Genomic DNA, 66,091 nt, shown 5'->3' on the forward strand with positions numbered 1-66,091 from the left:
AGAGCATTTTTAGTTAATATTACATCCTTTCTTGATTAGCTTAAGGAGAACAAATTATCATTTACCTTATGGTGTCTGGTGAAACACTACAACTTCTGCATGAGTATATAGTTCTTATGGAGATGGGAGTCTAGTGAAAGTGTGAAACATTAAAGCTGTGTATAAGCAATTCTTTAGCATACAGAACTTTCCAAAATTCGAAGTTCGTTTTGATTATATCACTTGAGATTTCATCCACAAGGCTTTGAAGGGTTTAAGTACTTCAATTGCAAGCTGTAGATGCTTATGTGTTTCCATGATCAAGAAAGTCCTGGATTAATTCATTTAACGATCATATGTACAATGAAAAGCTAACCTGATCTGGCATTGTGTGTTTATTGTTCTACAGAAAGCAGAATTGCATTCTCTGTTTTCATTTTTTCTTTCCTTACATTTTAGAATCAATAATTGGCTTTTTATCTGCTGTTTGTCTTTGATACTTCATTTCTTCTTAAAAGATTGTCCATTAGTGTTGTACTTTGCTCTGAGCCTATTTAGATACCCGAAGTGCTATGAGCTAGGGGCTTGTGATGCATTTAATGGTTCAAAGAATTAGACAGTGTGTGTTAACAAAGCCAGTCATGGGGGCCTAGGTGCAAGTGCACACTTGAACAAACTAAGGACAAAAAATAAAATTTAACAAAAAAAAAATTAAGATTACCAAGACCAAGCAGTTAAGATGAAAGATAATAAGAGAATATCAAAAATAACATGAATAGAGAAATTAAAGAGTGACTATTTATGGCTAGTGATGCTAATTCTGGAAACTTCATAGTCACCAATATTGAACTCTAGTAGATTGGCAAATTTCAAGTCAAAGATTCTTTATTTTTTTCTGGTGAACGGAAGCACTCGTCGAAGGTCGAAATAAAGATGTGCCATTGTAGAGACTGCGTCCGGAGTAAGGTGCATGCCTAGATGCTGTAGGTGTAGGATAAGAGCCTGGTGAGCCTTGAGCCTGAGGCATGCCTTTAATAACTGTAATGTAAGCAAATATACAAGATACTAACTTTGTACAGTGATTTTGTTATTCATGTAAGCCTTAGTAATTAAAGGTTCAAGGCACACTAAGGAGCAAATGGTTCATGGGGCCTAGGTGCAAGTGCAAACCTGAACAAAGTAAAGACAAAAAATAAAATTTAATAAAAAAGCAATTTTAGAGAACCAAGACCAAACAGTTAAGATGAAAGATAATAAGAGAATATTGAAAATCACGTATGAGGAGAGAAATTAAAGAGTGACATATTACAGCTAGTGATGCTAATTCTGGAAACTTCTTAGTCATCAATATTGAACTCCAGTAGATTGGCAAATTTCAAGTCCAAGATTATTCTTTTTTTTCCTGGTCAATAGAAGTACTTGTTGAAGGTGGAAATAAAGATGTGCCATTGTAGAGACTGCATCTGGAGTAATGTGCATGCCTAGGCACTTGCGGTGTTAGGATAAGAGCCTGGTGAGCCTGAGGCATGCCTTGCATAAGCAAAGATACAGGATACTAACTTTGTACTGTGCTTTTGTGGTTGAAAGCTCCATTTATTTTAATTATTTCTGGGCAATTTTTTTTTCTTGGGGGTTAAAAATGAGTACCACCCATCTATATATTTCTGAGAGTACGATACACTGGGTACAAGTTCCCTGTCTGTTCCTCTCCTTCCAAATTCTAGTATGAGTTCTTTTTGTCTTCTGTCTACATTATTGCCATTTAATAAAGCTATTATAGATTTTAATTGAGTATGAGAATTGTGATCTTTTAGACAATGGTCATGTCTATTACATGAATGTAGCAGTTGATGTACAAAATAAAATAGCAACAACTCAGATGAAAACCTAGTGTGTCTTGTCCAAATTGGGTGCATTCTTGAAATCAATGCATTGTTGAGTGTGATTAGGCAACTTCCTGACTAAATTGACATTTTGGTTAGAAAGCTTATTAGTTACTTCCAGAGGGGAATGGAAAGAATATTTCAAAATCTTAGACAATGTTATTCATGAAATCAATGCCTCATTGTATATGATTAGGCAACTTTCCTGACTAATTTTGAGATTTTGATCAGAAAGCTTATTAGTTACCTCCGAAGGGGAAGCACTATATTTCAAAATCTTATATGATCTTAACATGAAGACCCTGATCCTTTTTTTTTTTTTTAACTTTATTAAACGGATTTTTTAATTAGACCTTCAGTGGATTAAAGTTTAGTTTTTTTTTTTGTTGTAGACTTCCCATGGATTCTTCAAGCTGGAATAACTTGATGATGATTATATCCAAGATTGAATAAAGGAAGAAGTAGTTGAAACTACTTATCTTGAAATGGCTAAAGTGGTTTCTGTCATCCTTTTTTCTTATCTGTTCTAATGGATGTAAAAGAAATAATTTTGCTGCTGAGCTCCTTTGCTTTTTCTCCCCCGACTTGTCAACTGCGTATTCATTTTTGTAGTCCCCTTACCTTTATCTGGGCATTACTAATGGAAGAAAAATTTTTTATTAGAATTTCAGTGGAGTCTGAAAATTGCAATAACTTGGGAGATACTATAATCTCTAAAGTTGATTAAAGAAATGATATCTGGTAAATAGGATCTAGTTATTAATTCTAATTATATAACAATAATAGGACGTAGGAATTAGGATATATTTTCTCAATGAGCAGCATGTTGAATTTGCAAGTCTTGCACCTCATTGAAGCAGGCTAAATCTCACTGCACAAAACTTATTTATTGCCAAATACATGCATTGAGTGAAGATGATTTATTCTGTATTTGAAGTTTATGATTTCCTTGTTTCTTTTGTCCCATTGAATAATATGTGCATATATTTTTACAAATATTCTTTTCATTTATATGTAGCATTATCTTCTGGGCAAAGTGACCTTAACAATGAATCATATTTGCTGTTTCGAAATTTCTAACTTCTATTGCTCAAACAGATGTATTCTACTTGGAGTAAGTTGTGGTGCAAATATTGCAGACTATGTAGCGCGAAAAGCTGTGGAGGCTGGGAAGCTATTGGACCCTGTTAAGGTTGTAGCACAGGTGTTGATGTATCCATTCTTCATTGGGAGCGTCCCCACGCATTCTGAGATAAAGTTGGCCAATTCCTACTTCTATGATAAGCAGATGTGCATGCTTGCATGGAAACTCTTCCTCCCAGAGGAAGAGTTCAGCCTTGACCACCCAGCTGCCAACCCTCTTGTCCCAGGCAGGGGACCTCCTTTAAAGCTCATGCCTCCCACGTTGACAATCGTGGCTGAACATGACTGGATGAGAGACCGAGCCATTGCTTACTCTGAGGAGCTGAGGAAGGTGAATGTTGATGCACCAGTTCTGGAGTACAAGGATGCCGTTCATGAATTTGCAACTCTTGACATGCTTCTGAAGACCCCCCAGGCTCAGGCCTGTGCGGAGGACATTGCCATCTGGGTCAAGAAGTATATTTCATTTCGAGGACACGAGTTTTCTTATTGAGGGGATATCATGTCAAGGAAAAGATTGACATCTGCGACTATTGCAGCGGGAGAGTCATTTGCCCATGTCATTTTACACGTGAGAGGACACTGGGCTGCACAGTTGGTCGGGGTTGTAGAATAAGGGGTTCTATAATTATTTCATTTTTTTTCTCCTTCTGGGTTCTCACTTTTTTTGGTTTATAACTTGTCCAGTTGAGTTCCTTTTTTGTAAGATATAGAACTTCTTTCTGAGATTAGGGTTTAGGACCTCATGACATGAAATTACATGTTCGAGCTTGTGCCCTTTGAGACATTCTTGTTGGAATTTTCTCCCCTTGTATTAAAATGTACAATTGCCCATGAACGGAGATTTATCAATGAATGGCTCTCTTTTCCAGTTTGAAATATAAATCTTTAATTTAGGAATGCCTTTATTGCGTAGTGTTTAGACCAGGGGCAAATAGAAGCTAGGCGGAGATGTGCAAATGCTTATGGAATCTTTTATCGACTATGGGATTTGGATTGGGAACATCACCAAACTTAATCCAATGCATATAGCGTTTAATATTATACAGTTATATAAGGAACAGTTGTCGGACCTCGTTTAATCCATAATAATCAGACAAATTGAGCCAGCATATAATGCCTGATCTAGGTTGGAAGAGCTTAGTAGGCAGACAATCAATGAAACTCCAAAAGTGGATAACAAAGCAACTTGTGGTAATCTTTATATTTAAAGTTGCTGCAGCTAATGGAATTCATAGTGCATTTTGTTTTCTTCTGTGTTAACAGCCACTAATTTGTTCTTTTCTCCTTGTAGGCTTTCTGTTACCAGGTTGTTGATAGTCCCATTCAGGTGTATAAATATGTCCAATTGCATTGCACAAGAAAATCGTGGGGCTTCAGTGCATGTGATCAGCCAAGCCTCACCACGGTTCTTGCCATTCTCTTATCAGGAGTATGCAACTGAGAACCACCAATAAGCCCAAGAGGAGGTTTGAGCTGATACAGTGAATGATGATGCAAATTAATCTGGCTGTTATAAGAGATGGGAGAGGCTCTGTTTCTTTGTTCCTTGCATATGCAGACGAGCGCAGCCGTGGCATCATTTTAGCAGCGCCCTCTTGGCTGCTACAAGCCTCAATATTGGAAGCACTTTGAGGGGGTTTGAGTTCATTGTTGAAGACGTAGTATGCCATGGCCTTTGCTCAGCTAATTTGGTGCCTCGTTGTTGAACGAGGGGCAGTGGTGAATTAGCAATCTATTAGCAGTCTTCTCAATTGTGGAATAAAAGATTTAAGGTGTTGCGCCTGAGGTAGCACTTGGGGCCAGGGGAAAAGTTACTGCTGAATTCTGCTACTCATGTACTTCATCTATGTTACAAATAGCAGAAGCAGTCTGTGAAAACCATTAGGTTGTGCTCATTACTGTAGATTATTGTGGTGGTGGTTGTCTTTTGGGGCAACTGAAAAGAAATAAATGTCTCTTCTACTTTTTAATATTCCTTACTAATCATTTCTCTGTTGATTTCTCATAGTTGAATGCCATTACTTGCTAGTTAGTAGACTTGACTTGTAGAGAAAGATAGGAGGATAATGATTCTATTGAAAAAAATAATAATTCCAAATTGAATAACCAAACCCCAATTATTGGTTTTTTGAACTAAATTCATTCATAAGTTCTTATAAACTTGTCATTTAATATTTCAAATCCTATTCTATTAATTAGATAAATGACAATATCATAGTGATGAAAATGTGCAAGTCTACATACTGTATGATTGATAATATTATCGAACTTGCTTTTAGTGAATGTATCAAATCAGGCTAGACAGAAAATTACTTTACATAGCAATGCATTTATATTTTCAGGTAAAAATGTGAGAAGTTGATCACTTGATTTGCAACTGGAATGACAAAGAAGGGGCTGATAATTTTACCTTGCTCCCAATTTTATCAATCCAGAGTATAAACTTTTGGTTTTTTGGGTCATAAATGAGTGTTATTAATCTTCCATATTAGAGTGTACCAGATCACAGCTACTAATGTCACGGCCGTGTCACAAAGTTCCAGTGCTGCTATTAGTTGCCGGTGAAAGAGATGATTAAGACTGAATATTGGAAAGAACAAAAGAAGATTTCTAGATTTTCAAGACAAACCAATTGAAGGAATATATGATGTTGCAACCTTTAGCTGGAGAGAAAATTTTGCCACTTTGTGGTTAGGTAAAGCTGAGATAAGATTGGAAATTACATGGTAATGAAGTTCCTTGTTGTGTACAAAAAGCACTGCTGATGTAGAAGGCCGTGCCTGTGAAGTTCATCTGTCACCATCTTGTGCAGTTGGTACAATGACTGGCAAAACTTTTGCAGCAATTGATGGGATCAAAACAATACAATACCTTCAAAGAAGATTTGATTGTTTTGGCTTGCCGTTTGAATCAAATGGGAATGTAATTAGAATTTCTTCCTTTTGCATATTGTGCACCCAAATCGCTGGAGCCCCTCGTATCAAGTTTCTAATTTTTCATACCCAAATACGATAAATTTCTAATAATAAATATGTATATATTTAATAAATTTATTAGTATTACTATATTCTTAATTAATATATGATGTTTTAGTTTCTTAATATGTAAGATACAAATTTTAATACAATTAAAGTGTGTGTGAGAGAAAATTTGCAAAAAAAAAATTCTTAAATTTGAAATAAATAAGTAAAAATAATTTAAAAAATATAATAATTAATTGATTAATCATAATTAAAATATCTATCCAATTCCAAACTTAAATGATAATATTGGATTAATAAATAGAGCCGCAACATAAAACTGTAAATTTAATTTTTTTTATATATTTTTTATATTTTATTTAAATTTATATATTATATTCCTTTTTATTAATATTTTTAAAAATAAAAATATACGACGTAACACCCGCGTAAGCATATCGTTTATATTAATGGCTAAACGGTATATTAAAAAAACTGTACATGAAAATTTAGTTGCTTTACTTTTAAAAATATAAAATATTGGATTTTAAATGAAAATTGTCAAAAAAAAAAAAAAAAACATAAACAACCTTCCTTTGAGAGTATAAAATAAAAAATTAAATTTATTTTTATATATATATACAAAAAATTATTACTATATGATACAAAAAATAATAATAAAATTCTATCCACAACAAAAAATTAAAAATAGTAATTCTTACATGCAACCGAAGTTATTCACTGCGAATGAAAAAATGATATATTAATTAAAATTATAATAAATATCATAATTAAATTTAAAATAATAAAAATGTAGGTTAAAATTTTTTTAAAAAATAAATATATATTTTTTCCCAATCAATTCTCACTTAAACTATATTTGAGATATTAATAATTGTTAACTATTTTAATAATTGTTAAGAATCACCGTTAATTGTTAAAAATAACGGTTAGTTATTTATATAGTCTTTAAAATAAGATTGTTTATAAAATTAAATATTAAATTAGTTGTTAAATATGAAATAACAATATTGTATATAAATGAATATAAAATTTATAAAAAAAATAAAAAAATATAAATAGTGATTATCAAGTAAATGTTAAAAAGAATAGCTTTTTGATAATCACTTATTCAACCATTAAACATATTAAATAATAAATAATAAAAAAAACAGTATTTTAATTCAAACTAAATATCAAATACTATCATTAAACACTTATTCTTAAATTCTAAATAATAAGTAGGATGATTGTAGATGGTATTGGTAAAAACATTTTATTTAATTAAAATTAATAAAATATTAAATTAGGTTTTCTAATTGATGTTTGCAAATATTAACTTCTAGAGTTTAAATATGTTAATGATAATTTATTCAAAAAATACAGGATAAATATTAATACGCAAAAAATTAATTTGTTAATTTTTTTTTTAAAATAAGAATTGAATTTGAGTTTATTATTGATAATTTGCAAATAGAGTTTTCTATTTTTCCAAATTTCTTATTCTCCTTCTTTCTGTTTTTAGATAGAATGCACATAGTTTAATATTAAGGCAGCACTATACTTAAAATCATAACAATTTTAATAAAGTTTTTTAGTTTTATAATGTCTATTCACGCACACTCCACTCCATAAATATATACAAAATTTATTCAATATCTATTTTACCTTATGCAATTTTAAAAATTAATTTCTAACCTAAAAAAGACTAATTAAGATAAAAACAATCATCACAACCCTTTACAATCTCCTGCTGGAGAAATCACTATTTTGCATATCCAAATTTCCCCTATCTTCCTGCCACGGCAAGAGTTTAGTTACTGGGTTCCTGAAATTTTCTAACACCCTATCCCTAAGTCCAGTGTCATTCACCTCGCAAAACCTACTTGACCAATCCGGTGGCTCGACGGCTCTAGTCCCCAATCCTGGGACACGATCCTTGGACCCAACATTCTTATCATTTTGCCAATCCACTACATATGTAGCCACCCTCATATGAAATTTCTCCTTAAACACCTCCCAAACTTGATACTTGTAGTGGTTAATCACCAAAATTGCCCTGTCCGTATTCACATACCCAAACTCATCTCTCAAATGAAAATGGTGCACTACATTGATCAGTGTGGAATTCAATGCGTCAGGTTTTACTATACTCTTGTGTCTTTCCGGTGCCATTATTCGACATGTGTACCCTACAATGACTCCTTCCACAGGCATATGCTCTAATCCTGATGGTCCAAAACAATGGCACGATATACGTAGTTCTGCAATGTTACTATCATTAGACTCCGATTGATTTCTAAGTACATCAAGCAAATTCAACCCAGTTGGCAAGTGAAAAAATTCGTCTACGTCTATGAACCCAACCCATTTACATGACGTCCGAGCTCGTAGTGCACAGTGAGCAAACCCTGCCTCTTGGGTCTTAATCCAAGGCCACACATGCTTTGAAATGTTGAAATTGCTATCTACTAACGATTCTATTACACTATCAATATTATCCTCGCTATTGTTATCGTAAATGAACCAACGTTGGACTCCAATTTGAGCATGGTACATGACCCATTCCTTAAGGAACTTCACTTGGTTGCGCAACATTGTACATATGCACATTTCATATGGCTTATTGGCCCTCGGGTCCGGGACTTGGTTTGGTTGGAGCCCCAGTCGGGCAATAGACTGTAATGTCTCTTTGCCTTTTACTCTAATTGAGACCTTGATGGAATTGTTTACCTTCCAGGGGTTGCTCAATATGCTAATAGGCGTTTGGCACCGTACGATCTCTTGGGCTATCGATATAACCTTGGATCTTAAGAAGAACTTCGGCCACCTGAAATCCCAGCCGTACAAGCAATCGAACTTTGATGTGTTGTACAGCCTATCTGACCGTAGATTGAGCCCCTTCACAAAAACAATTGTGGTGTTATCGCGGTCGATCATTGCTTCATACACTAGTGAGTCCCATCTTTTGGTGGGCTCAGGCTTGATGTAACCACCAGATTTCAAAGCAAGCGCAACCGTGAAGCCACGTGGATTGAGGGGACACCGTATCATCTGGTCATCCACATCATAACCGTCAATTTGATTAGGAGGCAGCTTGAACTGCCGCTGGGATAACGATGATGATGATCCGGCCGAGAAATAAACGCAAACGAATTCCTCTTTGGTAAATAAGCGAGCTGATTTAGGGTATTTTAGGAAAATAAGCACCTGGTCTGGTAGCATAACGGCTTCTCTAATTGAAACAGTGGCCGAATTCATCGGGTAATCGCCGGAGATAGCTCGCAACGCCGGCCGTCCCCATGCAGTAACAATTTCTGGATGAAATTGATCTGTTGGAAAACAATGTAGAAATAAATTTAACAAACAGTGAATAATCGCTTACTAATAAAATTCAGTTTCCTCCCACTTTTTGGAAAGATTAAAATCATTAACAGAATTTCCTGAATTAAACAGAACAACAAATATTGATAAGAAAACAGTAAAAAGAAGAACAAATTACCTCCAAACAAGCGGAGGCGAAAAGTGGAGAAACTAAAGCCAGTGAAGAGAACGAAAGAGAAAACAACGAAGATAGTACACCAAAAGAAGCGGCTCCACGAAACGACGTCGCGTTTCCTACGATCCTTCATCGCTGCAAGAAGTAGGAGAAGCGGCTGCTGCTGTTAAGAGCAACAACAACAACCACCAAGAACACACACAAGAACCCAAAAGGAAACCCACTCGTTTCTCCTTACACATGAAAGCATAGTAAAAGAGAGATGATGGGTGCGGTTTTATAACTTGGTGAGTAAAAAAATGTTGGAATTTTGAATTTGTGAGTGTGTTTATTCAACTCAGCACTTGAACCGTCTGAAGAAAGTTTGATCTGAGATAGAAAGCGAGGGAGACGGCTAACAGCTCTCGTCGTCTGATCTTTTGATGTTTCGGGCGTTGATTTCGGTTTTTATGCGGTCGTTGCACTGTCGATGTGGTTGGAATAAGTGTCTCTTACATTTTAAGCAGAAATATCATGCACCGGTAGTTTCTCGACACTTCATGTTAAAAAATAAAATAAAATAATATACAATGAAATGTAAACTGTATTGAAGAACCCGCAGAAAAATAACTAAACAAGGATTGATTTAATATTATTGTTGAGATTTTTAATTATGATTTTAAAATGAAAAATCAACTATATATATTTTTTTACTATAGTGGTTTTGTACTATTAAAAATCTATAAACTCTAAAGATATAATTTAATTTGTCAAAATACTATATTAAACAAACCACATTGAAAGCATTACGCTAAAAGATAATCTGATGGAATAATTATTTATAATAATTTTAACCAATGTTTAAAATAATTTAATAATAATAATAATAATTTATAATTTGGTTGGTTGGCCAATGGGGATTAGTTAAGTGTATGATTTACAACAACATTAGCTACTGTAAATTCAAAATCTTAAATTTTTTTTTTTCACGGGAATTTCCAACAACTCTTTCAAATTTTGAGGAATTAGTCCGGTCTTAATGTGGAAAATAACTTATTTTAAGAAAATATTTTCTATAAATTTTTTTAATATTTTTTAATAAAATAATTTATTTTTTATTATTTAATTTTAATTTAAAAAATAAGAGATATTAACAAATTGTATTAATTTATTATTTTAATTTTAATTAATCATTTATATGAAATCTATATATTGCAAAAATAAATATTAAAGGGGAAATAAAATTATTATTCTATATTCTTTTAGGTTTTTTTTTCATAGATATAAATTTTTATTTAAATCAAAATAACACTTCCAAACCATCAGCATACAGTTTGAAAAACATGAACCTTAATCAAACTATAAAATCCAAATGCGGTTTCATTCTTGCAAAAGATCAAATTACTAAAAAATTAACAAAATTTCTGCAATTAGGTTATATAATTTTGAAATATAAATTATATTATTTTAAAAGTAAAAAAATAATTAACATAAAATAATTTATTAAATGTTTGTAATAGATAAATATAAACTTCAAATAACTATATTATACGCATAATTAACAATGAAAAAATAATAAGTAAAAATAAATGGACTTAAAAATTAAAAATTAAAATAATAAATTAAATATATTATATAAAAAATATATTTTAAATTAAATAATTCAGAATTTGCACCAAGACTTAGTATTACTAGTTTTTATCTATTTGTATATATTTGATTAATATCCAAATATTGGATGTACTTTTAAATCTTAATTTTCATTTAATTTTATGAAAAAAAATTACATCAAAAGTTTACATTTAATGTTTTTAACACTCAAAAAAAGTAAATAAAAATATTTCATTGGTAAAAATAAAATAAAATAAAATAATTATTTTCATTTTTTAATGAAAAAAATTTATAATTCAAGAATGATATGAACACTATTACATATAAATTTAATTAATACATTTTATTTTTTTAAAATATAACCAAGCAATATAAAATAAAATATTTTTTATTATATATTATTTTTTGTAAAAAATATTTTAATAAAAAAATATTTTTCACAAATGAGTGAAGACTTAAATTTGATATGGAGAAATTATTAATAGGGAGCCACCACAATTTCTAAAGAAATTAATTATGTATAAACTATAAAATTAAATATATATAGGTATTGAGATTTGAGTAATTAGAGAGAGTAACAGTTAATTAATAATTAGCGATATTGAAATTATTTATAGATATTGAGATTGGAGTATATGGTAAAAAACAGTAAACTGCAAATCTAACGGAAGAAACTAATGGCATAATTTTTAAAAATTATAGTGATTAAATTGATGATTTTTTAAAATAGAGAGACGAAAAGTTATATTTCACTAAATTAGAGGAAATAAATTACAGTTTATCCTAAATTAAACATGTTCAATAATGAGAACTGTTTTATAATAAACAGAATAAGGCAGGCATCTTTCTTCTCTCTCCATCTGCTGAACTAAATATGATAAAGAGTTGCCTCCAACAACAAAACTGGCCTGGCCAGCTCTTAAGGGGTCGAAGAATCCTGCCCTAATATTTTACCATATTTTATATTAATATTTGAAACCCAGCAGGAGAAGACTTTAGCAACAATTATTATTTTTTGTCAACGAAAACGTACGACCCACGTCTGGTTCTTCTTCCCTGAACAAATTTTCTTGCCTTACAGGACTATTTCCATTGTCTCCAACAAGACTGCTACTGCTTCCCATTTCATTATTATTATTATTGCATACCCTCTCTCTCTTTAATCATCATCTTCCTCTTTTTTATGCCATCAATGAACTGGCAGCAGCATCTTTGCTTGGATTATAAGTTCTTATAAAGCACCATCGCCTCTTGCTTATGGCACCCCATTTTCTCAAGAATCATCATTTGTGCTTCATCGGTCACGAGTCTTGCCAAAATGGGAAGACAACCTTGCTGTGACAAGATTGGACTAAAAAGAGGTCCATGGACTATTGAGGAAGATCATAAGCTCATGAATTTTATTCTCAATAATGGTATCCATTGCTGGCGAATGGTTCCCAAGCTTGCAGGTTTTACTTCCTCTCTTCACAGGCACACACATGCACAGTCTCCGTATATGAGTTAAAAGATTTTGTTAAAAAATTGTGGCATTCGGTTGTCTTTGATAGGGCTACTACGATGTGGAAAGAGCTGTAGACTGCGTTGGATTAATTATCTGAGGCCTGATCTTAAGAGGGGAGGCTTCACAGAAATGGAAGAGAATCAAATTATTCAGCTTCATTCTCGTCTTGGGAATAGGTAAAAATCTCTATTAAAATTAAAACCATTTGGATATAGAAACGAGTTGATAGCTTTGTTTTCTGTAGGTGGGCTAAGATTGCTTCCCATTTTCCTGGACGCACAGACAACGAAATCAAGAATCATTGGAATACTCGAATCAAGAAGAAGCTAAAGCATATTGAGCAAACACAAATGAGCATTAATGGTGGGAATAATGAGACGATTCCAGAAAGAATAAAGGAGGAAAACATGGAGATTAAATCACAGGATGATCAAGCCAACTTGATAAGCACAGATGATAAAAGCAAAGGTGGCAAAGATGATGAGTTAGTTTCAATGGAAGAAACGTCTGAGCTCTTGAGCAATTATGAAATGTTGAATGGAAGCATGGATATGGGGTCGTGGATTAAGCAGCTAGAAACCAATGATACTACTTCTTACAGCTCTTCATTGTCTGTGGATGAAAACAAGAATCTTTCCATTGGTGAATCTCTTTCACTTGAAGATATGGATTCTATTCTCTCATGGGATAGCTTCAATTATCATCTACTTGATGATATTTTCTTCCTGGAAAATACCCAATACTGTAACATACCTGCAGATTCTGTCCCCAAGTATTGTTGATTTCTTGATCAAGAAAACACATTATTGAAGAAGACAAAAAAAAATTGATGATTTTCATGACAGAGTGCTATAGCTCTATTTTCACTTGTAATTTCTTGTTATTTCACTACCACAGTCTCACAGAGGGCAATAGCTTTTGTCAAATACGTATGACAGTAGGCTAGAAAACTCTTGAACCTTGACCAGTATATGTAGAACTAATTTTTGTCTCCTCCATTTGTGTGTTTTTTTTTTTTTTAAATAATTTATATTTAAAAAATATTTTTAAAAACATTAGAGATATTGTAATGCATTTTCAAAATAGATAAACAACTATTATAAAAATTAAATAATATTTTTTTATTTTATTATTATTTTTTGAAGTGGAACAGTTGTCCCTTTGTTTTATTATACTTGTTCAACAGAATTATAAAATTTTTTATTAAAAAGATATCAGACAATGATGGACTTTAAGATGAGGTGTTTTTTATTTTTTAAATAATTACTAATTAGTAATTTAATAAGAAATGAAAGTTAGCCTGAATTCATTGTTTTGTGATTTCTTAATCAAGTTGCATAATTATATTTATAAGTAATCCAATTATATAATTAATTAAGAACAGATCCCTGCTTTTCAACAAAATAAAATTATTTTTATTTTTTTTTAATCAAATAGAATCATATGATAATTAGCATTGTCATTATCATCAATAATAATTAATAAATATCTATCAACAATTTCTTTTTTCTTTTTCCTTTTTGTTGGTAAGTGTTATGATCATGATGAAATATTTTGTATTTATGATGCTTGTGAAGTCTAAATTTTATTATTATTTTTTTAGTGATTTTTATATATATTTTTATTGGTTAAAATTTTAAAATATTGTGATTTTTATAAATATTCTCCATTAATTAAAATATTTTATATAAGTATTTTTCTTAAGAATATTTAAAAAATACTAAAAGTAGAGCTTTTCTAAATTATTTTTTTGAAAAAAATTGGTTTGTTCAAAAAAAAAATTTTAATATGCATGTTCAATAGTGAAATTTTTTATGTACTAAGAAAAATGTATTCTTTTTGGAAATATCTTGAAAATTTTATTTTTCAAATAATTTTCTTTGAAAACAAGATTTATTAATGAAAAAAAAAATCTCTAGTGCTCTTAAAAACACTTCAAAAAGTTAAGAACCAAATAAATAAATATCTAAAATAATTTAGTTTTATGACAATAAATGGCTATATATATCTAAATGATTATTGTTTATTAATATAATTTAGAAATATAAATATTCTAAATCTATACTAATAGATAAAAAAGGAAATAAATTTAATATTCTTAAAATAGATATAATTAAAAAGTCAATTAAAAGATTTATCTTTTTATATATGAATAAAAATGATGAATAGTATTTTAATAATAAATTATTAAAAAAAAGTTAGCATACAATTATTTAAAAAATTGCAAAATTTGAAATTTTATTTGATCATTTTCCCAAAATTAAGTATTTACTATTTTTTTTAGTCTTATAATTTTTTTTTTATTTTATGAAGAAGTGAATTGTAAGCTTAACAAATTAGGTAAATACCCAACAAACAGGCAGGCAAAACGATTCGTTTTCAACTATCCCTGTCATTCGTCAAATGCTGCGGCAGAGATTGTTCTGCCAAGTGCCAAGCCTAATCATCTTCATATTCATTATTCAATGCATATATATCAACTTGACCCCTTTTTTTTTTTTTTTTTTTTTTTTTAATTTTTTAGGAAATAATTATAATTAACTGGTTTTATTAAAAAAAAAGAAATTAACTGGTTTGCCCGAAGTATCAATCTTTGTTTAATAGACTTCGCTGTCATCTCTCCAAAAAGCACTAAGCATTTCCTGGTCATCTCCATTACCTAACCATATTATAGTAACGTATTAAGGGGAAGGAGATGAAGATTTTCGAGTGTTTGACTTTTACAATTTCTCTACAATGAACGAAATTTAGATCTTTGATAGGAACCCATCTCGAATCAGGCCTTGAATTTGAGCTATGATGGCTGAATTAAGGGTTTTGATCTGGGTTTTATTGGGGTTATGGATTCATGTTGTGTGGGGTGTGAAAACGGCTCAGGAGGCACCGTTCAGGATCCATACTCTGTTCTCAGTGGAATGCCAGAATTACTTTGATTGGCAAACGGTGGGGCTCATGCATAGCTTCAAGAAGGCTGGACAACCTGGGCCCATTACCCGACTTCTGAGCTGTACGGAGGAGGAGAAGAAGAATTACAGAGGGATGCATTTGGCTCCAACTTTTGAGGTCCCTTCCATGAGCAGACACCCAAGGACTGGAGATTGGTGAGTTTGTTTTCCTCTGTTTCATTTGTTGCTGTGTTACTATGAACTATCTAAGTAGTTGAGGTGATCATTATGTTTTGACTCTCAATTGGGGTGTTTTTATATGTTAAATGTTACTTTATTGTGATGCCAATATTCAATTGCTTCTTTGGTTAATCAAATGTGCTCCTTCTTGTTTGTTCAACATTCTATGAATTGGTGTTTAGTTGCTGCATCAAGGTATCAAGCTGTGAGTTCTATTGCTTGTATGTGCTTAGATGTAATAGAAGTCGGATATAGGGAAAAAAAAAAGGAAAGAAAGAGATTTCAGTGTCTTCAATAATGCATCCCAGCAGATACACTTGAAATCATAATAGATTCTTGAATAGGACCGCGTTGTAGAAATTAACTGCTGCTTATTCCTGGGTTTTTTTGCAATTTATCTTCGTTTACGTTTAAGTTTAATCATCTTCACTGCAATGTGCACATTAAGTGTTCTCCTTCTGTTCCCATATTCTGTTGCCATCGCAATATTGGTTATGAATTAGCTTATCTTGTAAGGGTGGAAGTAAGATGGCTGTCACAGCGCTAATTTCTTCTTATTGATTATGAAGTATTAAGTTTGGCCTTAATTTCTATGCTTTTATTTCCTGTTCCTTCTTTCTTTTTCTTCATCCTGGGTCTTTCTCAGTCGGCATTCCAATATTATCCTTTCTAAAGAAACTCACTTTCAAAATTCGTATATTAACTTCTAAGTCGCTAATCAATTAGTTCTTGTCATGTCTCTATCAAGTTCTTTATTTTTTTCTATGTACTCGGCTTGTGATGGAGATATACCTCTTCTCTAATATCTTAGGGGAACTATGAAGCTGTTTTGGAGTTTCCTTATACTGCAGAAAGGAAAATGAAGTGCTATATTTATTTTTTGCAGGTACCCTGCAATCAATAAACCTGCTGGAATTGTTCACTGGCTGAAACATAGTAAAGATGCGGAAAATGTTGACTGGGTTGTTATTCTAGACGCAGACATGATCATTCGAGGTCCAATCATACCTTGGGAACTTGGTGCAGAGAAAGGCAAGCCTGTCGCAGCATATTATGGGTACTAACTTCTATTTATCAACCAAAGCTGTTTTCTACTGAAAATGAACATTCTTCCTTGATGGATTACTTAAGCAATTAGTGCTAAGTTCATTTCTTGATATATTGAGTTGGCCACTTTTACTGGCTGCCCAACCAATAGCATTGTGCATGCTTCTGCATTATATTTTGGCTATACTGTTTGCATCTTACTCTCTTCTGGTGTGAAGTGAATCACACATTTAGAGGAACAGGAGTAGTTAGAACTGTGAATGTTTTCTTATCCAGCTATTGAATGATGTATTTGCACCTTAATTCTTAGAAATTTGCAGATCAAAATTTTCTCATTGCCTATTTTTAGTGATTCATATTTATTGCTTGTGATCTTTAGAGTACATAATGGATGGCTCTGGTAGCAGTTGCAGTTATGTAATCAATTTCTGTTCAGGTACTTGGTTGGATGTGACAATATTCTAGCTCAGTTGCACACGAGGCACCCTGAACTCTGTGACAAGGTTGGTGGGCTTTTAGCAATGCATATGGATGACCTTCGAGCATTAGCCCCCATGTGGCTTTCAAAGACAGAAGAAGTACGTGAAGATAGAGCTCACTGGGCAACCAATATAACTGGGGATATCTATGGGCAAGGTTGGATAAGTGAGATGTATGGCTACTCATTTGGTGCTGCAGAAGTAAGTTGGTTTGGTTGTCCCAAAGACAAAGTTATTGTCTCATTTTATTCTTTTGGACTTGAAATTTCTATAGTAATTATTATTATATATTTTTATTTCCCTTTCTTTGTTGTGGTTTTCACATTTTCAGGTTGGACTTCATCATAAGATTAATGACAACTTAATGATCTACCCAGGCTATACTCCACGAGAAGGTGTTCAGCCAATTCTACTTCACTATGGTTTGTCTTTTAGGGTGGGGAATTGGTCTTTCAGTAAATTGAAACACCATGAAGATGATATTGTTTATGACTGTGGTCGTCTCTTTCCTGAGCCTCCTTATCCTAGAGAGGTATGTGGATCTAGATGCAAAAAGAATTAGTTGCATGTTTTAACAAATGAAACTATTTCTGTTTGTAAGAAAGTTGCTCAGCATTTCCCAAGCATATGGTTTGTCCTTTCTTTCATTGTTTTCAGAATATCAGCCTCACTCTGTTAAGGCTGCCTTTGGATAGCCCCTAAGCAGATAATGCACCTTGTATAAATGTCTCATGATAAATATATTATGTTATATTAAGCCAAATATCTAGGTTTCATTCATAGTATATTATGTTATATTAAGCCAAGTATCTAGGTTTCGTTCATAATTTGTTGATGTTATATGGCTAGTATTGATGGTGTCTTTGAACCTATGATCATTCATTTTGCAGGTAAAATTGATGGAATCTAATCCAAATAAAAGACGAGGACTGTTTTTAAGTATAGAATGTATAAATACTTTGAATGAAGGTCTATTGTTACAGCATGCTACAAATGGATGCTCTAAGCCAAAATGGTCAAAATACTTGAGCTTTTTAAAGAGCAAAACTTTTGCTGAATTAACTCGGCCAAAACTTCTCACTCCTGACAGTATAAAAGATGTGGCTGCAAAAGAGAAGCAGGTCATCAATGAACCTCAGAAACCATATCCAAAAATCCACACCATATTTTCCACGGAATGTACCCCTTATTTTGATTGGCAGACTGTAGGCCTTATGCATAGTTTCCAGTTAAGTGGTCAGCCTGGAAATATCACACGACTTCTCAGTTGTACAGATGAAGACTTAAAGCGGTATAAAGGCCATGATCTGGCTCCCACCCATTATGTTCCTTCTATGAGCCGGCATCCACTAACAGGGGATTGGTAATTTTGTTATCTTCATATATATCTCTTGCCTAAGCTAGTTAACATTACTGATCATTTTAGTTTAATTCCAGAACCTACAAGTTTCCATTATGGTTATTTTCTAATGTTCCTGCCCTTCATTTGATTGGTAATATGGTATGCTGTTTTACAAAAAAATGTTACATGGTTTCTGAAGGTAACCATCCTAGAAATTTTAGTTGAAACTTGAAAATCACTGGTAATGAATAGGATATGTGCATTCCTTCAATTGGAAATGATGGACAAACCGAAAAAGATTAGCTCTGCCCAAGCAGGGTCTTAGCCTTAGGAGGGGAAACTCTAGGATTAGTCTTACATGCTATAGTGATTGTCCTGAAATGTTGAACCAGTCATTATTCACGTCTGCCTGAGATTATGTTGTTGCACTTGCACTAGCCAGTCCTCTTCTCTTAACCTAACTAGGATGATAAATCCAAACGATGAAAAGAGATATCATGGAATATAATTCTAAATGTGGCCTTTATTCTATGTCAGGTATCCAGCAATTAATAAACCAGCTGCTGTCCTTCATTGGCTTAATCATGCAAATATTGATGCTGAGTTCATAGTTATTCTTGATGCTGACATGATCTTGAGAGGTCCAATTACACCATGGGAGTTCAAGGCAGCACGTGGCCGTCCAGTTTCAACTCCTTACGAGTAAGACAGGCTTCTATTCCCTTCAGTTTGAGTTTAGTTTACTGCATAGATGTTTATTTATTATTCTGATTTGGTGGCTGCGTCTCTCCCTTTCTCTCCTTTTAGACAGTATTGTGCACGCACATTTTTACTTGCTTAAGAAATGATTTTGCAACTTAAATTTTATAATTTATGCATGTCAGCTACCTTATCGGTTGTGACAACGTGCTTGCAAAACTCCATACAAGACATCCTGAGGCTTGTGACAAGGTAGGGGGTGTAATCATCATGCATATAGAAGATCTTCGAAAATTTGCTATGCTATGGCTGCATAAAACTGAGGAGGTTCGTGCTGACAAAGCCCATTATGCCACAAATATCACCGGTGATATATATGAATCTGGCTGGATTAGTGAGATGTACGGTTACTCTTTTGGTGCCGCAGAGGTATGTCGTTTTCCCGTGAATCTCTTCTGCAGGTAGATTGTAATCTTGTAGCCTAGACATGCTGATGTAGGACCAGGAAGTTTAGGGATCAAGAGAAACAAATTCTCACAATTAGAGGAAACAAATTCTCAAAAGGGGGGAAAAAATTTCAGAGACACTCGTACTAATCTTAATTCTAATTGTCATTATCAAAAGCTTAATAATAGAAACAACCCTTGGACCATTTATAAAGTTTATACCCCTAATCACATTAGGATCTAGATTCTAGAAAGCCTAATTGAACTCTTATTTAGGAGTACTAAATTGAGATAAACTTCCTGAATAGAATTACAATCCTATAACAATGATAAAATTACCGAGTAATAAAACTAGTGAACTTCCTAATTTTACAACTGAAATGAAATGAACATGATGATCTTAAATAAAATTCTAAGCTTACCCTATTTTTTGAGATAAAAAATTAAAAAAAATACAAATTTCGGTTTGAACCGAACCGAACCGAACCGAACCGAATTTTATCGGTTCGATTCGGTTCGGTTATACCTTCATAATCGGTTTTTTCGGTTTTACAAATTTTAACAAATCGGTTTTCGGTTTTATCGGTTCGGTTCGGTTCGGAACCGAACCGACCGATTGCACAGCCCTAATACCAACTGATGAGGAATGTGTTGCATATCCTGTCGGGGGTGCATTCTCAATATCCATCACTTTTTTATTGGACTTTAGAAAATATGACCCATCAATTGAATGGTTTATTTTGATTCCCATTGTTCTATGTTATAAATTTTGTTGCTTTTTATTCACTTAATCCTTCTACAAACAGCTGCAACTACAACACATTATAAGCAGGGAGATATTGATATACCCAGGATATGTCCCCCAGCCAGGTGTAAAGTACAGAGTTTTTCACTATGGATTAGAATTTAAAGTTGGAAATTGGAGTTTTGATAAGGCAAACTGGAGAGATACTGATATGACTAACAAATGTTGGGCTAAGTTTCCCGACCCACCTGATCCATCAACACTTGATCGGACTGACGAGGACATCTTACAAAAGGACTTACTTAGCATAGAATGTGGAAAGACACTGAATGAAGCACTACTCTTGCATCATAAGAAGAGCAATTGTCCTGATCCTAGCTCCTTGTCCAAACCAAATTCAGATACAGCAAAGGAAGTTGTCAGTTCAAGGAAATTTGGCAAGATTGATGGAAGTAATGCTGGTTTACTAAGCAACCCTGTACCTATAAAACATTCTCAGAAATTAACTCTGCCTGCTGCAAATGATGGCATCTTTGGTTCTTTGAGGTTCTGGGTTATTGTATTATGGGCAGTTTCTGGTTTGGGTTTTGTGGCAGTCATGTTCATGCTGTTTTTAGGTCGTAAAAGTAAGGGAACTAAGGGGAAAAGTTATAGAAACAAGAGAAGATCATCATATTCGGGATTCTTGGACACTAGTGGCCGTGAACGGCTTAGTCGCAACGCTGAGTCATCTTTGTAACCTTAATTTATAGAAGAACACACACACGATGATTTGTAGAAGATAGGACATTCCAAGATTTTAGGAGAGGACTTTAAGAAGACCTTGCCATAAGTCTTGGGGCAAAGTTTCACTCCCAAAATATTCTACATTGTACTATCAGAGTTGTCTCTTCTTGGACACAGATTTATTATTGTTTCACATCGTATAGAACCAGTTTGATTTAGGGCTGAGTACAGTTCGATGATAATTGAAAAATAAGAGCAATTTTATTTTATTTTTCAGTTTGATTGAATCAAACCGATTAGATAAGTTTATGCAAAAACTCTTTCCCTAAACGCCAGCAATCTCCATCTATTGTATAATGTCAATGTGATCGTTTACTGAATTAATGCGAAAGTGTAGCCCAATTGTTGTAGAAGTGTAACAGGGAGAGGATAGCAAGATCATTGAATCAAACTTAACTAATTTAAATTGAAAATTTTCAGTTGGATTTGATTAATTTTTCTCTATAGTTGGTTTCTCCATGAGAATTTATATCCTAGAGAAGGTTGTACAACGTAAGCAATGGACTTTCTTAGGGACTGGTTTGAAGAAAACTTGTCTTCTTTGCCCCAGCATGATAGTACCCAAAGCCATCCTTGAGACAGATTATTATTTTCTTTTTTAAAAAAAAAAAAAAATCTTTCCTTTCAAACATGAAAATTAATTATAAATAAATAAATAAATCTTGATTCTAAGTGGGTTATTAAAATCAGAAGGCGAAAAATCTTGACTGATAAAATAGTCGCACAAAACTGTTAGTGTAATAGGCATAAATATGTATCATCACTATATCTCAATACAAAATGTTATGTTGCTATCACTATATCCTTGTACCATTTCAAGTAAATAATAATAATCATAACCTACATCCATAAGATTCATATCAGCGCATTGCAATTTGCAAATGAACCATACAAAATGCTGAAAAATTGCCTGATTCTTCCATTTCTCCATGCCAAGTTACCAGGTCACCAACTAGTTCAAAGCCGCATCTGTTGCAAAACCTGCTTTGGCTAGCACAGCCTTAGTTTGCAACAGAGATCAGAATCTATCAGTCATTCACGTCCTGTTAATTAGCTTTCACATGTTTGGAACTCATGTTTTACCATTGATCTTCCTCCTTTTCGACTGACCCTTTTGCCTCTGGTCCCTCTTCCTCTTGTATGATTGTTGCTTTTGGAATGATTTCCCAACCAAGGATGGCTGTTGCTTCAAGGCAAAGCTTTTGGCAACATGCCCCAGATGAAGTTTCTGCACCATAAATATCCTTTTCAGCTCTCCACGATGCGCTGTGTATGCTCGGACCCAAGAGATAAATGCTTTCTGGGCCAGTTTATTCATCATTGGCTGAGGGAAAATGTTAGAAGCAACATATCAATTTGAAGCACATAACAAGCGTATCAGATCCATTCAAATGGAATCTAAATTAACTTGCTAAAAATATAACGCAGGACTGGATGTTTGATGAGCCTTTTTTTTTTAATTTACAAGAATTATTTGAAATGTCAATTTCTCAGGAAAGAGTATGATTTTTCAATAAAATAGGTGTCAAATGCACCGATGAGAAGTATTGAGAAACTTCACTATACCACCAACTAGAAACAAAGAATTCAAGTGCAATCAAAAGCAAGGTCTCTGCAATAAGATGCAAGAAAGTTCATAGCAAAGATGCAAGAAATAATTTTCAGGCTTAACAAAATCAATATGCTGAAGTTCATACCTGCGCTGAGATAAATGATTCAAGTGCCTTCTGTAGAGACACAAGCCAAGGATGTGACTCCAAAGAAACAAACTTCTTGATGCGGTGCATCTGTCCATACAATGGAAAACTATCCAACACTTTGATGATGGGATACTCTGTCAGTGACACTCCATGTTTCTTCAGATCTTCTATATAATCCATTTCAACTGGTTGTAGAAATATCCAGGAATCCCCCTTTTCACCCAAACGAGCAGTCCTACCAACCCTGCATCATGATCATAGGTCAAATCAAGATGCAACGTACTATCAATTCTTCTTAAAAAAGAATATGTGCATGCAAGTCTGAGCAAACATATACGTACCAAAAAATATGAAAGAAAGCATGCAACAGAACTATAGCAGAATTTAGTTGCCAAACCTGTGAACATATTCAGTAGCCTCTCCCGGAGAATCATATTGTATAATGCATCTAACTTTTGGAAAATCCAAGCCTCTTGCAGCAACATCTGTGGATAAAAGAAGAGCCAATTTCTCAGTTTTGAAAGCTTGGAAAGTGTTTCTCCGATCTTCCTGCTTCATATTCCCATGCAACCGAAAAGTTTTGCATCTCAAGAACATCTCTGTAACCTCTACTTCTGATGCTGAATTGGGCGACGAGTGGAACTCACTCACTAAGGAATAGTGAAAATCCACTGCATCACATGTTGAAAAGAACACCACAATCTGTAAATTAAGTTAATATGAGTAAATTGACGAACAAAATAGTAGCATGGGAGATTAACTAACAACCCAATAGATTAAGGGAAAAAAATGTCCACAATTCCAAGCATATTCCATTCACAGAGACAAGGGGCATTTTGGGTTATTTACATTTCTAGCAAGACATGAGCCTGGTCTTGTTTGGAACCAAACCAGAATCAAACCCGTAATTGGACCTGTAGAAACCAGACAGGTCCACAGTTCATACTGAACCGAACTGAACCAAACTAAACTCATGAAAGCATAGGGCCATCTCAGTTTGGGAGTCCCCTGAGGACCTTGAACCATACCAGAACCGTCATTTGGAACAAAAATAAGGAAAAAGAGAGAGAGAGAGAGAGAGAATGAAAGAAAAAAGGTGGCACCATACCACAACACCTCAACGGCTCTTTGCTTAGGAAAACCATTCAAATAGTAAAATTTTGACCATTTAATTCTTTTAAGGTTTTAAAATTGAAATTATTTTTCACCCTTTATATACAGTAAGCTATGTTTTGAGCGTATTTTGGGGAAGCTAAAAACTTCTATTATTTTAAATGTAATTCATGCACTTTCTAATTTTTATTCAACTTGTTTATTTGTATTTTAGTTTTATAAGTCCAAATTTTATTTTATTCAGGTATAAAATGTATAATAAAATCCTAATCGATTTTACCTTTCATCCAGGAGTTGCACACTGTTTTTTTTACATAATTTCAATTTAAATGGCTCAATTTTTATTCTAAGTTTTATTCTTAAAAAATTGAGTAATGCTATTTTTTCTCAAACTAGACTGAAGCAAGAATGAACCAAAACTTGAACTGCCTTCAAAGTGGAAAGGAACCTTATGCAAGTACATAAGATTAGGTCTCAGTTTGGCTTGAAGGGAGAACCAGAACCAGCCATACTGATGTCTATTTCTAGTTACTATAAAGAATAAGGATGTGTAATTATTATGGAGAAAAAGCTATGAAAGTGAAGGCCCACAAAATTGTAGATTTAAAAAAAAAAGGGTGTGAACATAAATTTCAAGATAATTGACTGTTCAGAATTCAAGCATACTATAACAGTGGCCAGACTTATAGCAGCAAGTACTAACTAAACACCAACTAGTACCTCAATGCTTGATCTACAATAGCTTTGCAATAAATTATACATTACTGGTTAGTATCTGGGCTTATGACAATTAATATTACTGAGGCTTTCTCAACAAATCATCAGAAGATACCCTAACAGGATATTCATGGGGAAAAAATAGTGAAAAAGTCTGCAACTGGAAGATATACATTATACATATTCCAAATTGAGAGACAATAAATAAGTTAGTCAGGGATTCCAAATTTGAAAAGTAAAACTAACCTTTTGGGAATATTGTTTCTCAAAAAGATGCTTTAGAATGGAAAGAAGTACTGCAAGCCGTGAACCACAGGGCACTGTGCAGACATTGAACCAGATATTCTCACATCAAATACACAGCTATAGTGGTTCACAAAACAACTCTGTTTCAGCATATACCTTTCACATATTTCTGAACCAACTGAACTGGAAGTTTATAATCTCCAGTTGAAGAGTTCGTTATTTTCCTGGGATGCTCAAGTTCATCGTCTGTATCAGATTCTACAGATTCAGCATGTTCAAGTAATGGATCTGGTTGCATCTTCTTGTCATCAAGACCAATCATAATTGGATTTTGTAAACTAATTTTAGCAAGATGATTTACTTTTTCATTTAAGGTAGCTGATAAAAGCAGATTTTGCCTCTGAGTTTTGGAGATGCTTGAAACTTCATTTCCCTTGCCCACTGACTCAATTAACCTAGAGCCTAAAAGATCCAGTATTTCCTCTATTTCCTTGCCAAATCCTAATTCCAAAATTCTGTAAAGATGCTAAACTACAATTAATAATAGCACATGGATCATTTGTGAAAGATAGCACTCAACAGTTTATTGTAAAACATACCTATCTGCTTCATCAAAGATTATCCATCGCAAATTTGTGTGCACAAATGATGACGTATTTTTTAAGTGATCCAAAAGGCGTCCAGGAGTTGCAACAAGAATAGATATACCTGAAATGACACATAACCATAATATTTAGGAAAAAGTTATAAGCCCCAATATTTAAGGAGATCAGTTAGCTTGTGAATTAACACTTTTTTTTTAACTTAATGCCAATTTTTTAGGTATAGTACTTCTTTAAGGTTTAATTAGTGCAAATGCAAAATAGGTTGCACAGTTTCAAATTTTCAATGCAAATCTCGATGCCAAAAACAAGGTAATAAAAGACAAAAGTTTCCACCTTTGCGTAGCCTGGCTTTCTCCTTTGATCTGTTTTCACCACCCATCACATGACCCGGAACAATCCAATGAAAACGGTGTAATAACTTTTGCAGAATCTCATAAACCTGTGTGCACAACTCCCGCGTTGGTACAAGGATCAGTGCTACCACCAACACATCAATTAAAATCAACTGAGTGAGACCATGACATCAATGACAAAATAATAAATGAACAGTTTCAGCGAGTCGCTAGTAATAAATCTCAACTGGCAGAAGACTGACACTATACAGATTTAGAAATCTAGTGTTTCTGTATACAAAATTCAATATCAAGTCCAAGATAGACTTGATCCATTGTTTCAAACTCAGAGAAAGGCACATACCAAAAGTTCCATGAGCGCGTTCAATTTTAGGACTGCAACTCTGCAAGTGATGGATAATTGGGGCTAAATAGGCCACAGTTTTCCCAGTGCCAGTGGCAGCATTAACAAGTCTACAAGTTGCTCAACATTAAAGAAGAAACAAAGGAAGAATCTATGCTAGAAGAACAATTAGCAAGAACCCAGAAGCTAAAAACTGCATTGGTTACTAAAAAAACTTGAAACACCTAATATTAGCTTACATGTAGAGCAAAAGGATACACATGGCGACCCGAGAGAACAACAGGAATAGCTTGAGCCTGTACCTGTGTTGGAGCTTCATAGCCCATTCTTTCTGTTCATATATAGATAATTAAGTTACCCAAAAGTTAACAGTCAAAATACATATGTATAGATGTAGAGATAAAGAGGCAGAAAGAGACCTCGGAGCTCGTTGCATATGGTGGGGTGGAGGCCGAGACTGGAGAAAGAACAAGATGCGAATATTTCTGAATGATTGATTGTTTCCTTTTCTTCTGCACGTTCGCTTCTCATCTTCTTCTTTTTTATCCGTCAGCTTCTTCTTCTTCTCTGTACTTAATCGACGAAGCCTGGTTTGGGGTTTTGTTGTTCCGGTTTTTGTATTAGGGTTTATCAGGGCCCAAAACGACGTTGTTTCAGTGCTATAAACGACACGTCGACTAGCTATAACATGAGGGTTGAGTATTTGGTTGATTCTAAATTTGAATCCAACCTAATAAACAGAAAATTGATTTTTAAGAATTTATTGAAATCAAATTAAATCAGTGAAAATTTTGATTTAAACCGAATCTCTCTGATTCAATTTAAATTAATTTAATTCAGTTCGTTGAATTTTTTAATATTTTAAAATTTAATTAAAATATAATACTTAATTTTTTTTTTTTAAATAGTTCCTTTGGTCAAATACTCAAAAGATCCATACACTATCAAATAGTAATAAAAACTAAAGAATTGAAATTTGTCAGCAATGATGATTAAAAAGAATTATAAGATTACATTACTTAAAAAAATAAAATAATAATAATAATTGATGGGTTAACAGAAAAACCCAAAAAGTCCATGAATTGAAATTTTTTCCTTACAAACCATTTAAGGATTAGGTACTACTTTTATAGTTTTTTTTTATAAATTTTTTAAGAATTATAGGTACTACTTTTATAAATTTTCCTTATCATACTAATTAATTTTTAATAAAAATTGGAGCATTGACTTTGCAGTATATGTTCAAGTTCTTACAAAACAGTGTCAGAGCAACCAAGCCTGCCTCGAGCCAAATTCGTGCTCCTCTTCAAATTCAAATCATACAGAATTCACTCTGTTGGTTGAAAGGAATTGATAATCTGTGCCCAAATTAAGCTTGAAGAGTAATCTTTATCAGATTAGTTCCGGTCTAATTCCCAAACTTTATAACATGGTTAAGATTATCAAATTTTATTTTTTTAGCAAAAAATAGCTCTATATTATTATTTAAAAGTTAAATATATACAAATAAAATAATAAATAATAAATTTAAACTTTTAATTATAATTTTATAATTTAAATTTATATAGATCCGAATTAGTTTAATTTAATCAAATGGGTAAATGTATATAACTCAGTTATTAACGTTGTATGGTGTTTAGAATGTGGGATTTTTACCTTAAAATAATGCATCTTAGTGTCTCTCGGAGCACCCACTTGCCAATTTCACTTTCAGAACAAGAAAAGCTTGCTCCACAACAGTCTTTTAACTGCTTTTCCATTTGAAATTCAAATTCAAACGGTTCCCATATGAGACTACCTTACAGCATTTATCTTATCTGTTAACATTACTATAGAACAAGACCAAAGAGCTCAAAGTTTGGAACGTCTTCAACTGCCTAACTACTCATTGGGATTGGGTAACCATCTTGTCTCATGCAGCCACAACCCTTCTCCTATGCTGCTGGCTTTCCCAATGAAGCCAATCAGGTCACTTCATCACTCTGATTTCTCAACTTTTTCTTTGTCCTTCTGTTATAATTCTTTCGAATTCATAATGGGTTCTCTGATTTCTGCCATTTTGATTCATACTTGTCATAAAACTGTGGAAACTTCATGTCGTTTTGGCAGGGTGACCCTGTTTATGCTCTTGGACAGTCCATCTCTTTTGGGAAGTTCGTGTCCGAGTCTTTAGCTTGGAAGAAATGTTCCACATTCTCTCATAATCGATATGTTGAAGAGGCTAAGAGATTCTCTCGCCCTGGCTCGGTTGCTCAGAAGAAAGCTTTCTTTGAAGCACATTTTAAAAATCTTGCTGCAAGAAAAGCAGCTGCATTGCTTGAGCAAGCAAATGCTGCAGCAAACAATGTGCCTGAATCTGCACAAGAAGGTGGAGTTCAAGAAAATGCAGCCCAAGATGACAATGGACATAACTCTCATGTTGAAATGGAAAAATCTGAAAGCAGAAATGTGGAGGAAGTTGATCCTGGTAACGACGAGAAGATGAAAGAAACAGAGCTTAGTAGAAGAAAACTAATGGAGAAACCTTCGTTAAAGGTAATTTATATCATCATTCTAAGGAATTTTTTCCCCCTTCAATTCAACTTACATGCACTCATTACTTAATTTTTTTGCAGGATTTAATCTCTAATGGAGATCATTTGGATTCAAGAAGCAATAATAAACCTGTAGTTTATTCCTCTGAGCTGTTGTTTTCTGGGACAGCATCTAAGCTGCCATGTACACCTGCTAAAGCTGCAGCTTCAGTTATTGCAAGAAAAGATAGCAATGCCACTCCAATCAGAAAGAAATCTGCAATAGACTTCATGGGTAAAAAGAAATCAACTCCAAAATCAACTTACAGGTCAATGAATTTCACTCCAGTCAGAGAAATAAATAGAATAACTTCAGCAATTATCAGGAAGATTGATTGTTCTAAAGTTACTTCTGATTCTAAGGCATTGAAAGATTGCCCAACTCCACCAAGGACTCCAACCACGGTGCCTATTTCCTTGTCCTGATGCTTATTAGCTGCAAATTTCCAACTGGGAATCTCTGCATCATGCATGCTTATAACAGATTCACTTTTGAATTTTCAGGTGCCTGTGATAAGAGAACTTGAACATCCTCTAGCCTCCCCTCTGTCAGAAAACAAAAGGTCTAGAGTCTTATCAAATTTGATTAAACATACCAGGAAATTCCAATTTTGTGACTTTCTGTCAGGTTATAAGTGCGTGATTTGTACAAATTGCAGGGCAACTACACCTCTTCACCCCTCGGCATCTGGAAGCAAAACAGTTCGCTCGAAATGGCTTTTCCTCCCAACAGAGTAATACTTTTGACAGAAAACTTTCCTCGATCTCATGTACATAGACCAAAGACATAAAATTATAGTAAAATCCACATAAAATCATTAAAACTCGTGTATGTATACATCGAGCCTATATAGAGTCAGTCTAGGCAAAAATTGCCCTATTGTAGTTTCTACCTCATTTCAAGCTCAGGAGAGGAAAAAGAAACTATAGTGAGTTCTTTGTATCTATTGCATCATTAGTTCTTAGTTATGTAAGATCTGGGAGCCAAGCTAACAGGGATTTTTTCAGATATTCCTAAGATCTTAGGAATCCCTCCAAGATGGAAGTGAATTGAGTTCTTTCTGATTATTGTTCTTTTCATTCCAGTTGCTCAAAATTCATGAGTGCCTGCAGAAACAAATCTCCATCCCCAAATTTATCTACACCTTTTAGCTTGAGGACTGAAGAAAGAGCTGCAAGAAGAAAGGAGGCAAGCAATACAGCTAAATTTCCTATTTGCTTTTGATAGAGAAGTAATCTGTGTTTATATGATTTTTAATCATATTCCACCCATTTCTTCCACTACTTTCAGAGGCTTGAAGAGAAATTCAATGCCAATCAAGCACAAACAGTTCAGTTGCAAGCAACGCTCAAGGTAAATATGGCATTGTCCAGCTTCCATTGTGATGAGAAAAATACTAGAGTAGTCTACTAAATTAAACAACAATTGAGCTCACTAGCACTAGAGAGCTACCAATCCCAGAAATCTAATTAATAGTTGGTCCATTTCAAGTAATTCAATTATTGTTTTGAGCAGGAGAAGGCAGAAACAGAACTTAAAAGACTGCGTCAAACTCTCTGCTTCAAGGCCAGGCCGCTGCCTGAATTTTATAGAGAAAGGGCAACGACAAAAAACCAGGTGGAAAAGGTATCTTCTGTGGTTGTCCATCTTGCTCAATTAATAGCAACGTAGAATTTTTGTGTCAATGTTTCTCCCATCTCTGCTCACTGGTTTCAATGATACATACTCAGTCACCCAACATAGGAAGAACATCCACATCCAATCCCAGCATGGCACAGAGCACGTCTCAACCACATAACAGGTCTTCATTCAAGAATGGCAGATCTAAGCATGCCATGGGAAAGAAAAGCGAGAATTCACTATCTCTAGCTTCACGATTCAGATCAATCACTCGTGAGAATACTTCTCAAATATTCAGCATTCTGGACGATGAAAAGTTCAAGGCATGGTGAGGCCGCATGCCAAAATTAATTTTCCAGGGGTTCCAGTTATGGCAAATGCATACATGTTTGCAGATGTACTCTCTCTGTAATCTGTATTTTGAAGGAACAGGGCGTCAGACAGTTTATTTGTATAAACGCTCTTGATTAAACGATAGTATTCTGACATCGTAATGTATATTGTATTTTCTGAAGTGTATTTTCTCAGTATACAAACCTCACCTATTTATAGGTGATCCAAGCCTACAAAGTATTTACTAGAAAATACAAGAACCTACTAGAACCTACTAGAGATATCTCTATACTAACATCCTCCTCAAGTTGGATCAGGGGGCAAAGCAACCAGATGCAACTTGGAGACAAAAAAATGGTGCTGTGGAGTGGTCAATGGTTTAGTAAAGACATCCGCAAGCAGAGAAGTGGATGACACGTGAACAGGAGCAACAAAATCTTTTTGGAGTTGTTCCCTGACCAGACGACAATCTATGTCAAGATACTTTGTTCTTTCATGAAAAACGGGATTGTTAGCTATATGAATGGCTGCTTGGTTATCACACTGCAAAGAAACAGGAAATTGCACATTAACTTGTAAGTCTTTTAATATATATGAAATCCATAAAAGCTCACACACGACAGCTCCCATGCTTCGATATTTAGCTTTGGCAGAGGATTTGGAAACTGTCTTCTGTTTCTTGATTTTCCAGCTGATAAGAGAATCTCCTAAAAAAATACAAAAACCAGTAACAGATTTTCTAGAGAAAGAACAAGTGGCCCAATCTGCATCACAATAAGCGGAAAGATTAGAAAAGTCGGACGTAGTAGAAAAATATAATCCCTTAGCTGGGTAAGTCTTAAGATATCTTAAGACATGGCAGGCGGCGTCTCAATGGGGCTTTCTAGGATTTGACATAAACTGACTGAGATAATGAACAGCAAAGCTAATGTCAGGTCTAGTAATATTAATGTATAACAATCTGCCAATTAGCCGCCTATATTTATCAGGCTCAGAAAGTAAATCACCAGTAGAAGGATCAAGATTCAAACCTTTGGGTAGAGGAATAGAAGCATTCTTAGCATGTAACATGCCGGTGTCACCTAAAACATCAGAGATAAATTTCCTTTAACTGATGAGAGTACCAGAAGCAGATCTAGCAATTTCTAAACCAAGAAAATATTTCAAATGACCAAGATCTTTAATAGTAAATTTGCAATGTAAGGCACTTTTAATCTGATCAATGGTAGGTACAGAATTACCATTTATAATGACATCATCTACATAGATTAGCAGGATAGTAAATGTACCACTGTCATCCCGTGTGAAAAGACAATTATCATGTACTGACCGAACAAAGCCCAAGGACTGGATAAAAGATGTGAACTCTAAGTTCCATTGCCGAGAAGCCTACCTTAAACCATAGAGTGATCGTTTTAACAAGCAAACTTGTCCCGGACTAGCTTTGGAGTAACCTGCAGGAGGATGCATGTATACTTCTTCTTCCAGGAAACCATGTAAAAATGCATTATTAATGTCAATTTGAAAGATAGGCCAGTTTTTAGAAGTAGCTAAGGCAATAAAGATCCGAATGGTGACGACTTTAGCTACAGGAGAAAATCGATCTTTAAAATCTAATCCCTCTATTTGATTATATCCTTTAGCCACTAAACGAGCTTTATATCTATCAACTTCCCCATTGGGCTTGGTTTTAACCTTGTATATCCATTTGGAACCAATGGCCTTTTTTCCTTTCGAAAGATCAGTGAGAATCCATGTTCCATTCGTTTCAAGGGCTGAAAATTCATGGTCCATGGCTTCAATCCAATTAAGGTCATTGGAGGCTTGAGTGTAAGTGCAAGGTTCATGAATGTGAGAAATTGTATTAAGATAAATGTGATGTAAAGGTGTAAAGCAAATAGACAAACCGACTTTAGAAGCAGTAGATAGATGATTTACAACAAAATCTTGCATCCAAGTCGGTTTACTATGAATTCTGGTACTCTTTCTTAAAGGGAGAGTGGGAAAAGAGATCTGTTCCTGGGAATGTGATTGGGAAACAGAATTCGGTTGTGGTGGAACCTGAACATTAGAGGGAGAGCTTGATTCATCATCAAGTAAATTAACAGGAAGAACAGTATCTGAATAAGAAGACTCCTGAGAGGGATTATGTTGAAAAGGAAAAGTGGATTCATGAAAAAGGACATCTCTACTAACAAAAATTTGTTTTGTGTCTAAGTTTTGTAGTCTATACCCTTTCTGTGTACCTGAGTATCCAAGGAGAATGCATTTGGTAGATCTAGGGTCAAATTTATCCTTTTGAGAGCTGTTATTAATGGCAAAGCATAAGCAATCAATAGTTTTTAGGTGATCATAATTGGGTGGTTTATTAAACAAGGCTTCAAAGGGAGTTAGCCATCCTAAAGTTTTGACTAGTATTCTGTTAATGATGTAGGTAGCAGCCAATATGCACTCAGACCAATAATTTTTTGGAAATTGAGCCTGAAAACTGGATGGCTCTAGCTATGTTGAGAAGGTGCTTATGTTTAATTTCTATTGTCCCATTCTATTGAGGTGTATAAGAGCAAGTAGTTTGATGGACAATACCGTATGAAGAAAGCAAAGAAGTACACCTTTTATTAATAAATTCTCCTCCATTGTCGGATCTTATATTTTTAATTTTTGTTCCAAATTGTGTATTGACATATTGAATGAAAGATGTCAAAACAGAATATGTCTGATCTTTAAATCGAAGCATATAGGTCCAAGTTGCCCTAGTCTTATCATCAACAATAGTTAAAAAAAATTTAGCACCAGTAATAGAATGAATAGAAAAAGGTACCCATAAATCCATATGCACAAGGTCAAAAAATGATCCAAGTCTACAAACCTCACCTATTTATAGGTGATCCAAGCCTACAAAGTATTTACTAGAAAATACAAGAACCTACTAGAACCTACTACAGATATCTCTATACTAACAAACGCAGGCCATGCAGAACCATTTGGATTTGTAAACAGAACTGTTTGAAATTGGCTTCTGCATTACTTTCAATTATTATTATATCTGGACAGAGAATAAACACACTAGTGATTTGCGAGGAAGCATTTAAAAATTCATCCTCCAATATTATATAAACATATAATTCTAAGTACAATTACTTGTAATAATTACCATACACAACAATAATTCACATTTCTGCCACAAGGAACCAACCTTCGTCTTCCTCAATTTGATCCAGCATCAAACTCACATCGCAATAACTCATCCCATCATCATCATCATCGACATCATCAATTTTATCAGCAGCAATTTCTTCAATCTCAAGCGCTGCCTTCTCCTCCTCCTCCTCTCTTGAGCTCAAAATCGAATTCCCCAAATCTCCATGATCAATTTCATCTTCTACATAGTCATCTCCATTAGTCAAATGATCCAACATCCCAGTGGCAGAAAGCCCAGAAAAATTCAAGCCAGGACCAACATCCACCAACCTCCAAGTCATCAATCTATAATTAGAAGCAACATCAAGAGATTTAAGCTTCTGGGTACCTTTGGTCTTATCCTTGGACTTGGAACAAGGGTGCATGTGACAGCCATTACAGCGAGGCATGGTGCATTTTCCGGTGAACTTGGAGTGGTTGGTGGGGCGAGGTTGGACCTTGGCGAACAATCCGGCAGTAGGGGGAGAGTCAAACCTGTTGATGAATCTGGAGTTGGGCTTGGGGTTCCATGGAGAAGGCAAGATCCTGCAGGTCCTGACCATCCCATGCTGCACGCCTTCTCTCTTCATCTTGGACAAAGGATTGTGAGGTAAAAGAAATTAAGAAATGGCAAGTGGAAATGCTGAAGAACAAGAAGAAGAGTTTCTATTTATAGAGTTTTCTGGGTGAGAGATCAGCTTGGGAAGCAAGCCTTTTGATTGGTCATAGTACGTGGGAACAAAGCTAGTGGGGATTGACAACTTACCTTAACCAAAAAACAATTAAAAATAATGTTATATGCTATGGAAGATTAGTTAATGTAATTTGCTCTATGTTTTTAGCCATTGAACTATTTAATACTAAGGCTAAGCTGAAACACTTTGGTTTAATGGCGACACAACTTCAAGACTAAGGTATACTTTTGTGAAAGGTGTAAAAGGCTCATGTTTTGCTCTTTTTTCTGGCTGATTGGCCTATGAAGGAATCTTTGTGGCTGAACTTTATGTGCAAAAGTAAGGGTAAGATGTAGCGTGCTTGATGTGCACAAGAGAAACATTGGTTGGCCTACTTATATGTATCCACTTTATTGCTCCTATCAAAGAAAAAAAAAGTAATTACCTTGAAATTCAATCACTATAACAGTTTATTTTATTACATTTCTGTAATAGTTTAATTCTTACAATTTTAGCATTTATAACCTTTTAATTCCTTTCTTTTTTTTATATAAAAAGAAATTCCTTCTTTTGACTCCTTATCCACGATAGCAGAGACTTCACCCATAAGCCGACTGCTAAACGATGTCGTTTATTGAACCGACAATGGCAAATACAATATTCATCTCAAATCTGAATGGGGGACATCTTCTGAGATACTTCACTGATTCTTTTTCTTTTAATAACTTGGAAGATATTTTCTGTTAAGTAAAACCTTGGTAATCCTAAGCATAACGTTTCCATATTCTAAAGCATTCTCACCTTGTCATTTCTGGTATACCCAAAAATTCTATCTTGTCAACTTGCAAGCCCAGTTATTAGAACATGTTTTACATCAACCATGGAGGTAAGAGATTGGACCCACATGTAACCTGCAAAAAGTTTTTGTTTCTATAGCAGACCAAAATCACGTAAGAATTTCATATCCTCCATTCCTCCTGATGGAACCAAGTGACGGTGATGTGATCACAAGAACAAAGAATTAAATTGGTCTCTGTATAGTGTGTTCTGTGGATTTGTATTCATATCAGGCCTTATGTCTCATAAATCACATCAAAATGGTAAGTAAAACTAAAACTTTAAATTATTATGCATAATAAATAGTTCTTACATTTATACAAATGCTTTATCTTTCAGCTACTTAAAATACAATTCTAATTTAAGCATTCTTGTACAACAGGCAAATATACAAGAAAGAAACAGCATCTAAGTCTATATGTTTCTTTCTAATGTTATCGCCCAAGCTAATCTTTACACGTTTTCTGATGTTGGGTCGTCGGGAGACTTAATCAGTGGTTCTGCCCCCTCTTTATTTGGCTTGGTAGAGATGTGAGCTTTGTTGCCAGGATATAAGATAAAATGTTGACACATGAAAACAAGGTCAAAGAACACAGAGATCTGCATAATGTATCATCTCAAAATCAATGCAAGAAGGAACAAAGAAGAGTAAGAGGTAAACATGATCTTCATGAAGTTATGTTTATTTCAGAAAACAGTACGCCAATAAAAAGCATATTGATGGTTATGAGCTCAAAATGGTAAAAAAATGGCGAGTATCAATAAAAAATGATATTGAACAACAGAAAGGTTGCTTACCAAAGATAGCAGCGTCTTCCCTATGTTGCCATAAAAGTTTACCCAAGAATCTGAAATATAAATAGATTGTATTAACATTATACATGAAGTATCATTTCAGATAAAAAGATTTTTTGAGTTCTGGAAGAGATTACACACTTTGGTCTATGGACTGCACAGCCATTTGAGCATAATTAGTCACACCTCCAAGAAAATCAAGCAAAATGTTTCCAATGCAGAAGCCATCAGTGCTCTTTCGCATGAAATTCATTACTGCCTGTATTGCAGAGCAATCACAAACAATGTTAGAGGTGCCACATCATCTCAGCATCCAATTTCAATGAAATATGATTGCATTATTACAGACAACATAGGTTCATTGAAACACTACCAAGTTCTATCAGATATGACATGGCATGCAGTGTTAAATGTCACTTGACACACATGTATACAGGTTAGAAACTAAGCCCTATAAATGGGTCAATTAGGCCTTATCACCATCAATACGGGAAGCACAAAATATAGGCTTAAATGGAGTTCTAAAGGGAAGTAAAAGTAAGCAATCCAGACCTGGGGAATATACTTGATGACTGTCATAAAAACTTGAATTGAGCTGCAGATGGAGAAAAAGCACCAAAGCATTATAAAGAAATTTAAATGAGCATCTCATCAGTCTATTCTAATGACAAACTAGTAAGGAAATGATGTAATTGAAGAAAATTTATACTGCACAAGTACATAAAAATAAGGCTCTATGTTTTGTCACCACCATGCATTTAGTATATACCACACCACTTTTCTATAGAAAAATCCTTCGCTTTTCACTCTTATGTTTCTTCTTTGCATTGGACCAGATTGAACTGCTTTGCAATTTCAAGATAAATCTGGAAGCATTAGAGAGAAGGGAGAAGTTCTGATTTCCAGAGAAATTATGCAGAAAACTACTATTAGAGTGGCTTTGTAAATAAGATCTGATTTCAGAGGATTTACTGCTGATGTTGACTTCTATGAATGCTAATCCAAATCCCAGTTAATATACTTCAGGGAATGAAGTTATTACGTCTTGAAATAAATTCTGATATCTAATACATATGACCTTTTCATGTCCAGTTCACATAAAGTTGGGAATCAAATAAGCAACTTACTTAAAGATGGAGATCAGCCACAACCAAGAGTGGCTAGGCAAAGCTATGAAAAAACAAACAGCTGCAACCAGCCATACAGCACAGACAATAGCTATAGAAATCTTAGAAACCTTTTGATTGCCACGCTGTTCAAGATGAAAAATTATTGCATTAGACATTCAAGGCTCAGGATACAAGATAAAAAGAAAATAACCCTTTCAAGTATGAATAAAACACTGACATCATAAATTACAATTTGGAACAATGTAATTGCTGTCAACAGAACAGCATGTATTGAAAATGCAACATCATTTGCAGCTACAGGTATCATCTGCAATAAGAACGGGGGAAAATCATGAAAAAAAAGAGGAAAAGAACAGCATAATGATATCCAAAACAGGAAACTAACAAATCTCAGATAAAATCTTCTTCTTCTTCTTTTCTGGGGTTATCCAAAATTGGTGACTTTAATTCCTGAAAACTACTAATGTATGAAACACAAAGAAAAGGCACAAACCTCCCCATAGCCATATTTATCGAAATACTGCTTCTGAATAGCAGAGCTGAAGTAAAGAGAAGCGTTGTAAATCAAATAAGAAGAGTGCTTGGTCAAATTCAACACAACGAAATCGAAGTTCAAACCCACCACTCTGTAACAGCAAACAACATTAAATTAAAAAGAAGGAGCTATTGAAGGGTGAGATAATACTGATGAAATTGAAATCGCCCAGGAAAGAAAAATGAAACCTTTTCCGGCGGAAATTCAAGATGACTTGCGGGTAGAAACTGATAGACCAAGAAAAGAAGGCGATCCATCCAAAAGTTTCGTATGTTATTTGAAGAGGGACTGAATTCCAGGACGCCATTTGTCTCCCTCCGTCGAGTATCCGGCGGTTTTTCCAACTTGGCTGGAGAGAGTGATCAATGAAGTCTTTTCCCCAGTTTCTTACGTACAGCTTTTTTTGTCTTTGTAGTGCAGTGTTTGCATCTGTGACAGTTGAGCCGCCCAAGGATCTATTTTTCATTTTACTCATTTTTATTCAATTTTATAATATTGATCATAATTTTTTTTATTATTTACTGTTAGTAATTAATTATGAATTAATTAAAATTTCAGTTTTATTAATATAATTACACTTTAACATTTATATTTTAAAGATATTAATATTTTATTACATGATAAATGAGTAATTTACACCGGTTAGTGGATAACCCATTACTACAAGATATTAAAGTTTTCCTTTTATAATTTTTAATAGAATATGCAACGTGTAATTTAAAATTATATTCTCAATTTTAAATCTTAGAGTGATTTATAATTTAATTTTTAGATATTATTATTATTAATAAATTAATCTTTATATTTTTAAAAATTTATTATAACGTTTTTATTTTTTTTCTTTATCATCAACGAAATAATTTTTCCGTCAACGAAATAATTTTTTCGTTCAATTTTCCATTAAAATTAGATAAATGATGGGAGCGAAAATTTTTAAAATCTAATTTTATTCTCAAATAAAATTTCTTATTTAGTTTTTGATATTACTATTATTAACAAGTCAGTTCTTATATTTTTAAAAATCTATTAAAACGTTTTTATTATTTTTTATATTTATTAAAATGTCCTTATCGTTTTTTTTGAATAAAATAGTCTCTATCTTTTATCATATCTATTAAAACATTCTTATTATTTCTTTCCGTCAATGAAATAGTCCATCTTCATTATTTTTTTTCATTAACGAAATTGTCTCTTCATGTATTTTCAGAAATCTATTAAATCGTTTTTATCTTTTCTCATATCTATTAAAACATACTTATCATTTTTTTTTATCAATAAAATAGTTTTTATATTTTATCACATCTATTAAAACATTCTTATCGTTTTTTTCCGTCAACAAAATAGTCCATCCTCCTTCTTCTAAAAAGAAAAAAAAGAAAATAATAATGATAATGAAGGAGAAGAAGAAGCAGAAGCAGAAGCAGAAGCAGAAATAGAAGTAGAAGAAGAAGTAGAAGATAGAGGAAGAATCGATGTCGAAGAAGAAGGAGGTAATTTGATATTTTATTATATTTGTAACTGTAAAAATAGGCGGAATAATTATTTCGTTGACGGAGAGAAAATATAAAGACGTTTTAGTAGATTTTAAAAAATATAAGAACTGATTTATTAAAATGGTAATACTCAAAACTAAATTAAAAATTTCCTTAAGTTTTAAATAAAAAGTTCTATTCTTTCTAAGTTAATAAAAAAAATTTATAATTAAACTAATTTACATAAAAGGTAGCATATTACAAAATCTCATAACATAAATTATAAATTATGTTACAATTATCTTATTAAAATAGTGTGGTTGGACTTGGATAGCTCTATATATTGGGAGGTTTTTTCTTTAGCCAAGCCCATGAACCTGGACGAAAATACTGCTACATTCATTAATGGGATGCCGCTCTGGAAAGGAAAATATTTACCTGGATTCGAGTTCGTTTCATGACAGTTTCGTCATCTATTTCATCAGCCCGGAGTCCTTGAAGATGGAATACGGAAGCACGAACCTCCTATTACTAATTAAAATAATTAAAAATACATTAAACCTCGGAAAATCCCGTTGTTTTGAAAATTGATTTCCCCCTTGAATCTACAAAATTTCGTGGTATAAAAGTAATATAATTTTTTTATATATACAATCAACTACCATTGATAAATTTCTTATTTATTTTATTATTAACTTAAATATCAGCAAACTATCATTAGAATTAAAGATTTTATACATAAAATTTAAACTTAAAATCTAATATTATTAATAATGAAAAAATAATAATAAATAAAATTATTTTTTAAAAGTATGAGATGTGGAAGTGATGAATAAACAAAAATCAAGTAATTTGAGAAATACATTAAACAAAAATAAAAAGAATGCTCATTCCAAGTAAAACGACGCCGTTATATAAAAAATAAAAGATAGAATTTAAAACCATTTGCGTTTGCCGGGAGTCGAACCCGGGTCTATTGCTTGGAAGGCAATTATCCTAACCGTTGGACTACAAACGCTTGGTTGACAATAATATACTATTTTTATTAAATAAAATATATTTTAAATAAATTATTCTTAGGAAAAATATTATTCTCATTTTTCACCGCACAAAAAAAAAAAATTATAACGCCATAAAATTTTTGATTTTATAGTTAATGGGATAAAGTTAATAGTCAGGATTTTTTTAACATAAAAAGTATGTTATAATTAATTATACTGTGGTTGTTTTTTTTCTAAAGTTTTTTAGAGAAAATATATAGGGATTGAGATATAAACAATCATTCAATAGTTAAAACAATTAAAATTATATAAAAATTTAATAAAAATAAGGTAGAAATTAGAAGAATTCAATCAATTCAAATAGGGAGAAGTAATTTCTAATGACAACAACATAGATTATTTTTAGTTTATTATCAAATTAAGAATTACATTTTCTAAATCCATATTGTCAAAGTTTTTATATATAAAAATAAAATATCTTTTATATTACGAATTATATAAAAATATTCAAATAATATTATATTTTATAAAATATTGAGTAAGTTTAATAATAAAATATTTAACAATTTAAAATAAAAAATAATGAGACTTTTCAGAATTAAAAGATAGACTGATATTTGTAATAGAAGCATAATACTTCATCATTCTTTAATGACAACAATAATTTTTTGGCTATTTGGGCTTTTTACATAAATAATTTTCTAAAATCCACTGTACATAAAATTTATTTTGTAAAAAATAATAATAAATAAATAAAAAAGCAATGGAAAAGCTATTTATTTGAAAGGTAGACCTGACCATTTTTAATAATTTGGATATTTAAAATTAAATTATTTATTTCTAATATAATACATTCAATGAACCAATTAGATATGAAAGATTTCTAAACATTTTGAGAATGTAAAGAGGTGTTGATTTCAGGGGATGTATGCTTCTTCCTCTTGTCTGAATAAAGGAAATGATGTTGAAACATGAAAACAAGGTCAAACAATACAGATACCTGCAAAATATTCACAAATTATTGATGTTTTGGTAATTCAGCCAAGAATCAATCAAAAAGAATCCAATGCTTCAGAACATTAAAAGGATCCATTCTTATCTGAATAAATAATAAAATAATTATAAATATGTTCCATACCAAAGATAGCATTGTCTTCCCTATATTGCCATAGAAGTTCACCCAGGAATCTGTAGGAAAAAGAAAATAATGATAATAAAGAGGTTAGACATTAATATACAGGAAGACTTTTAATAACCTACGTTGGTCAATAGACTGTGTAGTCATCTGGGCATAATTTGTCATCCCACCAAGAAAATCAAGCAAAATGTTCACAATGCTGAACCCATCTGTGCTTTTTCTCATGAAATTCATTACTGCCTGTATCTCAACAGACAAAATACAAGTAAACAAAACTATCATAAGACAAACAAGGGGTTAACAATGTAATAACAAATGATCATTTTATTAATCAACAATTACGATAAACTCGGTAAATGTATATTATCAGTTTCATGGTAAATTTTTCTAGGCTGTGCATGGATTACTGACCTGGGGTATGTACTTGATCACTGTCATACAAATTTGAATTGAGCTGCAAAAAGTAACAGCATTAAAACCATTTGTTTTAAACATATGCAGAATGATCAAAAGTATTAATTATGTTCTGTGAGATCATTTTCAAATGTATGCGAGTATGAGAGGTGCAATCTTATGCACAATAAGAGATAAAGCTGCCCATCCCTGCTGGAAGTAGACAATGCCTTGGTAGTGACAAGTTGCAACCAATCAGTGTGTGTTAGATGTAGATAAGGGTGTGGAAATTAACTGGAGATTGACTATATTTCTTCACAGTTTATCAACCAGAGTTGAAGTTCTGCTAAGAAGCACCAGATCAAACACAAAACGTGCAGCAACTTACTTGAAGACAGAGATGAGCCAGAGCCAAGAATGGCGATGCAATGCTACAAAGAGACAAACTGCGGCAGCTATCCATACAATACAAACAATCGCCAAAGCAATCTTAGATACATTTTGATGTCCCCGCTGTTCATAAATGATTTCATTAGGAAAGATTTTGAAAAGTTAGAGGTTGAAGATGAATAAAATTGTCTACTTACTTGGTAGATAGCAATTTGGAACAATGTAATTGCTGTCAACAGAACGGCATGAATTGAAAATGCAACATCATTGGCAGCTACAGGAATCATCTACGATGTATAAGGAAGATTAAGATTTGGATCCATTTTCTAAATTTATTAAAAGACCTTGGATTTGAAGCTAAAACTGAATATCGCTGCCCAGATAGCTAGAAACTTGAGTTCAAACCTGTTTCTCGCCATACTTGTCGAAGTACTGCTTCTGAATAGCAGAGCTGAAGTAAAGAGAAGCGTTATAGATCAAGTAAGATGAGTGCTTTGTCAAATTCAACACCACGAAATCGAAGTTCAAACCCACAACACTGCAACAAACAAAGCAGAAAAAAAAAAAAAGAAAATACAGTAAGTAAAGCTTTAAAAAAATGCATTATATGATAAGGGTATAAGAAAATGAGCAAGAAATTGCCTTTTCCGGCGGAAATTCAAGATGACTTGCGGATAGAAACTCATAGACCATGAAACAAAGGCTATCCATCCAAAGACCTCGTATGTGATCTTGAGAGGAAATGAGTTCCAACCAGCCATATCTTGAAGTATGAGAGAGAGAGAGAAGTATCTGGGGGAATCAAATGGATGTAAGATTCTTGTTTATATATGGAGATGGGAAGTGTTGTTGAAGTCCGAAAGGAATACAGAAAGAGAGTGCTCTAACGTCAAGCAATTCTAGTGGAGAAGTTATTTTGCTGCAAGAACCTTGCACGCTGAAACAGGTAGAGTTTGGCGGGGCGTTTGCCATTTGGTTTCTGGAATGAGGATGCTTCTAAGGGTCTATTCATCCATCCACTGTGCTCGATTAGAGGTTAAGTTAATTCTTAACTTTCTTGATATTTACCCTTGTTTAAACGTTAAATGTTAACCTTAGAATTAAATTAACAAAACTTAACAAAGGCTAATATATATTTTTTTATTGGTAGATTTTTTAAAATTTAATTTACATTTTTACGTGTTTTTTAAAATAAAAAAAGTTAATTAATTATTTTTTTTATAAAACTAAAAAGTAATTTACCCTATGTTTTGGTGCCACTGGATAATGATATGTTGGCCCACGTTTAGTCCTCCTCTGAAATGCTTGTCCTAGAAGTAGTATTGATCTAATGCTGCATGCTTTTTTTCTTCCACGTTCCACTAAAGTTTGTTCACAAATGCCATTGTTGGTTTTAGAAGGAAATGAATGTGGGTTAGTTCTGCTGTCCCTGAGGCATAGGGGACGCAGCAAGTTAGGCTTTTTTTTTTTTTTTTAATTAAAAAAAAAAAACTGAAATGCAAATCTCAGTAACATACAAGAGATCGGCTTTGAGGCCCATACCCAATCAAACAAAATAGAAACCGCAAATGATTTAGCCCAACTCACAATAAATCTCCGAATACCCCTGAGGAAAACTTTCAAAGAACACCACACCAAGATCTGTTGCACCCCTGCGACTAGCAGCCGAGAGGAATAGTCTGATAAACACAAACCCAAAATCGTTGCTTCTTCCTCAAACATAGAAGGATCAGGGTTGAACCCACGAAGTCCAAGTAATAGCATAACAGAACAACTTAACGAGACTTAGAAATCAAAGACAAAACTCTTAACGGCCGGAGTCTTCCCCTCCTCTTTCACCTAAGAAGGCAAGGAGTCAGACCCTAGATCCAAATAAGAAGCTTGGAGCCCTCATAGAAGCCATCAAGAGGAGTCTTAGAAGGGGCGGTAGAATAGCACTAGGACCTACCACCAAACAACATGTCAAACGCCATTCAGATGTTGTCCTCGGTTTTAGCTGAGACTTTCGGCACTTTGCATCAACCCTGTTTACGTCCACCACGTACAAACGGATAGATCACTGACGAAATCCCTCTCCATCAACCACATGGATTTGCTCAATGACACAAAAAGGCTATAAAACAACCCAACCTGACTGCAGGGAGAAAGCTTGCCACGCTTCAGGTTGGGGAAGGGCCTTCCACTACCTGGATTGGTAGAGAGAGGCCCTCAGGCAGAGGGTTTGAACTCGCCTGGTTATGGAAAGAAGTTAGGGAGAACCTGGAGAAAATATTCCACAAGTTGATTCCAGGACACAGCTTTGCAAATGAAATCCAAACTCATAAACCCAAGTTCTATAAACATTTATTTGAAAGGAAGGGTAACACACTTCAACCATAATTTTAAATACAAACGGGATGTACAATACAATTGGTGCACATATTATTATAAGTTAAAACATCAAATTCATGGGTCCCCCAAAAAAATCCCAGAATAACTGGTCTGATGCACATCCTCGTGATTTTCTTCAATCTAGAAACTTATACGCCACCTAATAGCTGGAGCTGCTTAATGTGCATGATTTGCTTTCCAGGGTTCAAGCCTTTTGGACAGGCACGGGCACAATTCAATATCGTATGGCAGCGGTATAGCTTAAACTCATCATTTATTGCTTCCAGTCGTTCGTTGGTATATTCATCACGGCTATCACTGATCCACCTGCATGAACAGAAAAATTATACATCTAGGGTAATCTAATATACAAGTTATTCTAAAAACTCTGCAATGGCTACAAGGAAAGGTCAAATAAGTTAATCATCAGAACATGAATTCATTGTCAGTCAACACATTCGGATATAAGTTGACATTAACCATAACACTACGTTTTAGGCCAGGTCTGTTAAAATTGTTGGAGTGTAATGAGGTTAAGATCATGATTGTAAATCAGTTTTAATCAGTTTCCACTGGAGTTTCTTTGGCACCGAATGTTCAAATTAAATACAAAAGTCAATCATGTACAGACTATAAATGGTTTTCAATGGTTGTCTTATTGCGAGAATGAACAAACACTCAATAGCATAGTAAGAGCTTTTAACTTGTAAAACAAGTCACCATAGTTAGCAAATGAAGAAAAATATGAATCATGATTAAAGCTTCAACAGTATGAATCATGATTAAAGCTTCAACGGTATGAATCATGATTAGAACTTCAATTCTCCAAAAATAAGATACAACAACCTAAAAAAGCAAACAGTCCTTCCATTGATTATGAATTAAGCTTCACCTATTATCCATTTGGTTCTTGAAAAAAGAAATTGAAGAAACAAAAGGAACAAGCTAAAATATCCTCAACGAAAGAAATATACAAGCATTTATCTTTTCAAAGGCTATCTCAAAACAAGAAACCTTTTAAAACAACAGGCAAGCATTCACCACGAAACCAGCACAGCAAAAACTGGTAATTGATCACCAAACATAAATTCTGAAACGAATTCAATTAATCACTACTCAACTACAACTAAATTAATAATATGTCACAGAACCCATCTCCAAAAAGCGGCTTCTTTATTCATTCTTCAATCCATTCTCAGTGTGGGACTCCAAACATTTCTAAATTTATTCACCACTTTATTTTCCTTTTTTCCTCAATCATAATACCTATCCTAAGCCCCTAAAAAATCCAATCCCAAAATCAAATCACCAGAATCATTAGTCCACAATAAACTATGAGCTAAACAAAAAGGAGTTATGCATTAGCTTAAAGCAATAAAAAGGCCAAAAATTTTATAAAAAAAAAAATTGAAAACCCAACAAACTTACCTGTTAGCATGGAGCAAAGCAGCTGGCCCCAAGTAAGCCTCAGGGTTCCACCAATAGCTGGGGCAGGATGTGCTACAGCAAGCACACAATATACACTCATACATCCCATCAAGCTTAGCCCTATCTTTCTTACTCTGCAATATCTCCTTCCCCGGAACCTGAGGAGGGTTCTTTCTCTTAAGCCATGGCTCGATACTCTTGTATTGATTATAGAAATTAGTCATGTCCACTACCAAGTCCTTAATCACGAACATATGGGGCAAAGGAGTAATCGTCGACGAGGTCCCAGATGGGATCTTGGTCAAGCACGCAAGCCCATTACAGCCGTCGATGTTCATAGCACAGGAGCCACAGATTCCTTCGCGGCAAGATCGGCGGAAAGTGAGAGAAGGGTCGATCTCGTTCTTGATCTTGATGAGGGCATCCAAGACCATGGGTCCACATTCTTTCAGGTCGATCTGGTAGTCCTGAAGTTGAGGTTTTGACGGGTTGTCAGGGTTCCACCGGTAGATTTGGAAGGTCTTGAGGTTCGAACTGGAGCTGGCCTTTGGCTCCACCTTCTGGGCTTCCGCTTCCGAAGCGTGAAACCTAGCCGGCACAAATCTGGAGGTAAACGGCGTCGTTGAGGCAACCCTGGCGATTGAAACCCCTCTCCTGAGCAATCCAGTAGCCATTGCTGCTGCGTCTAGAGAGAGAAAGAAAGAACCAGAAATTTAAGAGAGAGAAAGTGATGTGTTTATCTGGGCAATGACATGTCGAGTAGAGGGAGAAATATTAAAATAATGATAAATGTAAGGTTAGTTTGGGGATTTAGTGGCTAAAATTTGGTCTACGTTTATAGGGATTACATTGCGTGCCGTGGATTAGTTCGACTCTGCTTTTTTGAGTGACGTGGCGGATTTTGGATTGATAGTTGAGGTTGTTACGTGGGTTGGTCATACGACAGTCGTCTGTTCTTCTTTGAAATTTGAATGAAGCACCAAAAGGTTATTAATTGATTTTTTAAAAGAATTTTCTTTTAAATATTATCAATTTGATATTTTTTATAGGCGTGTGCTCACCATGGTCTTGTCCATTAAGATATTACCACGTGGAAAGCCCAAGGCAAAGATAGGCCCATTTGGGCCCAATGTATTCCCACTTATTTAATTAAACATTAATAAAACCATGAGTTTTCAATATAAAATATTTAATTTAAAATATAAAATAAAAAAATTTCAGTTTTATTAAAACATTAATAATATTTGAAATGATTAATATTCTAATTTCAAAATCACAATAATTCTGTTTTTATATTTTTAAAATTATAATAATTTAATTTTTATAATTTTAAAATAACAATAATTTATAGTATACATAATAATTTTTATTTAAATAACTTAATTACAAATAGTGATGATCTAAGATCCAATAGAATAGGGTTTTACAAGGGTTTTTGTATTAGAGAATAAAATTTAAACATTCTGAGGAAGGGACTTCCCTTTTATCCATTTCGTCTTGCTTGCTGGTGACGTGTAAAGGTCTCTCCAGGATTGGGCCACGCGTCTCTGCCATACAGATTCGGGCGTACGAGGGTATCAGGCGCCTGCCCCATGCGTAACGGCCTCTGATTCTCCCTGGGCGTACGTTCGAACGGATCTGCCAGGCTGTCTGATGAGTATCATTCTGGATACTGGGTCGGGCCGAGAATTGGGCCAGAGAGGAGAGGGCCTGTTTTGTGCGGACTGAATCAATCTGGGTGAGGAGGCTTGGTCGAGCCCGGCCTTGAAAGTTGGATGAGCCGGACCTGCTTTGGGTGCCAAGTACGTGGGCCTTTACTTTGTGGGCTTTAGGTTGTGGATGAGCCCCTGGACTGGGATGGAGGAATCCAGCGGTCATCAATTGCCCCTTCACCTTCTCGGTAGTTATTGCTCTAACTGCCGAGGGGGTGAATATCGAGAACCATTATGATCGCGTCTGTTCGCGTACAGATGCCTTCATAACTCCCTTTCATCTTTTTGTCATTCCTCATTTCTTGAATTCTATCTGCCTCTTTCCCTTTCCGGCCTTTCTTTGCCTCTCAAATACTCTGCTTTTCTTTACTTTCTTGTCATTATTGCCTGGACGCGCTTCTTTTTCCTTTTCCATGAATATCTGTTAAAGATCCTGTCATTGTGGTCTTGGAATCTAGAGTTACTTTGCGCTAAGACTTCAGATTTTGAGTATATATCAGTGTGGACTCTTCTTCACTTCTAGGCCCTTTGTCGGAGAAAAGAAGTCTTTCCTTCCAGCGAGATTCTCTTGTTTTTTCCGCAAAGGATGTATTTGACGTTTTCTTCACACAGATTAAGGTGAGCCGGAGGCTTCATTGGTTTGCTGCCCCAGGGATTTGCTTTATGCTTGCTTGCTTTATTTTAACGAAAAATTATCCTGACTTCTCTGTTTGGAACTTTTTGCAGTACCTGAGATAAAGATGGATCAGTCCAAAACTCTTGAAAGTCCGATATTACCTCGAGGGGGTCTGAATGTTGCTTCTGAAGTCCTTCTAGCAGGGCGGTTGAGGGGTGGAGTCATTTGGCAGGTCGTTGAAGCTGTTTTACCCAGATCGTCTGGCTGGCCTCCTCCTTTGGTTGTTGTTCGGGCTCCAAAGAGGCTATGGGCGGCTGGGAGGTCTGTTTTGACTTTATCTTCCTTTGAGAAGGAAATTTCCCCGACATCCAGGTTGTTTTCTTTTGATATAAATGGAAGTGGCGAAAATGATCAATTTATTACTCCCTTTGGTGTGAAGTACTTGTATTATGAGAGGCTGAGATCTGCTGCACTCAGTCAATCTTCCGACGATACCTCCGAATATCTGCTTTGTGATCTTCTTGAGGTCGTAACTCGAAGACTTATGTTTTTCATGCGTGACATTCGAACAGCATATAATATCTGAGCTTGTTCGAATGTACCATGCATCACACTTGGGCAACCGAATGTTTGTCCATAGGGGAACAGTGAGAAATGCTTATGGGAATCAACTTGTTCAGTTCCCCTATAATACCGACGCAGGGTTCGGCCGACCTACTGAGCTCGTTTTCCGTACTCAAGAGTTCCTCTGTATCGAAGACTAGGATAGTGATAGGTGATAGTGATGTAAATGTAGACGATGTATCTGGTCATGTAAATCCTCTAAGGATAGCTTTTTGTTCTGTAATGTGGGTATTTGTAACGTGCTGTAATGAAACTTTCGTTTTTTCGTTTATATCCGAATTGTTCTTTGTTATGCATGATTTTCTCTGATCCGTCCTGGAATCCATTTAGCCGGTCTAAGTTTTTAGTTTACTCTTTCCGAGCTGTATCGACCGACCTGCGAGCTTGCTTTCGGTTTACTTTATCCAAGCGAGACTAATCCGACCTCCAAGCTCTGCTTTTAACCAAAGGGTTGGGCTTCTGATCCATAACTTTTACTTTTCTGTTTTCGAGCTGGACTATCCGACCTGTGAGCTCTGTCTGTGTTCAATGATCCGAGCTCTAAGTTTCCTTAGCTTTCGATTTTACTTTATCCGAGCTGAACTGACTGACCTATGAGCTTTGCTTTTAATAAAAAAGGTTGAGCTTCTGATCCGTAACTTTGTAAGATTCCGAGACGTCTTCATCACTTCGTTCTGGGCTCCTGGCCTTTACTTAATGGTGATCCTTCTTAGGTGATAGGCTGGTCTGACCTTTATCATGCTTCCCCCTGTTTGTCTCCTTGGGTCTTTCTATGACTTACTCTTTTTCCTTAGTTTTTACTGCCTGAGCGGTGATGATGTGCATTTTGCGCGTCAGGTCATCCTGAGGGAGAGATTCGACTGGAGCTCGGTTTTGAGATTTTGACAGCTTGTTTGTCTTATGCGAATAGCGTGCGGGCCTTCAGCTGGTGGGCCATTGTTGTGGGCCTAGCCCTTTGTAGAGGTGGAGAAGCCCAGCGGTCATCTCCTTGCCCCTTTACCTTCTCGCCGGTTACTACCTAACCGTTGAGAGGGTAAACTTCGAGAGCAATTAATGATCGCGCCGCTCCAAGACAAAACTGCTCAGAACAACGCTTCATCTCATTATTGCCTTTCCCTTCGAATTCTCCCTGTCTTCTGAAGAAACTCGCTCTCTTCTGCTCTCTGTTTTCCTGCAATTTCTTCTGTTTCTTCCATCTTATCGTGCTTTCAGGTACGCTTCTTTGCTCTTCCATGGAGGGTCCAAAGCTCCCTGATGTCGTTAATATTAGGTCGCATATTACTTCTTCCAACATAACTAAGCACATTTCCCAGAGGCTCTTAGATACTCCTCTGTATCTCATTCGAGCGCCTTTTTCAAACGAGAGGATAGTCCTTCCTAACCCTCCTCCTCCTGGTTTGATTGATCCCCAAAGAGGTCGCTATATAGTGTTCTTTCTCAAACAGAGGGATTTCGGTCTACCGTTTCCTTTTACCCCTTTCTTTATTGAGGTTTTCTGGTACTTCGGGGTAACCCCTCGGATGTTATCCCCAAATTCCATTTTGTTTCTGTCCTGTTTTGAGTCTATCTGCCTGAGTTGGGGTTTTACTCCCACGGCGTGTCTGTTCGTCACTTTTTTCCGTCTGGTTAGAGCAGTTCAGAATTTTTATTACTTTTCCCCCCGTAGTGGGTTGTCTCTTTTCACTGGCTACAAGGATTCCATAAAGGGATGGGTAGAGAATTTCCTTGTGGTAGAGCTGAAATTAGAGTCCGCCCGATTGTGGGAGGTGGATCTAAGTTGGGAGGAGGTCCATCCGGGTTGCAACGATCTACCCCAATTGAGCCTTATTGAGCAGGTGGGGTTGCTTCGACTGACTTCCGTTGAAAGGAAGTATGACGTCGAGAAGTGTATGTTCGTGTCCAATCTTAGGGATATCCGGGACACGGGTATATTGCTTTGTCTAGCGATTCTGTTTCTTCTTTGCTCATGATATCAGAAAGTGTGCTGACTCTTTATAATTTCGTGTTTTTTGCAGCTTCTAAGGTTAAAATGGATGACATCAAGTTCCCCAAGAACTTTGCCTTGTCTCGGGACAATATGCACGCAGTTTTTGACGCTTTTTCGGCTGGGCGTTCAGTGTCTGAGGCTGCGGCGGAGGTGGTTCAAGCTGTTTCCTCCAAAAAGGTTGACCGACCTCCTGCCAAAGCTTCTTCTCGGGCTTCTAAACCAAGCTCGCGCGGCACCAAGTCAGGTCGGCCATCTAGCCGTGGTGGATCGAGCTCAACTCTTAAGCCCGCTGAAGGGTTCAAATCTACTGCGAGGGAAACCTCCCTAGCCATCGTGGAGCAGACCCAAGTCGCTGAACAAGTGGAGTCGGGTGTTGTCCATTCTCCTGAAGAGGTGTCAGGGGGAAAATCTAAGTCCCCCGTTATTGAAAACAAGGAGGCCTCTGGGACAGGGATGGAGATCATCCTCATAGGAGACCAAGTCCCAGATGTTCCTATCCAAAATGCCCCTGCCCCTGTGGGGACTGGGCCTGAAGATTCTGATGGTCTTCCACTAAAGACCGGGGATAAGCATCCAGCCCCTTCTTGAACACCTTCCCCATCTCCTGCTCGGAAGAAATCCAGGGCTGCCACAGGATCTTCTCCAGCTCTTCCTCCCATTGGGAAGGGGAAAGGTGTTCCTGCTGCGCCTTTGTTGTCTTCTTCTGACAACGTTCTAAACACGTCGGACATTACTTCTGAGTCTCCGGCCAGTGCTATTGCCGAACTTCTTAGAGAGTGAATGTTCGGCGGAATTACCGAGGCCTCTGATTCGCGTCTTCTTGCCCTGACTGGTCTCTTAGCCAGTTTTACCAAGGAACAAGCGTCCTTTCGGTCTCGCTCTCGGGAGGAGCTCGAATCGACAATTAGGGAGATGCTTCTGATGGTAAATTACTTTTCCACTTCCCTTTTAGTTTGTTTTATTTCTTCCTCCTGACGATTGTTATTCCGTGCTAGGTGACGGGCCTCTTTATGGAGGTGGATGCTCGTGATTACTCCTTTCGGGAGTCTGTAGACCGTCGGATTGAAGAGGCACGTCTGGATGAAAACTTGTCTGCGACTAGTGACGCCAGGGGTAATCTTGCAGCGGATCGGGAGCATACCCAGTCCCTCTAGGTAGAGTTGCATTCTGCGCTGGAGGTTATTAAAAAGGCTGAGGAGAAGGCGGCTGAGACAGCAGAGCACACCAAGTCTTTAGAAGCAGAGCTGTCTCATACTCGCAAGGTCCTCAAGGAATCTGATGAGAAAGCAGCTGCTGTGGAGGCTCGTTGTGCAGAAGTTTTAAAGCAGCTGTCCTCTATGACGGGGGCCCTTCAAGAGAGAGATGAGGCTGTGAGCCAGAAAACTGAGATCCAGCGTCAATATGAGGCCTTAAAGGCTGATTCTGAAGGACTGCAGGTTCATCTGGAGGAGGTGAAAACTCAGAAGGAAGGGGCCCTAGCTCGGGTGGAGGTCCTTGAGCAGGAGTTGAGTACGAGCTCTGATCGTATCAGGGACCTGGCTTCGTCGGCTGAAGAGTTCAACCTTCGCCACCAACAGCTCAACCATGAAGTCAGGACCTTGGAACGTAAGTGTTTAGCCCTGCTCAAGGTAGTAAAACATGTTGAAGACAGGGCTCGGCTGGAGCGTGAGCAATGTATAGCGGAGTACCAGGAGTCTGATGAACTGAAAAGGAAAATCGAGCAGGCTTGTGAGGTTCACCTCCAGGACTACAAGGATTCTTCTGAATTGAAGGCGTTTGTAGCTGAGGCTTGTGAAGAGCATCTTGATGAATATAAGGCTTCTGCTGAGATGGAGTCGGCTATTTTTAAGAAAGCCTTCCGTATGTACGTAACCGGTTACAATCGCGGTTTAAGGGAAGCTAGACAAGCTCCTGATATTCCTTTGGAAAAGCTTCGTAAGCCTGAATTGGACTCGGATGGCGAGCAGGTGGTATATGGGGAAGATGACTTCCCTATGCCCCGAGGGGATTGTCGCATTGTAGGCCATCCATCTGTGTCTTCTTCAGAAGAATCCGAGCTGGAGGGGGAGGACGAGGAAGTTCTTGGGTCAGAGGGAGATGACCCTAGTTCTGAGAAGGAGAACCCCCACCTAGGGTCAGAGGTTGCCTCCGTTGTTAATGTTGAGGGGCCTGATCCAAAGGAGGCCGTGCTTCCTCCAAATGTAGTTGTAAATAAAGATAGCGTAGGTGAGGATGTTCTCACAGATGTGAGTCCTTTAAGGACTATTTTTCCTCCTACTTCATCCGAAAAATAGATTGTAACAGCTATGTTAATGAAACCTTGATTCCTTTTTCTTTGAACTATTCTTGTTCTTCATGTTTATCTCTGCTTTTCATACTTGTAATATTTACACTACGTATTCTCATTCATAAGCTTTTTTTTTTCCACTAAATCAGTCTTAAGTTGTGAGCTCAGTTCTTTGCTAGTTGTCTGAGAGATCAAGTCTCATATCTTTTAATAACGACTAAAATGTCTGTTTTTCTGTTTTTAACCTTTGTGACTTCGGATGTCTGTTCCAGACAAACTGATTTGGGCTTTGAGTATAGCCTTTTTACCTTTATTTATCTTCCTGCTGGGAGCTCGGCTTTTTATAGAGGGAGCTCGGCTTTATAGAGGGAGCTCGACTTTATAGAGGGAGCTTGGCCTTTTCTTTTTACCTAGGCTTTAAGTATTAGCAGTCATTTTGAGGTTGGTGTTTTTTAGCTGTTATGCCCCGACCCTCCTCAAGAGGTCGGAACCCCTTTGGGAGGTCGGAGTCCGATTTTTGCTTGATAGCCTTGAGTCCTCCTTTTTGGTGGAGTTGGAACAGTATTTTTTATAAGTTGTCCCTGCATATGATATGAGAAATTTGTACTTCGGGAGGTTTCTGGGACCTTCACCGACCGTTCTTGCTTTGTTTTTCCGGGAGTTCTTAGGGGGTCCCGGTCTTCTTTGTAATTCCGGGACGACCTCGGGGCCTCGCCAGTTGCTTTTGCGCTAGGAGATCTTACGGGATCCTGGTTATTTTTGTTCCGGGGTGACCTCGGGGCCCCGCCGGTTGCTTTTGCGCTAGAAGATCTTACGGGATCCTGGTTATTTTTGTAATTCCGGGACGACCTCGGGGCCTCGCCGGTTGCTTTTGCCCCAGGAGATCTTACGGGATCCTGGTGATTTTTGTTCCGGGGTGACCTCGGGGCCCCGCCGGTTGCTTTTGCGCCAGGAGATCTTACGGGATCCTAGTTATTTTTGTATTTTCGGGACGACCTCGGGGCCTCGCCGGTTGCTTTTGCCCCAGGAGATCTTACGGGATCCTGGTGATTTTTGTTCCGGGGTGACCTCGGGGCCCCGCCGGTTGCTTTTGCGCCAGGAGATCTTACGGGATCCTGGTTATTTTTGTATTTTCGGGACGACCTCGGGGCCTCGCCGGTTGCTTTTGCCCCAGAAGATCTTACGGGATCCTGGTGATTTTTGTTCCGGGGTGACCTCGGGGCCCCGCCGGTTGCTTTTGCGCCAGGAGATCTTACGGGATCCTGGTTATTTTTGTATTTTCGGGACGACCTCGGGGCCTCGCCGGTTGCTTTTGCGCCAGGAGATCTTACGGGATCCTGGTTATTTTTGTACCTTCTTGAGGTTTTGCACAATATTCAGGCATATTGGCCTTATTGTCGCTTTGTCATCTCAGCTGATTTTGTGTCTAACTGAGGTCTTGTTTTTCAAGGGGTCTCTCTGAGCCCTATTCATTCTTTTTCACGGAGGAGTATTATTCACAAAGATAATCACATTGTATAAACAATTTTATTCACTCATATGTGTCACAATACAATGTTTTTCTTTACAAATATATTAAGGGAAATACCTCTTTAAGTGCTGGATGTTCCAAGCGTGGGGCTCAGGGTTTCCTTGCATATCTTCGATCCGGTATACCCCTGGCTTGACCACTTTTGTTACCCTGAATGGACCTTCCCAGGTCGGTGCTAACTTGCCCGCGGCTGCTCTTTTCCCTGTAGCTTCTAGGTTTCTTAAGGCCAGGTCTCCCACTTTCAAGCTTCTCTCTCTAACCTTTTGGTTGTAATATCGTGCTGCCCGTTGTTGATAAGCAGCAGTTCGGATTTGGGCTTCTTCCCTAACTTCTTCAAGAGCGTCTAGGTTGCTTCTTAACTTGTCCCCATTAGTGTCTTCACTAACGAATTGAACTCGGTGAGTGGGAATCTGCAGCTCGACTGGGACTACAGCTTCCGTGCCATAAGCAAGTGCAAAGGGTGTTTCTTTAGTGGGTGCTCTGGGAGTGGTTCGGAGTGCCCACAGGATATTGTTGAGTTCTTCAGCCCAATTCTCCTTTGCGCCATCTAGCCGTTTCTTTAACCCTTGAAGGATAGCTCTGTTAGTGACTTCTGTTTGGCCATTGGTTTGAGGATGGGCCACAGAGGAGAATTTGTGCCATATGCCCACGTTCGTCGTGAAGGCCCTGAAGGTACTGCAGTCAAATTGTCTGCCATTGTCTGAGATAAGCACTCTAGGTATGCCGAATCTACAGATGATGTGCCCCCACACGAAATCTATCATCTTGCGGGCTGTGATTGTGGCTATCGCTTCTGCCTCTGGCCATTTTGAAAAGTATTCTACAGCCACCACTACGAATTTCCTTTGCCCCGTAGTCTTGGGGAACGGTCCCAAGATATTGATTCCCCATTGTGAGAAAGGCCATGGACTGGATATGCTTGCTTGAGGAGTGGCAGGGGTTCTGATGGCATTAGCAAATCTCTGACATACGTCACACTTCCGGACAAACTCTTCTGCTTCTTTTTTAACAGTGGACCAATAGTATCCTTGCCTGAATACTTTGTTGGCTAATGTTCCTGCTCCCCGTGGGCTCCACACAGGCCTCTATGTATCTCTTCCATCACCTTTGTAGCTTCTTCCGGGCTCACACATCGGAGCCATGGACTGGATTTTCCTTTTCTGTATAAGGTCCCCCTTATTGCTTGGTAGTTAACGGCGCGAGCTGCTATCTTTCTGGCTTCATCTTTATCTTTGAGGAGCTCGCCCTTTTCCAAGTATCTCAGGTACGGGGTCATCCAAGTTGGACTTTGTTCTACCTGCAATATCGTGTTAGTTTTATTAAAAGCTGGTGTATGGACCTGCTGTATGTATACTTCATCGGGAAGCTGTTCCAGTTCCTCTTTGGATAATCGGCTGAGCAGATCTGCCTCCTCATTTTCCTCTCGGGGTATTCTTTGAAACCTGACGGTTACTCCTCGACCCATGAGCTCGGCTTCCAAAGTTTTTACTTTATCAAGGTAGTTCTGCATGACGGGGTCTCTAGCCTGATATACTCCTGTCACCTGGTTGATCACTAGCTGAGAGTCGCTATTCACCTCGAGGTCGGTTACCCCTACCTCCAAAGCTACTAACATTCCATTCACCAGGGCTTCATATTCTGCTACATTATTCGAGGCTTTGAACTCTAGACGTAGGGCGTAACACACCTTAAACTCCTCTGGCCCCTTGAGCATTATTCCGGCACCATTGCCCTCAGTGCTTGATGCTCCGTCTACATACAGCTTCCAGTTAAATTCTGGATGAGGCTCCCCCTCACATTGCTGTCTTGCTGTCCCTGAGGATGATCCTCCCTGCACCTCGTTGAATGAGCACTCTGCTATGAAGTCAGCCAAAGCTTGGGATTTTATAGCTGTCCTGGGTCGATATTCTAGACAGTAAGGGCTGATCTCGACGGACCAAGCCAACATCCGACCTGAAGTTTCCGGCCTGCGTAGAATCTTTTTTAAGGGTTGGTCTGTCATCACAACTCCTTGGTGGCCCTCCAAATAAACCTTGAATTTCCGAACTGCTAGCAATAGGGCGTAAGCCATTTTTTCAATGTTTGAGTATCTGACCTCGGTATCTCTGAGTACTTTACTGACGTAAAAGACGGGTTTCTGCTCCCCCTCTTCCACCCTTACTAATACTGCGCTGACTGCTTGTTCTGAGGCCGCCAAGTATATCAGAAGTTCCTCACCTTTTACAGGGCTGCTGAGTACATGGGGCGAGCTAAGATATTTCTTGAGCTCTGCGAAGGCTTTTTTGCAGTCTTCCGTCCACTCGAAGTTCGGTACTTTCCTCAACTTCTGGAAGAACGGCAAACACTTTTCTGCCGATCTTGACATGAATCGGTTGAGCGCCACTACTCTCCCAGTTAGTTTCTGGACGTCCCTTACGCAGGTCGGCTCTGGCATATTCAATATGGCTTCCACCTTCTCCGGATTAGGCTCAATGTCTTTTCCGCTTACCATGAATCCCAGGAATTTTCCTCCTCGAATAAAGAAAGCGCACTTTGCTGGGTTCAACTTCATTCTGTACTGGTTTAATACTCCGAATACTTCCCTCAAGTCTGCCATGTGCTGCTGGAAGTTTGGGCTTTTGACCACCATATCATCTACATAGACTTCTACATTCCTGCCAATCTGATTTTTGAAGATTTTATTCATCAATCTTTGGTATGTTGCCCCGGCATTCCTCAATCCGAATGGCATAGCTCTGTAGCAATAAGTCCCATCTTTAGTTATAAACGAGGTCTTTTCCTCATCCGACCTTTCCATTGGGATTTGATGATAACCAGACATAGCATCCAAAGAAGACATATAATCAAAACCGGCCGTAGAGTCGACCATTTTATTAATGTCAGGAAGTGGATAACAATCTTTAGGGCAGACCTTATTTAGGTCAGTAAAATCTATGCACATCCTATATTTGCTATTGGCTTTTTTGACTAACACAGGATTTGCCAACCACTGTGGGTACATAACCTCCCTAATAAAACCTGCCTCCTCAAGTTTCTGCGCCTCTTCCCTGGTGGCCTGCTGCTTTTCTCTTCCTACCACTCTCTTCTTCTGTTTTACTGGCTTGGCTTCGTGGAGTACATTCAGCTTGTGTGTCATCACCGTGGGGTCGATTCCAGGCATGTCGGAGGGCTTCCAGGCGAAACTAGACGCATGACCTCGGATTAGGGCCATGACTTCAGCTTTTTGTTCTTTAGTGAGACCGGCGTTGAGACTAAAGACCTTTTCTACCTCTGCTTCTGATAAAGGGAAGGTCTCCAGCTCCCCCACTGGTTCTGTCCTGGCCTCCGTCTTCTCATCCCGAACCTCTAGGACTTCCGAGTCAAGAGCCTCTCCAGTGGAGCTTGGTTCTGCTACTGTGGCCAAATATACTGCTCTTGCCTCTTCCTGGCTGCCCTGGACTACTCCCACCCCTTCTTCTGTTGAGAATTTGAGCGCCAAATACCTGATACTGGTGACAGCTTCGAAATTGAACAGCGCAGGCCTCCCCAAGATCACATTATAGCTTAACGGAAGTTTGACCACCAAAAATACCTCGTGGTGAGTACGAGTTCTGGGTGCTTCACCCAAGGTGAGAGCCAGCTTCACCTTCCCTTCGACGACCACCGGTACTCCTCCAATCCCCTTGATTGGTGCTTGGTCTCGGACTAACTGTTTCTTCGGAATTTCCATCTGCTGAAAAACCCGGTATGGTAGCAAGTTGACTTTGCTCCCATCATCCACTAAGACTTTCTTTACCCGATAATTATGAATGACGGCCTCAATGATGAGCGCGTCGTCATGGGGCATCTGAATACCCTGAGCATCTTCTGAAGAGAAGGTGATTGTCAGGGGAGAGTGGTCAACGATCTGCATGACCTCAGTGCTGCTGGTCTCTCCCTCCCAATTTCTCTTCTTCCCTCGGCGGCCCATCCGTCCTCCTGTTCCTCCAACAATCATGTTGATGGTCCCGCTGGAGCCATCATTCACTGGTCCCGTTCCTGTTCTCCTCGGCGCCTGGACCGCCGGACTGGGTTGAGGCCTTTGTCCCTCTGATTTCTTTACAAAATTCTTTAGGTGCCCCCTCTTTATCAACCTCTCTATTTCTGCTATTAACTGGAAACAGTTGTTGGTATCGTGGCCATGCGTCCGATGATATTGACAGTATTTGTTAGGATTCCGATAATCTGCTTCCGACTTCATAGGTTTGGGCCACTGGAGAAAATCCTTATCCTGGACAGCCATGAGCACCTCGGCTCTGGACGCATTTAATGGTGTCGGCTTTTCAGGGACCCAAGGGGGAGGCATCCTTGGCTCAAGGGCCCGTGGAGGGGGAGGCCTTTGATCCCTTCGCTCCCAGGCCTGCTTGTATGGCTCAGGCCTCTTGCCGTGTTTCTTTTCATGTTTCTCCAGTCTCCTTTCCTCTGAGGCTTTTTCTTTTCCTGCCATCCTTTTGGCAAATCGACTCGTTACTAAGGCGTCATCCTGCCTTATATACTTCTCCGCTCTCTGCATCAGCTCGGCCAGGGATGTGGGAGGCTTCCTGCTCAAGGAGCCGAAGAACTCGACAGAGGTCGTTCCCTTTTGCATTGCCTCTACCGCCCTTCCTTCATCAAGATCGGGAATCTGCAAGGCCTCCGTATTGAAGCGAGCGACATACTCTCTGAGTGATTCACCCTCTCTCTGCCTTACTGTCTCCAAGTAGCTCGTCTTCCTCTCTGCTGGCACTCCGGCTATGAATCGACTGATAAAGCGAATGGCTAGGTCTCCGAAACTCCTGATACTTCCGGCCTCAAGGCTATTGAACCACGCCCGCGCTGGTCCCGAGAGCGTCGTTGGGAATACTTTACACATTAAGGCATCGGATAGAGTTTGCAACTCCATGAAGGTCTTATAGTTCATGACATGCTCCCTCGGGTTACCAATTCCATCATAAGCCGCCATTGATGGCATCATAAACTTCTTAGGGACAGTCTCCTGTTGCACCCATTTTGAGAAAGGGGAAGAAGTAGGCAAAGAGGTTTGGCTTTGGTCTTTCTTACCTAGCTCGGCGAGGAGCTGTTCTTTCCATTTTTTCAACTTTTGGTCCACCTTCTCGTCTTCTAGGCTGGGTTTTTTCTCCGGGTGGTACTCTTCCTCCTCTGCTCCAGTTCCCGTCCACCCGGTTATTTCAGCGGAATAGTTATCCACCTCCTCGTTTTCTATCATCTCTCTCGCCCTCCTCGCATGGATTCGGGCCTCTGGTCCTTCCTCTTCGCCGGCTTTTCTCCCTCTTTCTTCAGTATCGCGGCTGCTAGTTTGAAGATGGTCAGGTGCAGGGCGGGGGTCATTGGTATGAGGTTCCTCTACAACCGGAAGTGTATTTACTGGGGTGTTGAGGCCTCTCTGTTGCATTATCTGCCCCAACCAGTGGGCGGTATTCTGTAACTGGAAAGCCATGTTTTGAAGATCTTGGTTGGACAAGGTAACAGCGGGAGTGTTCCCTGCCAAACTTGGCGAGGGATTAAGAGGAACAGGTGTTTGGTTGTTTAATGTCGTAGGACTGGAAAAGGAGAATTGTTGCCCCTCTTGGGCAGAGTTTAGGTCATTTGGGATGTTAAGGTTACTTTCTTGGTGATTAGCCATCGTGGATCTCAGTGGGTTTCTTTAAGAGTGAAAACTCTGGTGATGAAAAGATCTCCGTTGTTTCCCACAGACGGCGCCAATTGATGATCTGAGATCTAATAATATAGGATTTTACAAGGGTTTTTGTATTAGAGAATAAAACTTAAACATTTTGAGGAGGGGACTCCCCTTTTATCCATTTCGTCTTGCTTGCTGGTGACGTGTAAAGGTCTCTCCAGGATTGGGCCACGCGTCTCTGCCATACAGATTCGGGCGTACGAGGGTATCAGGCGCCTGCCCCATGCGTAACGGCCTCTGATTCTCCCTGGGCGTACGTTCGAACGGATCTGCCAGGCTGTCTGATGAGTATCATTCTGGATACTGGATCGGGCCGAGAATTGGGCCAGAGAGGAGAGGGCCTGTTTTGTGCGGACTGAATCAATCTGGGTGAGGAGGCTTGGTCGAGCCCGGCCTTGGAAGTTGGATGAGCCGGACCTGTTTTGGGTGCCAAGTACGTGGGCCTTTACTTTGTGGGCTTTAGGTTGTGGACGAGCCCCTGGATCGGGATGGAGGAATCCAGCGGTCATCAAATAGTAATTTAAAACTCATTGACTAAACTAGGCAATTTTATAAATTTTATTTAAATAACTTAATTACAAATAATATATTTAAAATTCATTGACTAAACTATATAATTTTAGTTCAAATATAGAATTAATTATTTATATAAATTTATAGTTATTTTTATTTTAATAATTTAATGTTGAATAATTTATAATATAATTACTATACAAATATATATTTATAAAGTATAATTATTTACAATTTGGTTTTAATTTTATAATAAAAAATTAAGTTAATATTATAATTATATAATGAATATTTTAGTATATATCAAATAATACATTTGTTCATAATATAAAAAATAAATATTAGATAATAAACATGAAACAATGTATGAATTTGTTCAGATATAATGAAATCTATCGGATGCATTTATCACTGGATTAAGCCTGCTGCGATTCATTTTTCTCTCAAAAGTCTCAGTAGATTTGCAAAAGGCGAAAATGAAATAAATAAAGGAAAGGGTATGGTTTGTTTTATATAAAGATGATATGATTAGTAGAAAAGTAGAATAGCAAATATGGTAAATTAAGTTGGTTAGATTAATATTAGCTTTTACTATTAATCCATCCCTTAATACTCGGTCCTTCTTCTTCCTTTTTTCGCAAATTTTCCCTCTTTGTCAGGCTCCTCCTCCTCTTTATTTTCCATCCCTTTCTCTCTTACTTTTTCTCTTTTCTCTTCTTCCTGCATTCCTTTTTCCTCCTAGGCGTTTGCTGCAATAAATCCTTCATGGCGGCGGTAAGATTTTAGTTATATTTAACGTGATTTTTTCACTGATGCAATGGGAATTGATTGTGGTTGCTGTTTGATGTGCAGCCTTTGCCGAAATTTGGAGATTGGGATGTGAATAATCCTGCATCTGCTGAAGGATTTACTGTAATATTTAGCAAAGCCAGAGATGAGAAAAAATCTAATGCAGCAGGAGGGGCAGGAGTACCTTCTCAGAGGAATAATATTCATAAACCTCAAGAAAATTACCAGGATCCTGCAGCAGTATATATACATGCCTTTCTCTTCTCTTTTTTTTTTTTTTTTAAAAAAAAAAACAGAAATATTTTGTTCTCCAATTTCTGATGCTTTTTTTTTTTTTTTCATTTTCTGGGTGCAGAAGAAATGGTTTTGCTGTTTCTGAGACTATGAGACGTTGGAGACGAAAGAAGAAAAAAGGAATGTAATTTTCATCCTTACCCCTTCAATATTCCATTCTTTTTTTTTTTTTAAAAAAAAGTGATTTGTTTCATGCTCCTTCTCCTAGTATTTTCTTATATATGTAATCCAGGAAATTAGTGAACAATTTGGTCATAAAAACATATATAAGATGTTCATGTAATTTCATACAACTTTAGTTCAGTTCAGCTAAACCTGTATGAATCCCTGGTGATTATGACACTCCTTCAATTTCTTCTCTACATCCTTCATGCAAAATTTTAATTTATCAAAGAAAACTTGTCTACACACAATGAAAAGATTTAAAAAACTAATTAATCCCACATAAGTAAATGTTCATTAAGCTAAAAATCTGCAAAAAGTGGGAACAAGAGCAAAGTAAAAAAAGAACCAACATTAAATAAACCTAGAAGAAGACGTGAGAACCAACGTAAGACAAGAGAAGTTGAACACATGTAGCAAGATTAAACACTCCTGAAGGTAAACTTAGGGAACGAGAAGCTGCAGATTTTTTTGCGCCACCATGGGAAGGATAATCTTCTTCAGGGGCCATAACCTTAATGATGATCTTCTGTCCCCTCTCGCAGTGGCCAGAAACTCCACTAACAAAGTAGAAAGGCCCTGAATGATTAAGCTTGTACAGAGTATTGCCTGTGTTGGAGAAGAAACTGGGGTGACTAGAGTTGCATTCCTTGTACTCTTCTTCAGTTACTTTCATGACAGAATCCTTCTTGTACTTAAATCCTGCACAGAAACAAGAAACAAAAGAAGCAATGAAGAACCCAAATGAGTAAAAACAATGAATTTCATATCGTGAAATGAGCTTACGGACGGTGTCGCCGACTTGGAAGCGGTTCTCGGAGGCCCAGTCGTTGTAGATTCTGGTGTCATTGGCGGGGGGGACGGCCCAACCTTTGTGATCTCCGACTTGGTACTCGAAGGAAGAGACATACAAGTAGTGAAGAAAAGAGAAGATGGTGACGAGGAGGAGGAGCCTGGTGGTTGTCATGGTGCCAAATGGGAAGCGATTTGTGAATCTATCTTTTGCTTTGGAGGAAAGTGGGAGGAGCTTTGGGTTTAATAATGGTGTGTTAATGGCAGTTACATGGGGGTGGAGAATGGAGATGAAGATGGAGATAGTGGGGGAGAACAGTTTTCTTTGGATTGAGTCACGTATCCAATTAAAATAATTTCTTTGATATTAACTCCATAATGAAAATATCTAACAAGCAATTTTATAAAAAAAATTAAAATAAAAAATTGCAATTAGAAAACAAAATTGAAAAGGAGATGATTTTTGTTCTACTACAAACACATATTATTATTCAATTTCCACATCTCTTTCAACTGGCAATGGCTTTTCATCAGAGCCCTTGAAGCTTAATTTGTTCTTAAAAGATTTCTGGAAGACAACAGCAAAGGCACTTTTTGATCTGGACAATGCTGGAGTTCCATCGGTTGATTTTCTTTCACCATTCTTCTTCGCCAGATCTTCTAACAGTGTCTTCACAAAACTTTGGAAATGGCGTCTCGATGTTGGATATCTTGATATAGATCTGGTAATCCCTTGAAGCCTGAATTCTCATACAAAAGAGGAAGTCAAATAAAATTTAACGCCATCACAAGAACTAGGATTCCATGAAAGTTTTGCATTGTCACCTTCGAGCTAGTGCATCGAGCTCAGCTCGTCTGCGCTCAGACTCTGGAGCTGGACCAATATTTGCAGTTTTCAACTTCATGGGGTCACCACTTAACAGTACTAGTTTGCAGAGATAATCCTCTTCTGCCTCAGAAAGGTTTAGTGCTTTAATCTGATCTTTCATTATTATGAAAGGGTTAAAAAACCAATCAAAGAAGGTATCTTTTGGTCGGTTTGAGGTTGTCAACTCAGTCGTATTGTCGCCTACATAATGAAGCGCGCATAAAGAACTTGAAACTGTTGAAGGAAATAGCAACAGCTAATTCTGTTTTGGAGAAGAGAGAGAGGCCGAACAAATACATCATACACTTACTCAACAAAATACCCTCGGAATTGGATTTCACGGAGCGTAGGAGTGCCTGAAGAAGGCAGTAAGCAGGTAGGCCAATGCTAACCACTGTGCCACTCTTTTTTGACCTTGCATCTTCAAGGTCTTCTGCTGTTATTAATCCTTCAGAAAGAAAATTCTCGCCGTGGCGTCGACACTCCTTAAATAAGCCATCAAGCACCTAAACAAAAGGCAAAGGCTATTTTATTTAGTACCTAAACTATTAGTTATTGCTAAAACTATGCATCATCATATAGAAGAAAATAAAGTGTAGAATCCAGTTCACAGAAGACGCCAAAAGGAAAATACCATAAATGGTTTCAGATCGAGCAAGGGTGTAAGTGAATCTGCACGTTGGAAAGAACTACGCTTTGAAAAAGACGGTGCACGAGATGTGCTTTTTCCTTCAGCTTTTCGGTACCTTGGCCTATTCATATCAGAAATACATGGAACTTGTGAGAGTCCATAAGCCCCATATCACAACTGTAAAGTATTTGAGAACTAAACAAGACCTCGGAAAGCAAGATCCTTCTGGCATGTCCAAAATGTCATTGCTGTATTCATCATAAATAGCCCAGGACGCAACAATATAGCAAAGTCCAAACCAAAATGAGGACTCCTGCAATTCAAAGCCCACAGATCAACAGTTCTGTTGCCTGCAATTTGTGCCTTGAGGAAATTGATAGAACTCTCTCTCTATCTCATTGACTTTGAAGATGTCATGGATAAAAATATCACGGCACAACCAACTACACAAGTAAAATTGTCACAAATGTATTCTCGTGCAAGTTTATGGTCAACTTAAGATAGACAAAACTTAGACCCCTAGCAATTGATTACAACTTCAAGCCAAAAGATCAATGCAATGGTAAACAAGTTAAGAAAGTGAAAATCACACCACAACATTAGCTCTATATGGGGTTCAGAAACTACAAAAGTTCAACAGAATATGTTTTCTTAATGCAAATTCACAAATTCATTTGTCGAAACTCAGTCATATAAAAGAAGACGGTCATCATCAAACTATGCAAGGAAAAAGAAATAGATGATAGTTTGCTATTTTATTGAGTAAACATGTTAGCAAAAGGGCAAAATTTAGGAGGTTCAAACATGCCCAGTCACAACAAAAAAACTCATATATACAAAAATGCAGCAAACAAATCAAAACCACTATGAAAATAAGATTGCGACCTGATAAACAACCACGCCTGCATAAGCACCAAGGACGATACTTGACACCATGGAGCCCAAAACTGCTCCAACAACTGCCAATGGCCAGAGAAGGATAGCAAGACCTGCAAATGGTACACATATCGTCTCCAAGAAAGGGCCTTCCCTTCCTATGAGGTCATGAAACAGACGATGCCACCCCTTGAAGAGCATGTATGGGCTTTTGCACAGGGCAATAAGTGAAATAAGCGGAAAGTCAAGCATGAAACCAAGGAAACCAGCAATAATAGCACCAGGAAGATAAAGCAATCTGCAAAAATATTGATTAAAAACAGCAGGTAAACCAATGGTGATATACTTATGAGCTGTAAGGGAAAAGCAATTCAAATAAAATCGTCTTCCCCGATAAATAAGTTCTTTACTTCTCAGCTTCAAAATTTTCCTATTAGAAATTCCAATTCCCATATCTTAAGATTTATTTTATTGTCTACAGATAGAGTGATTGTGTTCCATATTCTCCACGGATGTCACATCCAGTTACTAGTT

General features: G+C 36.8%; 12 protein-coding genes and 1 non-coding gene across 23 annotated transcripts in view; 4 read left to right on the forward strand and 9 right to left on the reverse strand.

Annotated features, from left to right (window-relative positions):
• Positions 1–4,978, forward strand: part of LOC110605222 (probable carboxylesterase 11) — a 6,682-nt gene extending 1,704 nt beyond the window's left edge. The window contains exons 2-3 of one of the 2 annotated variants that reach the window (XR_006349216.1): positions 2,961–4,199; positions 4,300–4,978. Coding sequence is in view for 1 of the 2 variants with exons in the window: in XM_021743636.2 (XP_021599328.1) it covers positions 2,961–3,498 (538 nt within the window). In the remaining variant the exon portion in view is untranslated. Of the gene's footprint in view, positions 1–2,960 lie in introns of both variants that reach the window. The other variant, XM_021743636.2, reaches the window with a different exon arrangement.
• Positions 4,979–7,469: 2,491 nt separating this feature from the next.
• LOC110604790 (glycosyltransferase family 92 protein RCOM_0530710) lies at positions 7,470–9,940 on the reverse strand. Of its 2 annotated transcripts, XM_043952318.1 has the most exons (3): positions 9,471–9,940; positions 7,745–9,300; positions 7,470–7,527 (listed from the first exon to the last, which is right to left on the reverse strand). In XM_043952318.1, exons 1-3 carry the CDS (start codon positions 9,598–9,600, stop codon positions 7,516–7,518), a joined length of 1,698 nt encoding a protein of 565 aa, XP_043808253.1. In that variant the 5' UTR covers positions 9,601–9,940; the 3' UTR covers positions 7,470–7,515. The 2 variants fall into 2 exon arrangements, with proteins under 2 accessions (XP_043808253.1, XP_021598790.1); XM_021743098.2 differs by lacking the exon at positions 7,470–7,527 and having other exon boundaries at positions 7,545–9,300.
• Positions 9,941–12,154: 2,214 nt separating this feature from the next.
• Positions 12,155–13,677, forward strand: LOC110605682 (myb-related protein 315). Its single transcript, XM_021744329.2, has 3 exons — positions 12,155–12,508; positions 12,608–12,737; positions 12,806–13,677. Exons 1-3 carry the CDS (start codon positions 12,376–12,378, stop codon positions 13,341–13,343), a joined length of 801 nt encoding a protein of 266 aa, XP_021600021.1. The 5' UTR covers positions 12,155–12,375; the 3' UTR covers positions 13,344–13,677.
• Positions 13,678–15,127: 1,450 nt separating this feature from the next.
• Positions 15,128–21,439, forward strand: LOC110605133 (peptidyl serine alpha-galactosyltransferase). Its single transcript, XM_021743474.2, has 8 exons — positions 15,128–15,662; positions 16,573–16,743; positions 17,170–17,413; positions 17,544–17,744; positions 18,103–18,575; positions 19,092–19,256; positions 19,439–19,682; positions 20,506–21,439. The coding sequence occupies exons 1-8, from the start codon at positions 15,358–15,360 to the stop codon at positions 21,181–21,183; spliced, it is 2,481 nt and encodes an 826-aa protein (XP_021599166.1). The 5' UTR covers positions 15,128–15,357; the 3' UTR covers positions 21,184–21,439.
• A 494-nt stretch (positions 21,440–21,933) lies between these two features.
• LOC110605134 (DEAD-box ATP-dependent RNA helicase 17) lies at positions 21,934–26,953 on the reverse strand. Of its 3 annotated transcripts, XM_021743475.2 has the most exons (10): positions 26,727–26,953; positions 26,566–26,638; positions 26,308–26,417; positions 25,945–26,088; positions 25,606–25,714; positions 25,163–25,521; positions 25,007–25,080; positions 23,328–23,632; positions 22,928–23,174; positions 21,934–22,554 (listed from the first exon to the last, which is right to left on the reverse strand). In XM_021743475.2, exons 1-10 carry the CDS (start codon positions 26,836–26,838, stop codon positions 22,303–22,305), a joined length of 1,785 nt encoding a protein of 594 aa, XP_021599167.1. In that variant the 5' UTR covers positions 26,839–26,953; the 3' UTR covers positions 21,934–22,302. The 3 variants fall into 3 exon arrangements, with proteins under 3 accessions (XP_021599167.1, XP_043808618.1, XP_021599168.1); XM_043952683.1 differs by having other exon boundaries at positions 25,945–26,050; positions 26,308–26,638; positions 26,727–26,803; XM_021743476.2 differs by lacking the exon at positions 26,727–26,953 and having other exon boundaries at positions 25,945–26,050.
• Positions 26,954–27,957: 1,004 nt separating this feature from the next.
• On the forward strand, positions 27,958–33,877 carry LOC110605135 (protein WVD2-like 7). Of its 2 annotated transcripts, XR_002486337.2 has the most exons (10): positions 27,958–28,275; positions 28,417–28,842; positions 28,923–29,285; positions 29,385–29,443; positions 29,540–29,614; positions 29,967–30,069; positions 30,172–30,234; positions 30,397–30,507; positions 30,612–30,956; positions 33,796–33,877. XR_002486337.2 is itself a non-coding variant. In XM_021743477.2 (9 exons), exons 1-9 carry the CDS (start codon positions 28,222–28,224, stop codon positions 30,831–30,833), a joined length of 1,476 nt encoding a protein of 491 aa, XP_021599169.1. In that variant the 5' UTR covers positions 27,958–28,221; the 3' UTR covers positions 30,834–31,015. The 2 variants fall into 2 exon arrangements, 1 of the variants encoding a protein (XP_021599169.1); XM_021743477.2 differs by lacking the exon at positions 33,796–33,877 and having other exon boundaries at positions 30,612–31,015.
• LOC110605137 lies at positions 33,838–34,876 on the reverse strand. Its single transcript, XM_021743479.2, has one exon. The coding sequence runs from the start codon at positions 34,602–34,604 to the stop codon at positions 34,005–34,007; it is 600 nt and encodes a 199-aa protein (XP_021599171.1). The 5' UTR covers positions 34,605–34,876; the 3' UTR covers positions 33,838–34,004.
• A 910-nt stretch (positions 34,877–35,786) lies between these two features.
• LOC110605136 (cystinosin homolog) lies at positions 35,787–38,470 on the reverse strand. Its single transcript, XM_021743478.2, has 8 exons — positions 38,174–38,470; positions 37,944–38,076; positions 37,668–37,757; positions 37,448–37,572; positions 36,873–36,915; positions 36,462–36,579; positions 36,324–36,373; positions 35,787–36,125 (listed from the first exon to the last, which is right to left on the reverse strand). Exons 1-8 carry the CDS (start codon positions 38,458–38,460, stop codon positions 35,979–35,981), a joined length of 993 nt encoding a protein of 330 aa, XP_021599170.2. The 5' UTR covers positions 38,461–38,470; the 3' UTR covers positions 35,787–35,978.
• A 1,933-nt stretch (positions 38,471–40,403) lies between these two features.
• Positions 40,404–40,475, reverse strand: TRNAG-UCC. The gene has a single exon. It is a non-coding gene; the product is annotated as a tRNA-Gly (tRNA).
• A 763-nt stretch (positions 40,476–41,238) lies between these two features.
• On the reverse strand, positions 41,239–44,254 carry LOC110605701 (cystinosin homolog). Its single transcript, XM_021744351.2, has 8 exons — positions 43,967–44,254; positions 42,785–42,917; positions 42,577–42,666; positions 42,378–42,502; positions 42,008–42,050; positions 41,719–41,836; positions 41,597–41,646; positions 41,239–41,458 (listed from the first exon to the last, which is right to left on the reverse strand). Exons 3-8 carry the CDS (start codon positions 42,664–42,666, stop codon positions 41,342–41,344), a joined length of 543 nt encoding a protein of 180 aa, XP_021600043.1. The 5' UTR covers positions 42,785–42,917; positions 43,967–44,254; the 3' UTR covers positions 41,239–41,341.
• Positions 44,255–44,700: 446 nt separating this feature from the next.
• LOC110605541 (succinate dehydrogenase [ubiquinone] iron-sulfur subunit 2, mitochondrial) lies at positions 44,701–46,937 on the reverse strand. The gene is made up of 2 exons (XM_021744164.2): positions 46,178–46,937; positions 44,701–45,076 (listed from the first exon to the last, which is right to left on the reverse strand). The coding sequence occupies exons 1-2, from the start codon at positions 46,849–46,851 to the stop codon at positions 44,899–44,901; spliced, it is 852 nt and encodes a 283-aa protein (XP_021599856.1). The 5' UTR covers positions 46,852–46,937; the 3' UTR covers positions 44,701–44,898.
• Positions 46,938–62,642: 15,705 nt separating this feature from the next.
• On the reverse strand, positions 62,643–63,378 carry LOC110604763 (mavicyanin). Its single transcript, XM_021743056.2, has 2 exons — positions 63,177–63,378; positions 62,643–63,092 (listed from the first exon to the last, which is right to left on the reverse strand). The coding sequence occupies exons 1-2, from the start codon at positions 63,355–63,357 to the stop codon at positions 62,755–62,757; spliced, it is 519 nt and encodes a 172-aa protein (XP_021598748.1). The 5' UTR covers positions 63,358–63,378; the 3' UTR covers positions 62,643–62,754.
• Positions 63,379–63,522: 144 nt separating this feature from the next.
• The window catches only part of LOC110604761 (uncharacterized membrane protein At3g27390), an 8,330-nt gene continuing 5,761 nt past the window's right edge, over positions 63,523–66,091 (reverse strand). For all 6 annotated transcript variants that reach the window (XM_021743054.2, XM_021743055.2, XM_043952483.1 and 3 more), the window contains exons 6-11: positions 65,567–65,855; positions 64,888–64,994; positions 64,685–64,802; positions 64,361–64,556; positions 64,008–64,251; positions 63,523–63,922 (exon numbers count right to left, since the gene is read on the reverse strand). In XM_021743054.2, coding sequence (XP_021598746.1) covers positions 63,670–63,922; positions 64,008–64,251; positions 64,361–64,556; positions 64,685–64,802; positions 64,888–64,994; positions 65,567–65,855 — 1,207 coding nt within the window. In that variant the 3' untranslated portion in view covers positions 63,523–63,669. The remainder of the gene's footprint in view (positions 63,923–64,007; positions 64,252–64,360; positions 64,557–64,684; positions 64,803–64,887; positions 64,995–65,566; positions 65,856–66,091) is intronic.

The sequence above is a fragment of the Manihot esculenta genome, chromosome 17, assembly GCF_001659605.2.
Source record: "Manihot esculenta cultivar AM560-2 chromosome 17, M.esculenta_v8, whole genome shotgun sequence".
Lineage (NCBI taxonomy): Eukaryota > Viridiplantae > Streptophyta > Magnoliopsida > Malpighiales > Euphorbiaceae > Manihot > Manihot esculenta.

What these genes read in the sequence shown, in the direction of transcription:
- LOC110605701 (XM_021744351.2), bottom strand. Translation starts at nt 42,666, where the DNA reads ATGATTCCTGTAGCTGCCAATGATGTTGCATTTTCAATTCATGCCGTT. An exon ending in TGGCTCATCTCTGTCTTCAA is followed by an intron (nt 42,051 to 42,377) that starts GTAAGTTGCTGC and finishes TACTTTTTGCAG; the next exon opens with CTCAATTCAAATTTGTATGA. An exon ending in TACACAGTCTATTGACCAAC is followed by an intron (nt 41,647 to 41,718) that starts GTAGGTTATTAA and finishes TTTTTCCTACAG; the next exon opens with ATTCCTGGGTGAACTTCTAT.
- LOC110605136 (XM_021743478.2), bottom strand. Translation starts at nt 38,460, where the DNA reads ATGAGTAAAATGAAAAATAGATCCTTGGGCGGCTCAACTGTCACAGAT. An exon ending in TCATCAAGTATATTCCCCAG is followed by an intron (nt 36,580 to 36,872) that starts GTCTGGATTGCT and finishes TCTGCAATACAG; the next exon opens with GCAGTAATGAATTTCATGCG. An exon ending in GGAAGACGCTGCTATCTTTG is followed by an intron (nt 36,126 to 36,323) that starts GTAAGCAACCTT and finishes TACATTATGCAG; the next exon opens with ATCTCTGTGTTCTTTGACCT.
- LOC110604763 (XM_021743056.2), bottom strand. Translation starts at nt 63,357, where the DNA reads ATGACAACCACCAGGCTCCTCCTCCTCGTCACCATCTTCTCTTTTCTT. An exon ending in CCAAGTCGGCGACACCGTCC is followed by an intron (nt 63,093 to 63,176) that starts GTAAGCTCATTT and finishes GTTTCTGTGCAG; the next exon opens with GATTTAAGTACAAGAAGGAT.
- LOC110604790 (XM_021743098.2), bottom strand. Translation starts at nt 9,600, where the DNA reads ATGAAGGATCGTAGGAAACGCGACGTCGTTTCGTGGAGCCGCTTCTTT. An exon ending in TCGCCTCCGCTTGTTTGGAG is followed by an intron (nt 9,301 to 9,470) that starts GTAATTTGTTCT and finishes GTTTTCCAACAG; the next exon opens with ATCAATTTCATCCAGAAATT.
- LOC110605682 (XM_021744329.2), top strand. Translation starts at nt 12,376, where the DNA reads ATGGGAAGACAACCTTGCTGTGACAAGATTGGACTAAAAAGAGGTCCA. An exon ending in AATGGTTCCCAAGCTTGCAG is followed by an intron (nt 12,509 to 12,607) that starts GTTTTACTTCCT and finishes TGTCTTTGATAG; the next exon opens with GGCTACTACGATGTGGAAAG. An exon ending in CATTCTCGTCTTGGGAATAG is followed by an intron (nt 12,738 to 12,805) that starts GTAAAAATCTCT and finishes TGTTTTCTGTAG; the next exon opens with GTGGGCTAAGATTGCTTCCC.
- LOC110605135 (XM_021743477.2), top strand. Translation starts at nt 28,222, where the DNA reads ATGCAGCCACAACCCTTCTCCTATGCTGCTGGCTTTCCCAATGAAGCC. An exon ending in TTCCCAATGAAGCCAATCAG is followed by an intron (nt 28,276 to 28,416) that starts GTCACTTCATCA and finishes TCGTTTTGGCAG; the next exon opens with GGTGACCCTGTTTATGCTCT. An exon ending in CCTCTGTCAGAAAACAAAAG is followed by an intron (nt 29,444 to 29,539) that starts GTCTAGAGTCTT and finishes TACAAATTGCAG; the next exon opens with GGCAACTACACCTCTTCACC.
- LOC110605133 (XM_021743474.2), top strand. Translation starts at nt 15,358, where the DNA reads ATGATGGCTGAATTAAGGGTTTTGATCTGGGTTTTATTGGGGTTATGG. An exon ending in AGCCTCCTTATCCTAGAGAG is followed by an intron (nt 17,745 to 18,102) that starts GTATGTGGATCT and finishes TTCATTTTGCAG; the next exon opens with GTAAAATTGATGGAATCTAA. An exon ending in ACTCTTTTGGTGCCGCAGAG is followed by an intron (nt 19,683 to 20,505) that starts GTATGTCGTTTT and finishes TTCTACAAACAG; the next exon opens with CTGCAACTACAACACATTAT.
- LOC110605137 (XM_021743479.2), bottom strand. Translation starts at nt 34,604, where the DNA reads ATGAAGAGAGAAGGCGTGCAGCATGGGATGGTCAGGACCTGCAGGATC.
- LOC110605134 (XM_021743475.2), bottom strand. Translation starts at nt 26,838, where the DNA reads ATGAGAAGCGAACGTGCAGAAGAAAAGGAAACAATCAATCATTCAGAA. An exon ending in ACGCGCTCATGGAACTTTTG is followed by an intron (nt 26,089 to 26,307) that starts GTATGTGCCTTT and finishes TGTTGGTGGTAG; the next exon opens with CACTGATCCTTGTACCAACG. An exon ending in AATCATTTATCTCAGCGCAG is followed by an intron (nt 22,555 to 22,927) that starts GTATGAACTTCA and finishes ATTTTCCCTCAG; the next exon opens with CCAATGATGAATAAACTGGC.
- LOC110605541 (XM_021744164.2), bottom strand. Translation starts at nt 46,851, where the DNA reads ATGGCTACTGGATTGCTCAGGAGAGGGGTTTCAATCGCCAGGGTTGCC. An exon ending in GCTTTGCTCCATGCTAACAG is followed by an intron (nt 45,077 to 46,177) that starts GTAAGTTTGTTG and finishes CTGTTCATGCAG; the next exon opens with GTGGATCAGTGATAGCCGTG.